The 72,089-nt window shown below is 43.6% G+C and overlaps 1 long non-coding RNA gene across 1 annotated transcript; it reads left to right on the top strand.

The window, feature by feature from the left end:
• The first annotated feature begins 28,117 nt into the window (after positions 1 to 28,117).
• 4930584F24Rik (RIKEN cDNA 4930584F24 gene) lies at positions 28,118 to 61,362 on the top strand. Its single transcript, NR_029445.1, has 5 exons — positions 28,118 to 28,190; positions 30,773 to 31,051; positions 41,343 to 41,713; positions 52,869 to 53,032; positions 61,062 to 61,362. It is a non-coding gene; the product is annotated as an RIKEN cDNA 4930584F24 gene (long non-coding RNA).
• The last annotated feature ends 10,727 nt before the right edge of the window (positions 61,363 to 72,089 follow it).

Here is a 72,089-nt window from a genome sequence, read left to right as displayed (position 1 = left end):
GAGAATCAGCAACAGAATACAAGAGATGGAAGAAAGAAACTCAGATGCAGAAGATTTCATAAAGAACATAGACACAACAATCAAAAAAATGCAAAATGAAAAAATATCCTAACTCAAAACATCCAGGAAATCCAGGACACAATGAGAAGGCCAAACCTACAGATAATAGAAGTAGATGAGAATGAAGATTTTCCACTTAAAGGGCCAGTACATATCTTCAATAAAATTATAGAAGAAAACTTCCCATACCTAAAGAAAAAGATGCCCATGAACATACAAGAAGCCTACAGAAATCCAAATAGACTGGACCAGAAAAGAAATTCCTCCTAACACATAATAATCAGAAAAATAAATGCACTACATAAAGATAGAATATTAAAAGCAGTAAGGGAAAAAAGGTCAAATAATATAGAAAGACAGGCCTATTAGAATTACTCCAGACTTCTCACCAGAGACTACGAAAGCCAAAAGATCCTGGACAGATGCTATACAGACACTAAGAGAACACAAATGCCAGCCCAGGATACTATACCCAGCAAAACTCTCAATTACCATAGATGGAGAAACCAAAGTATTCCATGACAAAACCAAATTCACACAATATCTTTCCACAAATCCAGCCCTTCAAAGGATAATAAAGGGAAAACACCAACACAAGGACAGAAACTGACTCCTAGAAAAAGGAAAAAGTAATCCTTCAACAAACCTAAAAGAAGACAGCTGCAAGAACAGAACCCCAACTCTAAAACAAAAAATAACAGGAGGTAAAAATTACTTTTCTTTGATTTCTCTTAATATCAATGGACTCAATTCTCCAATAAAAAGACATAGACTAACAAACTGGCTACACAAACAGGACCCAACATTTTGCTGCTTACAGGAAACCCACCTCAGGGATAAAGACAGACACTACCTCAGAGGAAAAGGCTGGCAAACAATTTTCCAAGCAAATGGCCCAAAGAAACAAGCTGGAATAGCCATTCTAATATTGAATAAAATTGACTTCCAACCCAAAGTTATCAAAAAAGACGAGGAGGGACACTTCATACTCATCAAAGGAAAAAAAATTGACCAAGATGAACTCTCAATTCTGAATATCTATGCTCCAAATGCAAGGGCAGCCACATTCATTAAAGAAACTTTAGTAAAGCTCAAATCACACATTGCACCTCACACAATAGTAGTGGGAGATTTCAACACCCCACTCTCACCAATGGACAGATCCTGGAAACAGAAACTACACAAAGACACATAGAAATTAACAGAAGTTATGAAACAAATGGGTTTAACAGATATCTACAGAACATTTTACCCTAAAACAAAAGGATATACCTCTTCTCAGAACCTCATGGTACCTCCTCCAAAATTGACCATGTAATTGGTCACAATACAGACCTCAACAAATACAAAAATATTGAAATTATCCCATGCATCCTATCAGATCACCATGGACTAAGGCTGAACTTCAATAACAGCATAAATAATGGAAAGCCAACATTCATGTGGAAACTGAACAACACTTTACTCAATGATACCTTGGTCAAGGAAGAAATAAAGAAAGAAATTAAAGATGTTTTAGAGTTTAATGAAAATGAAGTCACAACATACCCAAATTAATGGGACACAATGAAAGCAGTCCTAAGAGGAAACCTCATAGACCTGAGTGCCTCCAAAAAAAAAAAAAAAAAACCCTAGAGAGAGCATACACAGCATTCTAATAGCACACCCAAAAGCTCTAGAAGAAAAGGAAGCAAATTCACCCAAGAGGAGAAGATGGCAGGAAATAATCAAACTTAGGGCTGAAGTCAACCAAGTGGAAACAAAAAGAACTACTCAAAGAATCAAACAAACAAGGAGCTGGATCTTTGAGAAAATCAACAAGATAGATAAACCCTTAGCCAGACTCACTAAAGGGCATAGGGACAGTATCCTAATTAACAAAATCAGAAATGAAAAAGGGGACATAACAACAGATCTTGAGGAAATCCAAAACATCATCAGATCCTACTAGAAAAGGTTATACTCGACAAAACTGGAAAACCTGGATGAAATGGACAACTTCCTAGACAGATACCAGTTACCAAAGTTAAATCAAGATCAGATTATTGATCTAAAGAGTCCCATTTCCCCTAAAGAAATAGAAGCAGTCATTAATAGTCTCCCAACCAAAAAAAGCCAAGGACCAGATGGGTTTAGTGCAGAGTTCTATCAGACCTTCAAAGAAGACCTAATTCCAACTCTCCTCAAACTATTCCACAAAATAGAAAGAGAAAGTACTCTACCCAATTCATTCTATGAAGCCACAATTACTCTGATACCTAAACCACACAAAGATCCAACAAAGAAAGAGAACTTCAGACCAATTTCCTTATGAATATCGATGCAAAAATACTCACTAAAATCCTCGCAAACCAAATCCAAGAACACATCAAAATGATCATCCATCATGACCAGGAAGGCGTCATCCCAGGGATGCAGGGATGGTTTACTACACGGAAATCCATCAATGTAATCCACTATATAAACAAACTCAAAGACAAAAACCACATGATCATCTTGTTAGATGCTGTGAAAGCATTTGACAAAATCCAACATCCCTTCATGATAAAAGTCATGGAAAGATCAGGAATTCGAGGCCAATACGTAAACATAATATAAGCAATATACAGCAAACCAGTAGCCAACATCAAAGGAAATGGAGAGAAGCTGGAAGCAATCCCACTAAAATCAGGGACTAGACAAGGCTGCCCACTTTCTCCCTACGTATTCGATATAGTAATTGAATTCCTAGCCAGAGCAATTCGACAACAAAAGGAGATCAAGGGGATACAAATTGGAAAGGAAGAAGTCAAAATATCACTGTTTGCAGATGATATGATAATATATATATATATATATATATATATATATATATATATATATGACCCTAAAAATTCCACCAGAAAAAAAAAATTCCACCAGAGAACTCCTAAACCTGATAAACAGCTTCAGCACAGTAGCTGGATATAAAATTAACTCAAACAAGTCAATGGCCTTTCTGTACACAAAGGATAAACAGGATGAAAAAGAAATTCAGGAAACAACACCCTTCACAATAGTCACAAATAATATAAAATACCTTGGTACGACTCTAATTAAGGAAGTGAAAGATATGTATGACAAGAATTTCATGTCTCTGAAGAAAGAAACTGAAGATCTGAAAAGATGGAAAGATCTCCTATGCTCATGGATTGACAGGATTAATATAGTAAAAATGGCTATTCTGCCGAGTGCAATCTACATATTCAATGCAATCCCCATCAAAATTCCAACTCAATTCTTCACCAAGTTAGAAAGGGCAATTTGCAAATTCATCTGGAATAACACAAAACCTAGGATAGCAAAAACTATTCTCAACAATAAAAGAACCTCTGGGGGAATCACCATGCCTGATGTCAAGCTGTACTACAGAGCAATTGTAATAAAAACTGCATGGTACTATTACAGTGACAGACAGGTAGATCAATGGAATAGAATTGAAGACCCATAAATGAACCCACACACCTATGGTCACTTGATCTTCGACAAGGGAGCTAAAAACATCCAATGGAAAAAAAGATAGCATTTTCAACAAATGGTGCTGGCACAACTGGCGGTTATCATGTAGAAGAATTCGAATTGATCCATTCTTATCTCTTTGTACAAAGCTCAAGTCTAAGTGGATCAAGGAACTCCACATAAAACCAGAGACACTGAAATTTATAGAGGAGAAAGTAGGGAAAACCCACGAAGATATGGGCACAGGGGAAAATTTCTAAACAGAACAGCAATGGCCTGTGCTGTAAGATCAAGAATCAACAAATGGGACCTCATAAAATTGCAAAGCTTCTGTAGGGCAAAAGATACTGTCAATAAGACAAAAAGGCCACCAACAGATTGGGAAAGAATTTTTACCAATCCTAAATCTGATGGGGAACTAATATCAAATATATACAAAGAGCTCAAGAAGCTGAACTCCAGAAATTCAAAAACCCCATTAAAAAATGGGGCTCAGAACTGAACAAAGAATTCTCACCTGAGGAATACCGAATGGCAGAGAAGCACTTTAAAAAATGTTCAGCATCCTTAATCATCAGGGAAATGCAAATCAACACCCCAAGATTCCACCTCATACCAGTCAGAATGGCTAATATAAAAAAATCCAGGTGACAGCAGATGCTGGTGAGGATGTGGAGAAAGAGGAACAGTCCTCCATTGCTGTGGGATTGCAAGCCTGTACAACCACTCTGGAAGTCAGTCTGGCAGTTCCTCAGAAAATTGGACATAGTACTACTGGAAGATCCAGCAATACCTCTCCTGGGCATATACCCAGAAGATGTTCCAACTGGTAATAAGGATACATGCTCCACTATGTTCATAGCAGCCTTATTTATAATAGCCAGAGGCTGGAAAGAACCCAGATGTCCCTCAACAGAGGAATGGATACAGAAAATGTGGTACCTTTACACAATGGAGTGCTACTCAGCTATTAAAAACAATGAATTTATGAAATTCTTTGGCAAATTGATATATCTGGAGGATATTATCCTGAGTGAGGTAACCCAATCACAAAAGAACTCACTTGATATGCACTCACTGATAAGTGGATATTAGCCCAGAAACTTAGAATACCCAAGATACAATTTGTAAAACACAAGAAAATCAAGAAAAAAGAAGACTAAAGTGTAGATACTTCATTCCTCCTTAGAATAGGAAACAAAATGCCCATGGAAAGAGTTACAGAGAAAAAGTTTGGAGCTAAGATGAAAGGATGGACCATCCATAGACTGCCCCACCTGGGGATCCATCCCATAATCAGCCACAAAACACAGACACTATTGCATATGCCAGTAAGATTTTGCTGACAAGACCTTGATATAGTTGTCTCTTGAGAGGCTCTGCCAATGCCTGGCAAATACAGAAGTGGATGCTCACAGTCATCTATTGGATGGATCACAGGGCCCCCAGTGGAGGAGTTAGAGAAAGTACTCCAGGAGCTGAAGGGGTCTGCAACCCTATAGGAGGAACAACAATATGAACTAACCAGTACCCCAAGAGTTTGTGTCTCTAGCTGCATATGTAGCAGAAGATGACCTAGTTGGCCATCATTAGGAAAAGAGGCCCCTTGGTCTTGCAAACTTTATATGTCCCAGTATAGGGGAACGCCAAGGCCAAGAAGCAGGAGTGGGTTACTTGAAGCAGGTTGGGAGGAGGGTATAGGGGACTTTCGGGATAACATTTGAAATGTAAATGAAGAAAATATCTAATAAAAAATTGAAAAAAAATGAATTTCTGCATGCTAAAACCCACATCAAAATTCTTTTCATAGCATAGGCCCTTATGAATTTTAATGAATATATATATACATATATATGTATATGTATATATATATATATGGGGGTAGGTGGCCAACAACAACAACAGACTTGACCGTTTACGAAGGAAATAAGGGATGCTTTGCGTTGTAAGATATCATGGCTCAAACCAAACACTGCCTGAATCTGTTTCACAGAGTTTGCTGTATCATGGAGACTGAGCTCCTGCCCTTGAGGCACACAGATTCTCCCTGTCTGTCCCAGGCAAGCTCTTCCCATCTCCCCATCCATCAATCCCTGGTGCTGGGCTATTTGAAGATCACCCTACATTCATGTTCAGCCTCTCCACTTGCTTCCTGGCTCTGCAGACTTTGATCATATTGCCTCTCAGTCTCCTCATTCAAGCTTGATGTCTTTTGTTCTTTTGAGTTTGTCTTCATCAGACGGTTTCCCTGTGCCTTTGATCACTTAAAATTCTCTTCTTTGGATTATCTCTGGCACCAATTATGTCTTTATGATTGTCAGCTGGAGTGGGAGTATACAAGCATTGAGGCACATGAGAAAGAAGTAGGTAAATATCTGTGAGTTCAAAGCCAGCTTAGTGTACATAGTGAGTTCCAGGTAAGGTAGGGTTACACAGTCAGACCCTGTCTCAAAAAAGTAGAGATAAGTAGATAGATAGATAGATAGATAGATAGATAGATAGATAGATAGATACAGAGATACAGAGATACAGAGATACAGAGATACAGAGATACAGAGATAAATACATCAATAGATACTTAGATAACAGGAGAGTGAAATAAGCAATGGAGAAACAGGTCTAAGAGCATCTGTGCATGTTAGTTGCTGGTTGAAGGAGTCCACCCATATATAGCACACTGATATAACCCCCAACCCCAAGGTTCTAACCCAGTGTTGAACTGGAGCTCCTTAGCAAGCACCAGGCCTTGTCTCTCAAACTTCCTGGAGCACATTTTCGAAGCACATTTCCTGGGCTCTGAGCAGGGTCCATCAGGGTTCAGCTCTGGTCCCAGGTCGCTGTAAGCCTACTCCACAGTGAGTGCCACCGTGTATACCAGATGCACAGTGCAGCTGAGAGACTCACTGTGAAGATGAACGGGAGGCCTCTCGTTGTTGCGTGATATTGATCACTTATTAAGAGGGTATTCATCATGAGTACACTAGATTAAATGAAGGATATAATAATTAATGTTCCCTATCTGGTTCACACAGTGTTTCTGACAGTGGAAGCAGTGGTTGATTCTTTAGTGGAGGACCTGGGTTTGTAGGCTCTGGTGATTCTTGGCCAGGGAAAGTCAAGAAACACTGATAGAACTTGAAAGTTATTTGGCTGAAGAGGATTGGGATCAGAAAATTTTATTAGATTTATGTTCATACCCAAACCAGGAAAATAAAGGTTGGAAGTCAAACTGCTACACACACACACACACACACACACACACACACAGAGTGAATTAAGTACATAGTTTGAGCCCCACCAGGCTGTAACAGGAAACCACCCATTTGAGTAAGAATCACCCCCATAGGCTCATATATTTGAAGGCTTGTTCTTAGTTGGAGGACTGCTGGGAAGGATTAGGAGGTGTGGCTTTAGTGGTGTAGATCTGTCCTTGTAAAAGGCAAGTCCCTGGGGGGGAAACTTCAAAAGCAGACAACAAGCCCATTGCCTCACTACTTGCTGCCTCCAGAGGAGGATACGAAGCTTGAAGCTCTCGTTACTGTTCCAGTGCCATGTCTGTGTGCTTCCCAGCATGATATAGACAACCCCCCTAAAACTGAAGACAAGCCCCCCAATTAAGTGCTTTTGTTATAGGAGTTGCCATGGTCATGGTGTCTCTTCATGGGAACAACACTAACTAAACCATCTAAAAAGCCACAATTAAAGTGCACCCGCACCTGCTAGCCAGCACCCCCTGTGCTTTCAAACTGAGCATCCAAATCTTCTGGTGGAAGCATCCCGGGAACAGGCAAGTCTCACAGTTGCTACTGTTTGTGATTCTACCTGTTGGAAATGCCATTCCCTCGACCCAAAATAGCGAGGAAGGTGGGTTTTCCTTCAGATACCTACTTGGCACTCAACTCTCTCCTGGGCTAATTGGCTTCTATTTTTAACCATGGCTGTGTGCAGAAAGAAAACACAGCTTTAGAAGTTGTTTTTTGGAGGACTATAAACATCCTCCTCCTGTCTTTGTGAATGTGACAGAGCAGCAGACAGAGCTAGGGGCAGGCAGGGCTAGGGGCAGGCAGGGCTAGGGGGAGGCAGGGCTAGGGGCAGGCAGGGCTAGGGGGAGGCAGGGCTAGGGGGAGGCAGGGCTGGGGGAGGCAGGGCTGGGGGAGGCAGGGCTAGGGGGAGGCAGGGCTAGGGGCAGGCAGGGCTAGGGGCAGGCAGGGCTAGGGGCAGGCAGGGCTAGGGGGAGGCAGGGCTGGGGGAGGCAGGGCTAGGGGCAGGCAGGGCTAGGGGCAGGCAGGGCTGGGGGAGGCAGGGCTGGGGGAGACAGGGTTTCACAGCATCATCAGGAGTTGCAAAGTAAGTCTTGCATGTGAGTAAACATTGGGCAGTGATTCATGAGCTGTGTTGCCCATTGTCAGAAGGGATCCCCACCTGCTGTACTGCCGGCTGAAGTAACGCACTGTCAGGTTTCTACTGTAGAAATGTCTAATTGCACCCTTGGTCCCTTCCTGCCCCTCTTGAGTCCCTCACCCACAAGCTCGGTTTTAATTACATAACCGTCAGAAGGAACAGCAGGAAAGCTGAAGTCAACTGTAGGCAATTAGTATGTGCAAATTGGTTGAGTTAGCCACATGCAACGTCATCTGAATCCTAGGGGCTGATAGAAGCACAGTGTCTACTCCCAAGCCCATCTTGACTCTCACATAACCAGCAGTGTGAGTCCCAGGGGTGTGGGTCTTAATAAGCTCCAGAATGATGCTGTCCCTCTGATGTTCAAGATCAGCTGGCTTGAGTTGTAACTGGATGGCAGAGTGGAGAGACAAAGGGGCCACCTTCTTTCCTCACAGGTTAGTCCTTAGAAATTAAGTCTACTTCTCAGTGCCAGCCTAGGGCTGCTGTGAGTCAGCAGTACTACCCAGGGGATAGCCTAAGGGTTCCCAGAGGACAGCCTGGCTTTCTCTGCTCCTCCATTATCTGAGCTGGACCGGAATTCTGCACCCCTTAGGTGGGACTTTGCTGCCAACCATAACCATAACTGCTCATGGCAGTTGTATATTGCACCTTCCTGCCCTGTCTAGCTAGCCAGTGCAGCAGCTTCCTCTTTCCCTCTTAGTGTTCTGTGAGTCACACTTTATTTCTCTTCCTCACACAGACAGGCACTCGCCTGCATGGATCCCCATTAGATGTTCTTTTGCTGTGTTAAAGAGGAAGACAGGTGATAGTTCAAGACTGAGAAATTAATGAGAGATTATGCCAATTAAAAACCAAGTGAAAGAGAGAAGGATGCACTGAGAGACTGGCTTACACTGCCAAGGTGTCATGGGGCCTGCTGGGAGCAGGAGGAAATCATCCTTGATTCTTGACTATTCTTCAGATCATTCTGCGCCCATCACATGAGCTCCTATGTCTCCAGGGCTGGGGCTGGGGAAGGCTGTTTACATTACAGGGCAGGTGCAGCTGATATTCTGATGCCAGTGCCTTGCGTTGTACAAATATTAGAATACTCATCCACCTGCTCTCTCTCTCTCTCTCTCTCTCTCTCTCTCTCTCTCTCTGTGTGTGTGTGTGTGCATGTGTGTATGTGTGTGTGTGTCTGTGTGGGTATGTGTCTGTCTGCGTGTATGTCTATATATCTTTGTGTGTGTGTGTGTGTGTCTGTGTGTGTGTGTGTGTGTCTCTGTGTGTGTGTGCACCCATCTCTGTCTCTGCCTGTCTCCTCAGTGTCTCCTTCCCTCTACCCAAGCTTCTATGTGTTGGGAATGTTGCCCTTTCCACTAAGCAAAGCCTCATCTTTTAGACCTGAGATCTGAACTCAGGTTTCTGTACATAGCAGACAAGTACTCTATACCTGAGAGACAGCCTCGACAAATCCCTTCTCAGTAGGCCCCTGGCAACTCTCCACTTTGTCCTGAGTATCTCTAGCCCATCTTTCTCTTGGGCAGGGGAGGTCCTCTCTCTAATGGTGACTCCTTCAGCATGGATCTGCAGGTAACCAACTCATAAGTACCTCCCATGAGAATGATGCACAGAAAAACCAAAACTCTGTCCAGTGGTCTGTGGAGAATACACTTTCTCCTCGGGAGCCCCCATTATGCTTTGCCTCCAATCACCAAGTCCCTGCCCCATCCCCTTACGCTGAACTAACCCAGAGTCCATTCGGCACCATGGCACATCTGTGATTCTAGGGTTGCCACCCTCCCCATCCCCCATCTATATTAGTTTCTTTTACTATTGCTGGGATAGAACACCCCAATGAGAACAGTGCAAGCGACAGACAGTTTATTTGGCTCACAGTTCCAGAAGGATTCAATCCGTTTCAGACAAGAAGAAAAGCAAGCAGGCTGGGAAGTTGTGACAGTTGGAGCAGGGATCTGACATTGTGTCCTTACGCAGGAAACAGTGAGTTTCCCCACAAAGCCCCAGTGATACACTTACCTAGCAAGGCTCCACCTCCTAAAGGTTCCATTACATTCCCAATCATGAGCACTAGCTGGGGAGCCAGTGTTCAAGCACAGGAGTCTATAGGTTACATTCATATTAAAACCAGAACCCCATTCCTGGGGTGATAATGAAGATGGAAGGTAGAGTAGAGGGATAAGGGATAATATCCCATTCCTCCAAAATCCCAGCCTCCACAGCCTCGCCGACAGGCAGTGAGAGAGAATCAATAGCACTGACACAGACAGTTAATTCACCTAGTCTTTTTTTTAATATATGGCAATATATTGTACTGCATATTTTGTCTGGATCCACAGACAAAATGGACAGGGGTCTCATTTTAATATCTTGTATCATATATGATCCTAAATTCAATATGATATTTGTCCTAAGGGAAACTTGTGTAGTTATAGAATTTTAAGATAGTCTGGGAACAAAATGGGGAGGGAGCCCGACCTAGTCTGGGGCAAAGAAGAAGATGATGTGCACAGGATGAGCTACTGATGCTGAGGGCGAGGATTGGATGGGGACAGGGAGCCTCTGAATGGCTTTAAGGAGTGGAAACACTCTTTACTGAGATAGACACATCCTTTCGCTCAGATAAGAATCTAGTGTTGTTCTAGTGTTCAGAGCTACTGCACAGCACACATAGCATTCATGGTAAGGGAAAGGAAACAGGGATGGTAAAGCAGAGAACCTGGTAGTAAATGATTCCTTAGAGAGAGGCATGACATGCCTGCCCAGTGTGCACAAAGACCTCAGGGTCACAAGTGAGAGCAGAGGTCTTAGAAACAATAAAAATGTTATTATTGTGCTCCCCTCTCTTTTCCTCCCTCCTTCTCCCTCCCTTCATCCATCCATCTCTCCCTCCCATCTCTTTCTTTTCTTCACTGAATATTTTGTCCTCTTAATATAAGTCTTGGTTTTTTGACCTCCCCATTCACATCCATTCCAGACAACAAGGAATCTTAGAACAAGAGGATAATGCATGCAAAAGCCCAGGGGACCCCAGATAATGTCAGTTTGTGTTCTGCATCTGCAGGCTCCCACAGGAGAAAGTAAGAGCTGAGGAGATCAACAACCTCTGGCCTGGAGGAAAGCTCACACTCAAGCATTTTCAGGGAGGCAGGAACAGATCCCAGTCTCCCTAAACTCACAAGTTACTCAAATGCCCCCCTAAGATGTGACACACTGCATAATCAACAGCATTTCTGAGCTGGAAGAGATCTTGATAATCAATCCACACAGCCAATTTTACAGAAGAGAAAACTGAGGCTGGAAGGCATTTGCTGTCTGACTCCAGATCTCCCAGTTAGTCACGAGTGTTATGGAAATGGAGTTTAGGATTCAGGTTCTTGGGTAGCACTGAACCTCAAAGAAAAGCTGAGTTTCTGGTGAGCACATGGTCATGGGTGTGGGAGGCTGTCTTCATCCTCACTGCAGTCTCCCCAGGTGTCTAATGGAAAGAAAGTCCTGTGTGGCATTGAGCCCACAAGGACAAGGAACATGGCCAGGAGTGATGCCAGCTGAGGGTTGTCAAAGTCAACAAAATCTCAGAGGAGGCAAAGCAGATGCATGGGTGCTAAATAATACATCAGAGCAGAAAGTGCTGAAACCCAATATCCTGCAGAGAAAGAAAGCAATAAAAAAAATAAAAAAAAAAAACAGCTTTTCACACCACTGAGCTGTGAAAAAGCCTCAGGAATTGAACACCCCAGGATCCATGGACAGTAGGAAGGAAGGGCAGGCCAAGAACTGACTCCAGTTTGTATAAGGAATACTTAGAAATCCTGATAACCCAGCCAGGTGGCCAGCCCACTCTCCAAGCTCCACTATCCCAGACACACAACTCTTCCTAAGGTCCTTCAAGGCAGGGCCTGAGATGAGGTCATGGATGAGCAGTCTACCTGAAAATACAAACTCCAAGAAGACATAAAGTAGTCTAAGCAACAAAAGGTAGGAAGACATAATTGGAGCCATTACCATGCTAGCCAGGATGTGGGTGCCCTCAAGAACACACTGCTTATGGAACTCCAGGTCATCTTCTCTGCCAAAGGACAAGAAGCACCCGAGAGGATAAAAATGGGACACCCAAGTCTCTAAAAGGACTGCTGAGCTGCAGATATATACTCGGGGGTTCTAGGAAGAGTGGAAGATATCTGTGAAGAAACCAAGCAAGTGATTTTCCAGAAATTGCAACACGGAGGAAAAAACAAACAACAAACAACAAACAAACAAAAACAAAGACAAAAATAATCCCTTCTCATTGTACTTCTCTGCTTGCCTCTGAAGTCCCTGGCAGCCAGACATGTACCTCCAGGGAGGCAAGGGGAACAGTCCAGCTTTCCTCAGTCAGGGTACCATTCAGAATACATGGAAAGAGCTCCCTTAGATGTGTGCTTGCCCAGCATGCTCACTCAAAGGAGCCCTATTTAACCAGGCTGCTAGAGTCAGAATGTCAGAGTTCAGTATGTCACAGATCCACTTGCCTCCAAACTGCTGTCCTGTGATGGGACAGGAGATGCAATGAATCCGGCCAGCTTCAGTAGAATCCTCCTCCGTGCTCCCCATAGTTGTGCTCACAGCACTCCAGCATACAAAGGCTTCATACCCTGTCCATCATCCTGTGTTCCTCAGCCACTGACTCCAAACCCTTCCCTTCTGTCTTCTACATATCAAGATCACCAGCCCAGCTTTCTCCATGAAAATATCTGAATACTCTCTTTGCCCTTCCTCACCTGGAAGAAGCCTGACTGTCACTTAAGGACACTGCATCCCTTTCAGAGCCCTCAAACCAATAGGCTGGGGTGAAGCAGATTTTCTCTTTTCCTTACTGGGCTCCTAGAACATTATTGGGGAATGATGGGTTGTTTTTGCCAACCCCAGACCTAAAAGCTCATCAAGACTTAGACTACAGCTGACTCAACACATGCTCTTCTGATTGGTCAAGAGGGAGTGGGCAGGCCACCAGTCAACCTCTGCTCACCCAGCCACAAGAAGTCCCTCGTGTCCCATTAGTGATAAATGTGGAGTCTGTCTAACTGGGGTTTCTTCAAAGGCATTGAGTGTCCTGAATCTCACACATAAGCCACCAGAAAGATCCAGTAAGGCGTCCACTTGTCTAGGCCTCTGCTTCCAGACCAAACTCAGGATTTAATTTGCAAAATGTAACTCATCTACAGTTTTGTTTGCATTTCAATTCAACAAATACTTTCTAAGCACATAAATTTTCTTTGTTAAACACTGTAGATGCAAAGATGTCTACAAGGGAGACACTTTCATTTATAAAAGAAAATGCAAAAATGCCCACTCATTCTTTCTCCCCCACACAAACCTACCTTTCCTGACCACCTCAGCCACACAGTAAATCTTTCCAGATGTCCCTGACTCCTTAGCCCACTAACATAAGCACTTTCCAAATGCAGCTAGGAACAAAACTTCATGATTAAATCAACTCATTTTCAGGATAGAATAATTGCCTCCACTCTTAGACTTCTTCATTTTAAGTATAATAATAGCAAGTACTAACCTGGAGCGATGACTCAGTGGATGGTACTGTGTTTAAAGTGGCACTGAGTCGGCCTCTCAACCCACAGGGAACCAGGATTTCGGTAATCAGGTGAACAAGGAGTCAGGGGTGGAGGGGTTGGGGTGGGGGGGAGACAAACAGACACTGACACAGAGAGAGTCCTGTATCTGAATGTAATATCTCAAACCAAACATCAGATTTATAACACAGAAGAAAAACAAGAAAGCTAGGCGATACATCAGCCAAGGTACATTGAGAGGCATAATGGTTCTTTACACAAAACAGAGAAATGCATGCATAAAAAGCTACCAGGAGCCAGGCAGTGTTTACAACTGAGATAAGAACAGCCCTATCTAAAATCAGCTATTCACAGGAGCCAGGTGTAATGCTAGTCTATTGTTAAAACCACCACCAGGGGTCCCTTAGTAAATACCTAATTATGTTATTCCTCTGGGCCTAGTGAAAAACATGCACCAGGGGAGTTCCGTTCTACTAACCCCTTCATGAATAATACAATACTCCAGCTCCTTCTTAAGTCACAACCATCCTTCTTTCTACTATTATGTAATGTAGTCTGCCTTTCATGTCTGTAATGAGAATTCTAAGTTTACTATTTTGAACTAGACCTGAGATTTTTAGCTCCTATCTTGTAAACTGTGAGATGCCTGATTGCTATCAAAACTGGAAACATTTCATCTGAATGAGTAAAATTCTTATGAAATTCCAAGTCCAGGGTCAGGTCAAGGACTGCCTAAGACATTGGTGAAGGCCAGGAACTAAAGTTCAACCTAATTTAGGTATTTGTACAATCATTTCTTGGAGGCACCTATAATAAAACAATACTGAAAGAAAGCACACAGATCCATTCACTGACTAACTCAAGGACAAGTTTGGAGCTTTCCTGCTATGGGATGCCAAGGCTCCAGGAGACTAAGTTTCTGTGAAACTTATTGCCCCAGGACTGCATCCAAGCTTTTGGGCCTTTCACACAGACTTCACTGGAGTGGGTGTGGCATAAAATGCTTATGGTTCTTTCAGGAGACATATGTTTACTTCCTAGTACTCACATAGGGCAGCTCACAATTGTTATAACTATGGTTCCAGGGTCAGTCCAAAACAGCAGGCATTGCAATCCTATGTATTCACACACACACACACACACACACACACACACACACACACACATTCACACACATCACACACATGCAAACACACATATACATGCATAAACATACTTTAAAATTTTTATTTTTATTTTTTTATTTTTTATTTTTAAAATCTAATTTTTTTAATTTTTAAAAATTAAAAAAAATACTGTCAAAGTAGGAGTTGGTACTTAACAATTTAAAGTTTTGTACACACGCCAAATAGGTTCATTGGGAATAATACCAAAGCACATAGAGGTAGGAAGGTTCACCAACCTTCCAGACCTGTTTTTCCTGTTTTCAGAATTGTATATTCTTCCCACTTGCACCAAACATTGTGATTAAGAGTGATATGTTTGCATTTCTTTTTTTCTCATACTGAATACTGAACTGTTCTATAAGGCACTTAAGTACCATCTTGGTCCAATTCCTGTTAGCCTATTAGATCATATTCTAATTGATAGGCACTTTCCTACTAACCTGATGGGTCAGTTTCCTGTTAACCTGTTGGTTAGGTCAAACTGCTAACAGAATCTTTCTCCCAGTATTTACAGGCTACAGTGTTGGCAAAGACTAGTTCCCTAGCTTTTCGGATACTTTAATTTCATGGTTTTTAAATCTTATATATATATATATAATATATATATATAATTTTTCTTAGCAGATTTACCAAAGACCAAAGCTGCCACTTTAAAAAGGTGCACACATTTCACTTCCTAAGATACTTTTGTGTTGGGAGCCGCGCCCACATTCGCCGTTACAAGATGGCGCTGACAGCTGTGTTCTAAGTGGTAAACAAATAATCTGCGCATGTGCCGAGGGTGGTTCTTCACTCCATGTGCTCTGCCTTCCCCGTGACGTCAACTCGGCCGATGGGCTGCAGCCAATCAGGGAGTGACACGTCCTAGGCGAAGGAGAATTCTCTTTAATAGGGACGGGGTTTCGTTTTCTCGCTCTCTTGCTTCTCGCTCGCTCTTGCTTCTTGCACTCCTGCTCCTGAAGATGTAAGCAATAAAGCTTTGCCGCAGAAGATTCTGGTTTGTTGCGTCTTTCCTGGCCGGTCGTGAGAACGCGTCTAATAACAATTGGTGCCGAATTCCGGGACGAGAAAAAACTCGGGACTGGCGCAAGGAAGATCCCTCATTCCAGAACCAGAACTGCGGGTCGCGGTAATAAAGGTTCCCGTAAAGCAGACTGTTAAGAAGGATTCAACTGTATGAATTCAGAACTTTTCAGCTGGGGAACGAGAGTACCAGTGAGTACAGCTTTACGAGGTAAGTCTGATCTTGAACTTTCTAAGGAAATTCAAGACAGTCTATCAGAAGTAAAGTGGAATATGTTTGGCCTTGAATTTTTTCTAGTGTTAGAAGCCCTTTTGTTCCTTTTCACATGTTATCAAGTGGTTAAGATAGGGCGGATTCTAGATGAAATTCAGGACAAGCTATCAGAAGTAAAGTGGGGAGAGAGAGTAGGAACAAAGAGGAAATATGGTACACAAAATAAGTATACAGGCCTTTCCAAGGGTCTTGAACCCGAGGAAAAGTTAAGGTTAGGTAGGAATACCTGGAGAGAGATTAGAAGAAAAAGAGGAAAAAGGGAAAAGAAGAAAGATCAATTAGCGGAGGTCTCTAGGAAAAGGAGCCTGTGCTCATCGCTGGATGGGCTCGGGGAGCCAGCTCTTAGTAGCTCTGAAGCAGATGAAGAATTCTCCTCTGAAGAAACAGACTGGGAGGAAGAAGCAGCTCATTATGAGAAAAAAGGGTACCAGCCAGGTAAAGTGCTAGCTAATCAGTTAAGGAAGCCAAAAGCGGCTGGCGAAGGCCAGTTTGCTGATTGGCCTCAGGGCAGTCGGTTTCAAGGTCCGCCCTATGCGGAGCCCCCGCCCTGCGTAGTGCGTCAGCAATGCGCAGAGAGATGCGCAGAGAGGCAGTGCGCAGAGAGGCAGTGCGCAGACTCATTCATTCCCAGAGAGGAACAAAGGAAAATACAACAGGCATTTCCGGTCTTTGAAGGAGCCGAGGGTGGGCGTGTCCACGCTCCGGTAGAATACTTACAAATTAAAGAAATTGCCGAGTCGGTCCGTAAATACGGAACCAATGCTAATTTTACCTTGGTGCAGTTAGACAGGCTCGCCGGCATGGCACTAACTCCTGCTGACTGGCAAACGGTTGTAAAAGCCGCTCTCCCTAGTATGGGCAAATATATGGAATGGAGAGCACTTTGGCACGAAGCTGCACAAGCGCAGGCCCGAGCAAACGCAGCTGCTTTGACTCCAGAGCAGAGAGATTGGACTTTTGACTTGTTAACGGGTCAGGGAGCTTATTCTGCTGATCAGACAAACTACCATTGGGGAGCTTATGCCCAGATTTCTTCCACGGCTATTAGGGCCTGGAAGGCGCTCTCTCGAGCAGGTGAAACCACTGGTCAGTTAACAAAGATAATCCAGGGACCTCAGGAATCCTTCTCAGATTTTGTGGCCAGAATGACAGAGGCAGCAGAGCGTATTTTTGGAGAGTCAGAGCAAGCTGCGCCTCTGATAGAACAGCTAATCTATGAGCAAGCCACAAAGGAGTGCCGAGCGGCCATAGCCCCAAGAAAGAACAAAGGCTTACAAGACTGGCTCAGGGTCTGTCGAGAGCTTGGGGGACCTCTCAGCAATGCAGGTTTAGCGGCTGCCATCCTTCAATCCCAAAACCGCTCCATGGGCAGAAATAATCAGAGGACATGTTTTAACTGCGGAAAGCCTGGGCATTTTAAGAAAGATTGCAGAGCTCCAGATAAACAGGGAGGGACTCTCACTCTTTGCTCTAAGTGTGGCAAGGGTTATCATAGAGCTGACCAGTGTCGCTCTGTGAGGGATATAAAGGGCAGAGTCCTTCCCCCACCTGATAGTCAATCAACTGATGTGCCAAAAAACGGGTCATCGGGCCCTCGGTCCCAGGGCCCTCAAAGATATGGGAACCGGTTTGTCAGGACCCAGGAAGCAGTCAGAGAGGCGACCCAGGAAGACCCACAAGGGTGGACCTGCGTGCCGCCTCCGACTTCCTATTAATGCCTCAAATGAGTATTCAGCCGGTGCCAGTGGAGCCTATACCATCCTTGCCCCCGGGAACCATGGGCCTTATTCTCGGCCGGGGTTCACTCACCTTGCAGGGCTTAGTAGTCCACCCTGGAGTTATGGATTGTCAACATTCCCCTGAAATACAGGTCCTGTGCTCAAGCCCTAAAGGCGTTTTTTCTATTAGTAAAGGAGATAGGATAGCTCAGCTGCTGCTCCTCCCTGATAATACCAGGGAAAAATCTGCAGGACCTGAGATAAAGAAAATGGGCTCCTCAGGAAATGATTCTGCCTATTTGGTTGTATCTTTAAATGATAGACCTAAGCTCCGCCTTAAGATCAACGGAAAAGAGTTTGAAGGCATCCTTGATACCGGAGCAGATAAAAGTATAATTTCTACACATTGGTGGCCCAAAGCATGGCCCACCACAGAGTCATCTCATTCATTACAGGGCCTAGGTTATCAATCATGTCCCACTATAAGCTCCATTGCCTTGACGTGGGAATCCTCTGAAGGGCAGCAAGGGAAATTCATACCTTATGTGCTCCCACTCCCGGTTAACCTCTGGGGAAGGGATATTATGCAGCATTTGGGCCTTATTTTGTCCAATGAAAACGCCCCATCGGGAGGGTATTCAGCTAAAGCAAAAAATATCATGGCAAAGATGGGTTATAAAGAAGGAAAAGGGTTAGGACATCAAGAACAGGGAAGGATAGAGCCTATCTTACCTAATGGAAACCAAGACAGACAGGGTCTGGGTTTTTCCTTAGTGGCCATTGGGGCAGCACGGCCCATACCATGGAAAACAGGGGACCCAGTGTGGGTTCCTCAATGGCACCTATCCTCTGAAAAACTAGAAGCTGTGATTCAACTGGTAGAGGAACAATTAAAATTAGGCCATATTGAACCCTCTACCTCACCTTGGAATACTCCAATTTTTGTAATTAAGAAAAAGTCAGGAAAGTGGAGACTGCTCCATGACCTCAGAGCCATTAATGAGCAAATGAACTTATTTGGCCCAGTACAGAGGGGTCTCCCTGTACTTTCCGCCTTACCACGTGGCTGGAATTTAATTATTATAGATATTAAAGATTGTTTCTTTTCTATACCTTTGTGTCCAAGGGATAGGCCCAGATTTGCCTTTACCATCCCCTCTATTAATCACATGGAACCTGATAAGAGGTATCAATGGAAGGTCTTACCACAGGGAATGTCCAATAGTCCTACAATGTGCCAACTTTATGTGCAAGAAGCTCTTTTGCCAGTGAGGGAACAATTCCCCTCTTTAATTTTGCTCCTTTACATGGATGACATCCTCCTGTGCCATAAAGACCTTACCATGCTACAAAAGGCATATCCTTTTCTACTTAAAACTTTAAGTCAGTGGGGTTTACAGATAGCCACAGAAAAGGTCCAAATTTCTGATACAGGACAATTCTTGGGCTCTGTGGTGTCCCCAGATAAGATTGTGCCCCAAAAGGTAGAGATAAGAAGAGATCACCTCCATACCTTAAATGATTTTCAAAAGCTGTTGGGAGATATTAATTGGCTTAGACCTTTTTTAAAGATTCCTTCCGCTGAGTTAAGGCCTTTGTTTGGTATTTTAGAAGGAGATCCTCATATCTCCTCCCCTAGGACTCTTACTCTAGCTGCTAACCAGGCCTTACAAAAAGTGGAAAAGGCCTTACAGAATGCACAATTACAACGTATTGAGGATTCGCAACCTTTCAGTTTGTGTGTCTTTAAGACAGCACAATTGCCAACTGCAGTTTTGTGGCAGAATGGGCCATTGTTGTGGATCCATCCAAACGTATCCCCAGCTAAAATAATAGATTGGTATCCTGATGCAATTGCACAGCTTGCCCTTAAAGGTCTAAAAGCAGCAATCACCCACTTTGGGCAAAGTCCATATCTTTTAATTGTACCTTATACCGCTGCACAGGTTCAAACCTTGGCAGCCACATCTAATGATTGGGCAGTTTTAGTTACCTCCTTTTCAGGAAAAATAGATAACCATTATCCAAAGCATCCAATCTTACAGTTTGCCCAAAATCAATCTGTTGATGTATAATGCTCAAGTATTCTCCTGCTTTTTTACCACTAACTGGGAACTGGGTTTGGCCTTAATTCAGACAGCCTTGGCTCTGTCTGGACAGGTCCAGACGACTGACACCATTAACACTTTGTCAGCCTCAGTGACTACAGTCATAGATAAACAGGCCTCAACTAATGTCTAGATACAGAGAGGTCTCATGCTGGTTAATCAACTCATAGATCTTGTCCAGAAACAACTAGATGTATTATGACAAATAACTCAGCTGGGATGTGAACAAAAGTTTCCGGGATTGTGTGTTACTTCCATTCAGTATGTTAAATTTACTAGGGCAGCTAATTTGTCAAAAAGTCTTTTTCAGTATATGTTACAGAATTGGATGGCTGAATTTGAACAGATCCTTCGGGAATTGAGACTTCAGGTCAACTCCACGCGCTTGGACCTGTCCCTGACCAAAGGATTACCCAATTGGATCTCCTCAGCATTTTCTTTCTTTAAAAAATGGGTGGGATTAATATTATTTGGAGATACACTTTGCTGTGGATTAGTGTTGCTTCTTTGATTGGTCTGTAAGCTTAAGGCCCAAACTAGGAGAGACAAGGTGGTTATTGCCCAGGCGCTTGCAGGACTAGAACATGGAGCTCCCCCTGATATATGGTTATCTATGCCTAGGCAATAGGTCGCTGGCCACTCAGCTCTTACATCTCACGAGGCTAGACTCATTGCACGGGATAGAGTGAGTGTGCTTCAGCAGCCCGAGAGAGTTGCACGGCTAAGCACTGCAATGGAAAGGCTCTGCGGCATATATGAGCCTATTCTAGGGAGACATGTCATCTTTCATGAAGGTTCAGTGTCCTAGTTCCCTTCCCCCAGGCAAAACGACACGGGAACAGGTCAGGGTTGCTCTGGGTAAAAGCCTGTGAGCCTAAGAGCTAATCCTGTACATGGCTCCTTTACCTACACACTGGGGATTTGACCTCTATCTCCACTCTCATTAATATGGGTGGCCTATTTGCTCTTATTAAAAGGAAAGGGGGAGATGTTGGGAGCCGCGCCCACATTCGCCGTTACAAGATGGCGCTGACAGCTGTGTTCTAAGTGGTAAACAAATAATCTGCGCATGTGCCGAGGGTGGTTCTTCACTCCATGTGCTCTGCCTTCCCCGTGACGTCAACTCGGCCGATGGGCTGCAGCCAATCAGGGAGTGACACGTCCTAGGCGAAGGAGAATTCTCTTTAATAGGGACGGGGTTTCGTTTTCTCGCTCTCTTGCTTCTCGCTCGCTCTTGCTTCTTGCACTCCTGCTCCTGAAGATGTAAGCAATAAAGCTTTGCCGCAGAAGATTCTGGTTTGTTGCGTCTTTCCTGGCCGGTCGTGAGAACGCGTCTAATAACACTTTTGTATACATGAACATAAATAATCCCCCCAAACTCTGGGTCTATTCTCTGTTGGGGATTGGTTTTAATATTTTGAATTAATTGGGAGTCTACATGTTCAAAGAAAGAAAGGCAGAGCTTTTAGATTTGTGTGGGCTAGGAACTGGAAGAGAGGAAGAAGAGAGAATTGCCATGATTCAGAGAAAGATGGATCAAATTTAGAGCTGCAGAAGGAAAATCATCCGAAATGTAGAGGAGAAGTAATGTGGCCCACAGAAGGGTTGCCCAGAAGTATCTTGGGAAGTAAAGGCTAGGGGGTGGCCCAGAAGGAGCCAGGACAAAAAAGATAAAATATAGAATTAGATGGCATTAAGCTAGGAGTACCAGAGGGAATGTGTGCGGAGTGGATTAGAACTGCCCAGCCTTTGAGCTAGTCAAGGCATATTAAAATTAACTGGTGTGTGTGTGTGTGTGTGTGTGTGTGTGTGTGTGTGTGTGTGTTCTTGTACATGTTTTTCATTCATGAATCCAGATAGCTCTTGGGCAGGTGCGTGCATGCAACCCATTGGGAGCACAGAGCAGTTTGCAAATTCACCGCTACAACTCTCATTCTCAGCAGCTTCCATAGACCTTGGTTTAGTTTTTGTGTTTTTTTTTCTTGTTGGTTGTGTTTATCTGCCAGGATGCAGCCCCATGTACTCTGTGCCTGCAGAGGCCTATAGTGAGGGGTTGATGCCTTGGTCCATCTTACCCATTCTGCCTCCCTTCCTTGCCTTCTGTGAGCTGACTGCTCACACTCAACCCTCCTTCCTCCTTTCACGTTCGCATCCAGTCTGCCTTACCAGGACTTGCCTTTCTATGGGACTACGTCTGTCCTAGGTTCTCTGTCTTTACCTCATCCCTCTCCCAGCTTTAACTCTCTCCTAGACTAAATCTTCAGGCTCCTGACATCTGGATATTGTCTTGCATCAAACTCATTCTCAAACCTTATTGCTAAGGTCTTCAGAAATAATATTTGGGAAGAAGGGACCGAATAATACCATGAGAATACAGGGTCCCTACATTACTATTAGTAGTTGTATGATAAGAAGAGAGACTATGGGGTTGGCTTGGTCTTGCTGTGTGATGACTTTTTTTTTCTTGGATATTTTCTTTATTTACATTCCAAATGTTATCCCCTTTCTCAGTCTCCCCTCCAGAAACCCCCTCTCCCTGCTTCTATGAGGGTGTTCCCTTACCCACCTACCCACTCCTACCTCCCCGCTCTAGCATTCCCCTACACTAGGGAGCCTTCATAGGACCAAGGCCCTCTCCTCCTATTGATGCCTGACAAGGCCATCCTCTGCTACATAGATGACTGGGGCCATGGGTCCCTCCATGTGTGTTCTTTGCTTGGTGGTTTAATCCCTGGGAGCGCTGGTTGGTTGATATTGTTGTTCTTCCTATGGGGTTGCAAACCCCTTCCGCTCCTTCAGTCTTTTCTCTTAACTCCTCCATGGGAGCGTCGTGCTCAGGCTGCCAGCATCCTCCTCTGTATTTGTCAGGCACTGGCAGAGCCTCTCAGGAGACAGCTATATCAGGCTCCTGTCAGCATGAACTTGGCATTCACAATAAAATCTGTATTCTTAATTCAGCGTCAGACGGGGTTTCTTTGTTTCTCTGTGTAGCCCTGGATGTCCTGGAACTGACTTTCTGAAATTGCCCATGCTTTGGACCTCTGGGCTCTCCCACCCTGTTCTTCCACCTCCTGCCTCCTGACTGAGACAGCCTGTTTCCCTTGGTATTGTGGAAACCTTTATAAAATGCAATAGCTTGGGGCAATTTTGCTATGCTCAGGGACCCTGTGTCTGCCTCTGGGTCTCCCTACAAGGTCTGGCCACTGGAGTATGGAATGAAGCAGAAGAGTCAGCTGAGAATTTGGCTGTAGTGGCTGAGGCCACGGAATTATAGACAGCTCATGACACCTTCTTCCCAGCTTCACAAGGAACAAGTCACTCTGGGTTTTCAGGGTTTCCTGAGTGTCACCTGCTGGAGGGAGGCACATGCCATTTTGGCCAAAGAAGCACTTCCTTTCTCACATGGAAGGAAGACCAAGAGGTGGGTAGACAAGGCTAGAAAGATGATCAGGCAGCCTGCCCACAGAGCATTCAAGCAGCCAGGGTGACTGTCCCCTGTCAGACCCCAGTATGCAAGCACCCTGAGCAATTGCCCAGAATGAGGAGTGTACCACAGCTGCATGAAGTCTTTCCTAATGTTTTGCACTCATTTCTTTTCCTTTCTTCTTCCTTCTCCTTCCTCTCCTTTCTCCCTTATTATATTGTCCCTCCCTGCCTCTCCCCTCTGTCTTTCTTCTCTAGCCTGCTATGGCTCCCATTCTCCCATCCTTCTCTGTATCAGCCTCAGGACCACTGTTCCTTCCTGAGGCTCTGCTCCAGCTCATTTCCCTCTCCCGCTGGGCCACAGATGCTCTGCTTCCACCTTGGTGTCACACTGGTGAATCAATCCAAGACACCCACTGAAAGCTCTGTGTAAGCCAAGTGCAGAGGTGAGATGACAGGGCAGGAACTTCCATTCCCATAGTGGTAAAAAGCTTCCAAATTTTAGGCAATTGCTGGGTGAGTGTGGGCTTCAATGTTATTTGAAACTATCTCTTAATAGCTCTGCAGCTTCATAAATTGTTTAAGAGGATGAAGAGTTGGCTAAATCATTAAAGTGCTCACTGTAAAAGCATGAAACATGAGTTTGAATTTTGAGCTCCCCCAAACCAAGTGAGACCATGAACACTTAGTGCTGGGAAGGCAGAGCCACGAGGAGCCAATCAGTGAGCTCCTCACTCAGTAAGAGACCCTGTCTCAAAAATAAGACAGACAGCAGTTGAGAAAGATGTGTAACATTGATTTCTGGCCTCCAGACATACTCACACACGTGCACATGGACTCATATGCACATGTTCATACATTCACATGAATGTATATATACATATGCACAGCCAAAAGTGTTTAACTTCTCCATGTTCTGTTTTCTTATCTATAAGATGGACAATGGGTAAAATGTAAACTTGGGAATGTGCCAATGAAGGCCTGTGACATGATTTTTGTGGGACTCACACGAACATTGCATCACAGGATACAGAGTACTAATAGCTGATGTACCAAGACAGCATGACCTCCTTAAATCAATGTTGAACTCACTCATAAAATTACTGTACTAGCATCATAGGACACTTGATGAACCTGTATCCAGGAAGCTGGGCAGGTTCGATCTAGCATGTAAATACTGGTCATCTTCAGGACAACACTGAATACTCTAGCTCCATTTGACCCTCGGTCCCACAGCACTGTCCCATACCTGAGAGAGAAAGACTCAGATAGTTCTCTGGTGGGATTCAGGAATCCCACTTCTAATCAAGATTTTTCTAATTTTCATCTACAAGGCCAGGGTAGATCCTGGGTCTCTCCAACACAACATGGAGTATAGATACTACCAAAGCTGGATGCTTGACCCTGAAAAGACTGCAGCCAAGTTTTGCCTAAGGGCTCACACAGACTGATTTCATCTGGCATTTTGTGTTCTTCAGGGCCAATGAGCACTTTTTCCCCAGCAGGGAGCTGGGGTTAATGGTTCTGACTCAAACATGATCTTTATGAGATTCAAGTTTTTCCTAGACAAGCTCTAGGGAAGAGAGTGCTCATTTCCATTGTTTTGTGGAGAACTAGGAATTCCCTTTCTGTGGGGAGACAACTCAATCTTTAGATCTCCTTCCAGAATTTCGCATACGCTAGCAAAGCAGACTTCTCGAGATACTATAAGCTGGCCACAGCTTACAGCCATGGATGTACAGATGGCCTCCACTCACACAGTGGTTCTAATGGTGATAATGGTTGGAATAACACTTGTCATGTTTCAAAACATTTCCATACCCATGCCAGGTGAGAACTTAGAGTCAGATCCTAATAGTGTTGGACTTGAGCCATCTGTGACTAAATGATGGTCCAAAGAATCACCTAGCTTTCCTAAGGCCACAGAGACAACAAGTTTGAGAAGGAAGTAGACCAGAACTGTGGCCTCCTGGTTTCTGATCACATCTTACTCTCTGACTCTATGACTTATGCCAGTCATATATATGTGTGTGTGTGTGTGTGTGTGTGTGTGTGTGTGTGTGTGAGACTTCTATATATGTGCTTGGGGAGACTTAGGACTCTTGACCATTACACATTAGGGGCTTCTGGGAAAACAGAAAGGCATTCTAGAGGAGGAAAGAATAAGAAAAAAAAAAAACAGCCAGAGTACATGTGGACACTCAGAATAGTGAGTCAACTGTGTCTAGGGAGACAGCTCCTAAAAGTGTGCTTTGAGGAGGCCTGCTTCCCATGCCTGGGTAAAGAACCCCAAATGAGGAAGCAGGTGACTTGGGCATTGGTCTTTGTGGTGACATGTGAGAAAGTACCATCACAGCCACTACTGCCATGAGCTACATCCCAAGTATTTCACATACTCCAGTACTCAGCAAAGTCCTGGGAAAACTTAGAGGAGTGAAGGATCTCAGCCGTGCTCTTGGGAGTCTGAGAACATCCATGAAGAAAAAGAGTTCTTGTGAGAGATGTCTACAAAATCTTTGAGTGGTAGCTGATATGGAAGATGGAACCTGTGATGGAAACGGGTGGATCTAGATGAGTGGTGAGGGTCTATGAAGGAGGATGGTGGATCTAGATGAGTGGGGAGGTTGAAACACAACCTGCCCACGTGAGGCCCAGCCATATGAGTATGTGACTATGTTGCTGAGCTAGAACCCAAGGATTAGAGAGTTGGAAGAGCTCTCCTGACTTGGGGAGGAGTGAGCAATGGCAAACCTGGCTTGGCCTGTTGGCAATTCATGTCTCTTCTTTTAAGATTATGCACAAACTAGGACCTTTAGAGTCTTTCTTGATTGGGAGTTATTTAGGTTATACAAGGCATGAAGGTCTCTCTGTCTACCCACTTCATTTTTCCTCTGTGTCATTCATTGCTTTAACTATCCCTTCCTGCTGTCTCTGCCCTCTATTTTTAGCCTCCCTTATACTGACTGCATGCTGCCTTCAGCTGGGAGCAAACAGCCATCAGCATGCTTTATTCCTGCCCCCTTCCCCCCCACTCGCCAAGAAGCATTTCCCAGTGAGTCCATCCATCAGAGTCCTCCTCAGCTCTGAGGCTGTGGTTGTTGTTTTTAGCCTATCATGTCAGCAGCAATCTCACAGGTCCTATGGGATGCTAGACAGGAAGTGCAGAGTGTTAAAACACAGCAGGTGATTCCATTCCCTAGCAATCCTGAATAGAGTACCAATCAAATGCATGTAACAAATGTCCACAGCAAGGAAGTCCTTTGGTGGTGTGCTCAGGATGATGGCTATATCACTGGTAGATCTATTTGTTGGTGGTATGCTCAGGATGATGGCTGTATCACTGGGGCAGGGCAGGGGGTGGGGGTGCATTTAACCTGAACCACATACAACTGTGAGTTTCAACACAGAATTAACATACCCATGTACCATTTGATGCTAGTGCAGGAGGCTTTAAAATTAACTCTGCTTTAAACTCTAATTCCAAGATTTTAATCAGGTCTTGCCACCATTATCCAAAGGAAGAGTAAAACTTTGGATAGAGAGGACAATTTCTCACAGGAATGAATGATACAAGTCTGTCTGTAACCAAATATTGCCACGCATAGTGTGTTCCATAGTGGAAAGCCAGCAACAGCCACAACAATGCTATGGAGAAGAAAGCATATGGCCAGGCTCAGGACATGACAGTGGGTACCCCTTCCTCTGCTAAAGCCTGTCCTTCCATCAGACACTATGACTTCCTACAATCTCCACATGGAACCCAGAGGGTCCTTATTCTCACAAGTCCTGTTTCACGGGAGGCCATCTGAATGCAGGCACTCAGAGTATGACTCACTTAGAACATCCACAGACCAGAAGCTGGACTGTCTTTCTCCAAGGACAGAGCCAGGCTAATTCAGCCAAAGGTTTTCAAGCTGTTTGCAGTTAATGGCTGAGCCTTACAACATCCTGAGTCACTACAGAGAACACAGCTGGCCTCATGGCCATGAGCGGCCAGAAACCCCCAGTCTTGGGCATTGGTCATGTTTTCCAGCCATCATCCCTTCATAAGAAGCGGTGGAAACCTGGTGGGTGAGGGGATGCAGCTCTAGCAGAGGGGAAGCATGGACTTGACCAAGAATCCTTGGTCATAGCAGGGCTAACAAAACCAGCCCACTGCATAACATGCCAGAACAAGGGGACAGAGTGCTTGGCACATCTCTGGACAGCATGGCCATCCACACAGTGACTATTTGGGTGGAAGTTTGGCTGAGGATGGACAAGTAAAAGCAAGTGCTCCAGGAGTCTGCCCCTCACAAGCTGGGCTCTGCTAGCAGCACCACCTACTGTGATTCATTCATGCTGTATATACTTATTCTTTATTCATCCGTGTGCTTTTTGTTCTGCTCACTTTAAGCCTCAAGGCCATGGACATGGCCAGAAATCAATAGCTACAATCCACAACCCACCTAAGCCAATAGATTGGAGATGCATGGAGATGAGATTAAGAAACAAGGTATGGTTGCTATTGGAGCCAGAAGGGGCAGAAGATGGCACCCTGCAGGCTGAGCAACAGCAACGAACCATAAAGGCTATAGAAAATCTAAGATGAAGCAGAGTATGAGGTTCAGACATGGGAGCTGAGGATCACCATTATCATCTGTGTCCCTCTTCTCAGCTTTGATAGTATCTATCAGAAAATGAAGGACTAACCAGAGAGGCATGTAGGTGAAGGGTCTATGAGAAATACTTTCAGCTACTTCCCCAATGCTAAGTGCTTCTTAGGATGCTTGCACAGCAGAGAACAAAGGTAGACCAAGCTGGGAGATAACTGAAGCCTGGATGTCCCCATGATTCTTAGAAGTGAGGTGAGACCTCTGTGACCTCACAGGGTTGCTGATCTAGTAACCACAGTGTTCTTAGCCCGAGGGCAACTCAGAGTCCAGCAAGAAGGGCTGGGATTCACAGCAAGCTCATGTGTCTAGGTAAGTTTGGGCTGATTTCCAGGATGGATACTACTCAAAACTAATTGTGTGTGTGACTCACTCAGTGTGAGGCACTTCTTCAATGGGCCCTGAAATGGGGTAGACTGAAACATAGATAGGTAGTTGAAATATCTCTGCCTTAGGGCAGTTCATCCTAAGGAAAGCTAGAAATAACAGGGATCAGAAATTTCAGCAGTGAGACTAGCCCCCCAAGCACACAGTGGTGGAACCCCTCCACTCACCAGGCAGGGGGGCCTTAGAATGAAGCCATACAGATGGACCTGGACCTGGACTCCAGCCTCCAGCCCAAGTAAAGAAGGATGAAGAGTTTGTTTGCAGGCCCACATTTGACCATTACTGAGCTTGTCTAGGAAAGGTAGGAAAAGCAGCCGGGGTACTGATCTCTCACCTTCCCCGAGGGCTTCAGTTCCTGGCTATAGCAATCTTTTTACTTGTACTCAGATGACTTCCACATAGAGGAACAAACATCTATGCCACTATCACAGAAAACACCATGGCAGCACTCTCCAGTCTAATTCTGTACTTATATACATGTTTACACGTTTTCACTTGTGCGTGTGTGTGTCCTGTTCTCAGGATCACATCCGTGTGTGAAAGTGAATGTAGATGACTTTGAATGAGGTCACTTATCTTCCTTTACCAACATACACACTGTTACATGAGACAGGGTAATTCATGTTCAGGCTTCATTAATAAGATGACACCCTCACCACACGTACAACCTCCCAATTTCTGGGACAGTGTGCTCAGCCCAATGTGGGGAGACATGGTCATTCCTCCTACTACACTCAGGCACATAGGAAAATCTGGACAGGGGTGTGGTCAGCTCTCTGTTACCTCATATACCAGCTCATTGTCATGGTAAAATCTGTGGCCTTGATGGAGAGAGCACAGTGTCTGCTGGGATAGGCTGGGATTCAGAAAGAATCACAGGTGTGTATGGAGCTTTGGCCTATGTGGTAGGAGAAATACATACAGGGTTCCTGGGATGAAGGTCTAATTTAATTTCAGTGTGCTATTCTGTTAGGTAGGAGCGTAGAGAGTAATTTTAAAAAGGATGCTTGCTCCTTCTTTGGCACTCTCTCAGCCCCTCGAGGCTAGTTCCATCAAGCCACCAACAAGGAGGTGGGTCTCACTCAGCTCTACACTATTGTCAGCCAACTGCCTACTAGCTAATGTTTTTCCCACAATGCTGGGAGCCATGACTGCTCTACATTGACCATCCACACTGTGACTGGCTCTGCTGACTGCCAACAAACGCCGTGTGGCTGCACCCTCTCTTACCCACCTGAGTCGTCACAGATGGAAAACACCGATCTTAATATTTAAAATCTTCCAGATGTCACAACCACTGGGCTCAGAATCTATTGTCCTAAACTCATTAGCTATTCTATGTTGCAATTCTTCTGGTGGCAGAGGCTACCACAGGGTCTAACAGCCCCTAGGCCTACATGGTGTCTGTCTTCTCCACTCCACTTCCTGGTCCAAAATACCCTGTCTCTATATCGTGTCCTCCTCTTCCTCCTAGGACCTGAAAAATCCACCTCTCTATCTTTGCCCCACGTTTAGCTTCTGCTGTCTTTATTTAGCCAATCAAACAATTAGGGAACCTCTGCCTACACAGGAGTAGTAAAAGGTATGAGTGAAAGTATAGTTAGTCCTTGAAATGACCTTTAATGGTACCTGAGCTATAGCAGTACAAAAAGAGACAGCAGGTGTCAGTGGCATGGTTGCCAAGGAACTAGCCAAACAAGGACTCAGGGAGATGGCACCCATAACTCACCAGAGAATGAGGCCGTGGGATGACCACAGCTACCTGGACCACATGAAAAGATTCTAGGCTACATACTAGTGCAGGATAAAGCTAGGTTACTGTGCACCAAGCCAGGGCTGTTTTCAAGTATGGCAGCCCATACTTTCCTGGCAGGTAGGAGATGCTTCACAGAGTCCTGTCAGGGGTTCTCAAAGGAATTTGCATCTTCAGAGCAGTAATTCTCCTTTGTGCCTAGAGTAGTCATTAGCATGAGTAAAGGCAGGGACTCAACAGGGAATAGCCTGTGGGTTAATACATTGGTGGATGATTCTATTGTGTACATATGTAAGTGGGGGAGGGCATGCTAGGTTTTCTCTTCTAATAATCTTTACCTGCATTTGTCAGAAAAGGTGACCACAGCTGAGGGAGAGTCAGCACCTATTCCAGGAGGCCAGTTTCCAAACTGGGACAGGATGAAGTCCTGCAGTTATATGCTATTTCCCACTGACTGGCATTCTCAGAAGTCATCAAGTACTATATTAGGGCCAGATAGGGAAACTTCATGATATCCTGCTTTCTGAGCAATTCTACTTCCAGCTGTGTTTAACGGTGGTGAAGAGACAAGTTGGAGGCCCAAATTTTCAGTGAGCTCCATGCCCCAAGCCCTACAGATGGCACACCCCAAGTCTCATGACAGGAAAAAAAAAACTTGCTGATAAACTGAGCAGCAGAAACAATAGACCAAAGATCTGAACTTTTTATGCTGGGGCTGAGTATGACCCATCCCCACTTGCTTTGCTGTTCCTAGGATGATGACGTTCCTTCCAGGAAGAGAACTGGATATGACATTGTTCCCAAGGAATGAGCCAAGAGAAGCTATGAGGTACTTTACCTAAGTACCAGTCCAAAAGACACCTGTGTGCCTAGATACCATTGAGCTTTCCCAAATAGAATGAGTGGTGGCCTCTGTGACCCCACATGAGAAGTCACTGTCATGATTATGGGCATACCCAGTTCTGAAGGCAGCAGAGACCATTGCAGTGGGCTAGGTTTCAAAACTAGGAGAGTCAGCAGGGATTCTTTTAAGGTAAGTCACTGCAGAAGAGTCTTTGGGTGAGAACCTGCTGTCACATCAGTTAGCACACTTGGCATGGGGTTTTCAGAAAAGGGTGACTAAGGCCCAAGTCAACATCTCAGGGGAAGTTGATGTACAAAACAAAATTGATTTCTGAGACAAGTTGCAATAGCAAAGAGCAGAGAAATACCCTCCCAGGACATGGCCATGCTTGGCCTACAGGGAGAGAACACCATTCCACAAAGGGGACAGAGCACGTGTGAAATCTGCACAGCCTGTGAAGTCATAAAAAGACATCCTGTATACCAGTGGGGTAGCAGCTTGTGTTCTCATGCTAATTACATTACCCAAAAACCTGTTTGCCATGTCCCATTCATAGGCTAAAGGAAGCCTGCCCCCAGTTGGCTTTGATTGGGAAATAAAGTTGCCAGTGACAAATGGCTGGGCAATGAGATAGAGACAGGACTTTTAGTATTCCCAGGCAAGAAACACAGGAGAGGGGAAGAAGGGATTGGGCCATGACAAGGGCTTAGGAGACCACACTGAGAAAGTGCAGGAGGGTGAGATGGTTGAAATGTAGGTGCCAGGGGAGTTTAGAGTGGATTAACTGTTTACTGCTTCACAGTGGTTCACAACCTCAATAGTGTTATGACCCTTTCATACAGTTCCTCATGTTGTGGTGACCTCCAGCCACAAAATTACTTTCGTTGCTACTTCATAACTGTAATTAAGCTATGGTTACAATTTGTACAGTATATATTTTTGAAGATGGAGCTTTGCCAAAGGGATCATGGCACACAACTTGAGAACTTGTATCTCTTGACTTCCTATGATGTTCCATCATGAGATTGGTCTACAGAAGGGAGGACAAGCTGCCTGACTCCTGCTCAGGACTCTGTTTGTCTCTACTTAGAAACAACAATCTTTCTACATGAGCTCATCAAGCCCCTCTTGCACAGGCAGAGTCAGATATACAACAGGAAAGACTTTCCTAACCGCCTTTCTCTCCTAGTTATTTCATCTGTTTGTATAATGTATACCTTATTTCATCTAGACAATATGTTATATGCATATCTGTTTGTGCATGTTTTCAATGATGTTCAGAGTACATTTGAGATGTCAAAGAAGGATAGCAAGTATATTTCTCTATCAAAACACCTGCCTATTTTTATTTTCACAAAAGCTGACCATACATAAATGCTAATGACAATGAAGCTTTGGACACACATGGACTCCACTACCTCAACTGGATCAGTGTACCCAAGCTAAAGCATGAACACAAGAAAGCCTAGGAACAACAATATACTGAGAGTAGCCAAGGCCAAACATGGGCCCTGGAGAAGACCAAAGAAAAGTTGAAAGATCCCCAGGTTAATCCTGAAAATGTATGAACCCAACCAAAAAGAGAAGGATTCCCAGGACTGAGACTGACTTTCATAATACCAAGACACATATGTGGAAGAGAAGTATGCCTGGGCCAGATCCTGGGATGAAAAAGGATTTCACCAAATGAAATCATGGACCTGAGCCAAGAGTTGACCCTGAATAAGCCTGTGCCCAAAGGAAGAACAGACACGGGCCTGGATCAAACTCTACCATTGAAGAGGCCTAGGTCCAAAGGAAGAGATGTGGGTCTGTATCAAACCTTAGCCCTAAAGAATCATGGCCCCAAAGCTAGGAGAGATGTAGGACTGGAACAAACAGTAAATCTGAAGAGGCCTGGGCCTAAAGCTACAAGAAAAATGGGCCTGGACCCAGTTCTAAACCTGAAGAGGGCTTAGCCCAAATGAAGAAGCAATGTGTACCTAAGCAAAATACTAAATCTGAATAGTCCTAGGCCCAAAGCTCGGAGAGTTGTAGACCTGAGCCAAACTGAATAAGACTGGACCCAAAAGAAGATATGTGGGTCTCAGCCAAATCTGACCCTAAATAGGCCTGGGCCTGAAGCTAGGAAAGATATGTGTCTGGGCCTAAACCTAACCCTGAAGAATGCTGGGCCCACAGGAAGAAGAGATATGGGCTTAGGCCAAACCCTGACCCTGAAGAAGCCTGTGCCCAAATCTAAGAGAGATATGGGCCTGGACCAAACCCTAAAACTGAGCAGGACTAGGTACAAAGGAAGAAGAGATGTGGGCCAGGGCCACAGCCTAAACCTAAGTAAGCCTGGGCACAAAGCTACAAGAGAACTCAGACTGAGCCTAACCATAACCCTGAAGAAGCCTGATCCCACAGGAACAAGAGATGTGGGCCTGGAACACCTAACTCTGAAGAGGCATAGGTTTAAAACAAGCAATTTGGGACTGCCAAACTCTAGCCCTGAGGAAGCCAAGTCCCAACACTAAGAGAATAGTGGCTCTGTGCCAAGCATGAACACTGAACAAGACTGGACCCAAAGAGATGTCTGCCTGAGTCAAACTCTGAGAATAGGTCTGTGCCCAAAGCTAGGAGAGATGCAGTTCTGGGCCTAACCCTAAACCTGAAGAATCCTCACAACACAGAAAAGAGATATGAGCCTAGTCTAGAACCTAATCTTGAAGAAGACTGAGCCCAAAGAAGAAGAGAGTAAGACTGGACCCAAACCTAAACATGGATAGACCTGGGTCCAAAGATACAAGTGATAGAGGCCTGGGCCTAATTCTACCTCTGAAGAGGCCTGGGCCCAATAACAAAAAAGATGTAGGACTGGGTCTATCCCTAAACCTGAATAAGCCTGGCCCCTAAGCGAAGAGAGATATGGGGCCAGGGTAAAATTTAACTCTGAATAGGCCTGTGTCCAAAACAATGTGGGCCTAGGCCAAATCCTAACCTTGAAGAAGTCTGGGTCCAAAGCAAGGAGAGTTGTGAGCCTGCACCAAACCTTAAATGTGAATAACACTGGACCCAAAGGAAGAGTAGGCATGTGCCTGGATCAAACTCTGACCCAGAAATGACATGGACACAAAGCTAGGAAAGATGGGGGCCTAGGACAAACTCTAAACCTGAATAGGCTTGGGACCAAAACTAGTAGATATATCAGCCTCCTCCTGTCCCTAAATCTAAAAGAGCCTGGGCCCAGAGCTAGATATGGGCCTAGCTAGAACCTAAACCTAAAGAAGGCTGAGCCCAAAAGAAGAGGAGATGTGGGCCTGAGCCCAAACCTAATGATAAATAGGCCTGGGCTATTTATGCTAGAAACAATATGGGTCTAGGATTAACCCTATCCCTGCGGATGCCTAGGCAGAAAATAAGAAGAGATGTGGGCCTGGGTCTGTCCTAAACATGAAAAAGCCTGGTCCCTAAGCTAAGAGAGGTATGGCACTAGGCTAAAACCTAACCGTGAAGAGCACAGGCACAGACCTAGAAGAGATTTAGGCCCTGGCCTAAGTTTAACCCTGAGGAAGCCTGGGCCCAATACTAGGGCAGTATTGGGCCTGGGCCAAAACTTAATATTGAATAAGAGTGGATCTACAGGAAATACAAATGTGTTCCTGGGCCAAACTCTGAACCAGAATAGGCCTGGGCCCAAAGCTAGGAGAGATGTGGGACTGGGCCTAAACCTAACCATAAAGAATTCTCACCACAAAGAGAGAAGAGATATGGCCCTGGGCTTTATCTTATAATTGAAGAAGCCTAGGTCCAAAGTAAGAAGAGATGTGGGCCTGGTTCTATCCTAAATCTAAATAAGACTGGTCCCTAAGCTAAGAGAGATATGGGCCTAAGCTAAAACCTAATTCTGAAGAAAGAAATTTGGGCCCAAATCAAGAAGAGATTGGCCTGGGCCTAACATTAACCCTGAAGAATCCTCCACCCAATGCTAGGAGAGTTGTGGGCCTGGGCCAAATCTTAAACCTGAATAGGAATGGATAAAAAGGAAGAAGAGATGTCTGTCTGGGCCAAACTCTAACCCAGAGTCGGTTTCAGCCCAAAGCTAGAAGAGATGTGGGTCTAGGCCTAACACTAACTCTAAAGATCTTTAGATGATATAGCCCTAGGCAAAACACTAACCTTGAACAGGCCTTAACCTAAAGCTAGGAGAGATGTGCATCTGGGCACAACCCTGACATGGAGGAATCCTCAGTACAAAGGAAGAAGAGATGTGGGTCTGGGCCAAACAGTTAACCTGAATAGGCTTTGGCCCAAAGCTAGAAGATATATCCTCCTGGGTCTATCCTTAAACCTAAGGGCCTGGGCCCAAAGCTAAGAGAGATAAGGGCTTAGGCTAGAACTAAACCTGAGGAATTCTGGGCTCCAAGAAGAGATCTGGGCCTGGGCCCAAACCTAAATATGAATAGACCTGTGCCCAAGGCTGGAAGTGATATGGACCTGGGCCCAACCCTATCCCTGAAGAGCCCTGGACCCCAAATCCGGAGAGATGTGGGCCTAGGTCTATCCCTAAGCTTGAAGAAGCTAGGTTCCAAAGCTAAGGGACATTTGGGTCTATGATAAACACTGAAGAAGCCTGGGCCAAATGCCAGGAGAGATGTGGGCCTGGGCCAAACATTAACCCTGAATATGAGTGGACCCAAAAGAAGAAGAGATATTTACCTGGGCCAAAGTCTGACTGAGAATAGGCGTAGGCCCAAAGCTAGGAGAAATGTGGGTCTGGGCCAAACCCTAACACTTAAGAATCCTCATGACAAAGGAAGTGATATGGTCCTGGGGCCTAATCCTAAATTTTAAGAAGCCTGGGCCAAAGTATATGAACCTAGGTCTATACCTAAACCTGAAGAAGCCTGGTGCCTATGCTAAGAGAGAGATGGACCTAGGCTACAATCTAACACTGAAAAGTCTTAGGCTCAAAGTTAGAAGATATGGGCCTGGGCCTAACATTAACCCTAAAGAAGCCTGTGCTCAACCTTGAAGATTAGTGGGTAATGGCCTAACCTAAACCCTAAATAAGACTGGACCCCAAGGAGGAAGAGGTGTACCTGGGCGAAACTCTGATCCCTAGTAGGCCTGGGCTCTAAGCTAGGAGAGATGATCTAGTGCTGATCCTAACCCTGAAGAATCCTCACCACAAAGAAGAGATGTGGGCCCAGGCCCAACTCTAACCCTGAAGAAGCCTGATCCCACAGGAACAAAAGATGTGGGCCTGGATCACCTAACAGAAGAGACCTGGGTCTAAAACAAGAAGCAACTAGAGCCTGTGCCAAACCCTAACCCTAACGAAGCCTGGGCCCAAAGCTAAGAGAGATATGGACAGGGAGAAAACCTAACAATAAATAGCCCTGTGCCCAAAGGAACAAGAGATATAGGCCTGGACCCAACCCTAAAATTGTTTAGGCCATGTGGGCCTGGGCTTAACCCTAACCCTGAGGAAGCCTGGAGCCAAAGGAAGAAGAGGTTTGTGCCCTGAATAGGCCTGAGCCCAAACTAGAAGAGATGTGGGTCTAGGCCTAGTCCTAATCCTGAATAATTCTGGGCCCCCAAAAGTCATATGGGCCTGGGCCTAATCCTAACCCTGAATAAGCCTGGGCCCAACAGAAGAAGAGATTTGGGCCTGGGCCAACCCCTAACCCTGAAGAAGCCTGGGATTAAAGGAAAAAGAAATATGGGCCTGAGGCAAACCCTAAACCTGAATAGGCCTGGACCCAAAGCTAGGAGAGATATGGACCTGGGTCTGACCCTTAACCTGAAGTAACCTTGGTCAAAAGGTAAGAGAGCTGTGGGCCTAGGTGATTCCCTAAACTTGAAGCAAAGAGGAGGAAACAAAGGAAGAAGAGATGTGGGCCTGAGCCAAACCATAACCCTGAAGAGGCCTTGTTCCAAAACAAGCATTGTGAGCCTGGGCCAAACCCTGACCCTAAAGATCCTGGGCCCAAAGCTAGGAAAGATGTGGCCTGAGCCAAACCCTAACCCTGAAATGGCCTGGGCCCAAAGCTAGGAGAGGTGTGGGCCTGAACTAAACCCTAACCCTGAATAGGCATGGGCTCAAAGAAGAAGAGATGTGTACCTGTGCTAAACTCTAATTCTGAATAGGCCCAGGCACAAATAGGAGAAATGTCGACCTGGGCCAAACCCCAACACTGAAGAAGCCTGAGCCTCAAACTGGAGACTTGGGCCTGGGTTAATATCTTACCCTAAAACTGCCTTGGACCAAAATAAACAATATGGGACTGGTCAAACCCCGACCCTTAAGAAACCTGCACCCAAAGCTAAGAGAGATATGGGCTTGGGCCAAACCCTAACCTTGAAAAACCTCAGGCCAATTGCTAGGAGATAGGTAGGCCTGGGCCAGTCCCTGAACCTTAAGATGCTTAGTCCAAAGAGAGATGATATATGTGCCTGGGATGATCCCTGAAATGACTGTGGCATGCACAAACCAAGGAAAGGATTGTTCCTGGCCCAGACTCTGACCCTGAAGAAGCCCAGGTCCAAATCTAGAAGATATGTAGGCCTGGCCCTATATCACACCCATAGGATCCCAAGCCCAAATAGAAGATGCATGAGCCCGGAACAATCCCACAAATGAGAGACTTCAGAGAAAATCAAAAGACTGTTACCAACCAAATTCAGCCCCTGATTCCCGAAGCAAATCCAATTACTGAAGTGAAAATATTCTGGAGTAACTCCTCATCCAAAGAGACCTGAGCCCAAACACTGTGCCCAGGCCTAAACCAAAGTGAACCAACATTATGGTTAGAGCATGCACCATGAGACACTGATCCAAGGGTTTAGTGTCAGTTGATATAATACACCGAAGATACATGCCAGTTTGTTGCTGTATAATCTTGGACTTACAATATTTTCTGTACTGATATCTAATACAAGCAGATGACCCAAGAACCTAATATGTGGATTGCACACACATCATTTAGTCTGGGCAACATCCTCAACACAAGGATGACCGCCTCACTATAAAATGACAAGGGTTCACCTAAATCTATCACTGTGGACATGCCATACCAAAATGCATGTTATGCTGAATCCTGTAGCTGCCTTAGACAAGAACTTATCTTTACTTCAATTGATTTTTTTTCTTTTCTAGGAACAAATATTTTTTGAAAATAACTCAGGCCATATCCTGTTCACCAAGAATCTTGGACTAAACAAAAATCAATCCAGTTTGGTTAACTGACATATGGACATATTATACCCTCCAAGAAGGGGTATATATCCTCCAAGTAGGTTCTTGATTATTATCAGTTGCAAGGCCATAAACAGACTTCAAAGGAAACTTGGCAGCACCTTGAACCCCAAGTAGCTTGAGCTATTATGGTAGGGGTATATGAGCCATGCCCTGTATCTAACCAACCCAGCACTTAATCCCAACCACAAAGGAGCCAGACTTTAAAGGGAACAAACCTCACCTTAATATCCAAATGAAGTGGACATACCCATTTCCCTGCCCTGCTCTGACACCTCACATTATCTTCATGTCCATTTCTTTTGATGCTTGACCACTTGGGGGTTAGATTTCAAGTGTATTTGGAATCCATTTTGCTCCATTATCAATACAGAGAGGAGCCAGGACCAAACAACATCCTTAGTGTCCAGAGCCACAAATGACCATCAAACAATATGGGCAGACTTTGTACTTGTGGGTGTGTAGGCCACACTCCTCTATTCAAGTCTGACCATGTGCTATCTGAAAGCCAAGAAGTGCAGGGAAAGTGTGAGTTAGCCCCAGAGACCCTCCCCAACAGGACCAGACTCACTGTATTAACAAATGGGTTGATGGTTTAATCATTGAAAATCCCATCTTTAAAACTTACAGGCTCCACACACCTTTCTCCCAACCCAGGCAATAAGCTCAAACCAGGGAGTCAAGGTCACCTAACAGCCTTCATGTCACCTGGGTCACATTTAAATATCAAGTAACAGGCACTTTCAGATCCAGGTCACATTTTAACTCAAGTGTGATCTAGACCACATACTACTACAGAAAGGTTGGTGGTCTAGAGGGTGACATAAGGGCAAAGGCCATAAAGTGACATCAAAGAGATCCATCCAGCTCCCTGACTAATGAGTACCCTGCATCCAGCTCTTAAATTCAAGGGTGTGGGGGACATTTTTATGACCTTGAATCGTCCTCACTGCAAGAGAGCTTGGATCACATCATGCTCTTAATGGAGACATGCACTCGTTTGAATAACCAAATAGCATGAATATGAAAAATGATTAACTTGAACTTTGATCTTAATTTCAAGTAGTTTTGTTTTCTAAGCCAGGGCATGTTATCAAAAGCAAGCATCACTGAACTGATGATTAAACTTCATACCAATATCAATATAAGCTGGTGATGCTGATCAAAGAAGCCTGTGAAAAACTTAACTCTAAGGGGGTATTTGGACTTTCTGTTCATTCAACCCAGCACATAGCAATTCATAGAGCCAGGAACATATGGCCTTCACAGTGTCTGGAATACATGTGACCACCAAACAATCTGGGCAGACTTTGGCAAGAAGAGTACATGAGGCATACCCTGGGGTATGCCCTCGGTGCACAGGTCCTATCTGGATTCCATGTTATCCAGGAAACGTTTATACCAATTGAGATAAGTAAACACTAAGCCTGCCCACAAGGTGGACCTACCTTAGCAATGGGTACAAGTCTTATGGGTGACATAAGGGCAAAATTCATAAAGTGACATCTGTGGTGACCTGGCAACTCCATGACTATCAGGTGCATTGGGACAACTTTAGATTCAAGGTTGGCCATACTCTCTCTTCATATGACCCACAGTACCAGGGGGCTACAACCACAACCATGACCTTAAATGGGACAAAGACTTTCCTTATTAACCAAACAATGGCCACACCTAAATATCAAGAATGGTTAGAGAGCAAGTGACCTTACTGTGACTTTAACTGAACCCCACCTAACAAAGCAAGACTGCTCACTAAAAATCTTAAGATGTATAAACAAGGCTTCCAATAAGCTGATGACTGGCAGTCAACATTAGTGTAAGTTGGGGTCTCCATTACCACCAAGAAGTCTGGGTCAAATTTAAATTGAAGGGTTGAGTGAAGCGGAAACTTAAGGGTTCTTTGAAAGGTCAGTTGTGTTGAATGCTGTTTTGCTAAGGCAAACACATGAAGGAACATTTCATTGAAGCAGGCACAAGTGAAAGACTAAGGTGGACTCATGAAGGAAGCAGACACTAGCGAAAGGAAGTTCGGCTAAAGCAAGTTTGTGAAAGGACAATGATGGATTCTTTGTTAACTATGTACATGTGTAGTTATACATGTGTACTGTGTAGTTGAGCTGCATTTGTCATGACTGCAGGTTTTTGCCACTTCCTCAGGCTTAGGCTGACTGGCAGAGTGATGTCAGATGAGACAGACTCACATGCTGAGGCAAGACCTATGGAGAAAACATTTGGAGAGAGTATAAAGACTCAAAGGACAGTGACAGTGGCTAAGCTTGGCTTGCTTGCATAGTTCATCTGCTACTATGGTATTCTGAAATGATTATTTCGACCCTTTCCCTATACTTCTTTGAATTGAATATTGAAAAGACATGTTGTGATTACTCAAGATCAGCAAGTGCACTTACCTAGCACATCTCTCTCTCTTACCTGCTGTGTCTATGTGTACAGGATATGTTCAAACAACGTTCAGAAGATCAGTGAACCTCTGTCCATGATATGGGTTTTACCCTTTAGTTGGAGTCTCCCAAGGAAAACTAAAACAAGAGGGAGCCAAAGTGAAGCAGGAAGACTTTACCTACATTGCAAAACCACAATTTGTAAATTGTAAGGGCAGTAACCAGCCCTATCCAGTGCTAAAGTCAGATTAACACCAATTTTAAGAGAGTTGCTGATGAAGGGCGGGGCAGAGGAGGAATGGAAGTTCCTGTGGGTCACAGAGCACCGGGGACCATTAAATGTTTTTTAGTGACATATTACAGGAAGGCAAATGCACTCACAGTGATATGCACTCATGGTGCTTCAATACAGGTAAAGATTCATGTCAAAGTAGCAGTAAAATGTGCTGTTAGAGGAACTAGACTGGTATGCCACAATTTTGTGCTTGCCTCTAGTGATCCTGGGAATTTAGTGTGGAAGACTTTGGAGTGCTTTCTACCCATATGCATATCTCTGCCTTTGGATCTTTGTCAATGTGCATTCACCCCAGTGCCCCCAGAACCTTCATAGGATGTCTCTGGAAAACATCCATTGCTTACATGATCTGGAAAACCAATGGCCATTACTTATAGTTGGACACCCATGATTACAGGGCTTTTCCTTCTCATCGAGGTCTGATTCACTCTGCTCCCCATATATGCACCCTTTCCCTTCATAGATATGAGGACACATCAGAAAGTATGAAAAGAAAGGCCAATGGTCATATGTTTAACTAGCTCTCCCATTGACTTTCAGGTAACATCCTAAGTTCTGAGCTATAGTTACCCAGCTCTTCCCAGTCCTGAAAATAGCCTTGCAGACTCTGAATGCAATGCACTTAGGCTATCATCAGAGGAAAGCATGCTTGTATTTCATTAACACCAGTGTATAGCCCAGTCAGAACATGGACCCATAACAGCCTAGGATACACTAAACCTCAGGAGTCATGGACCAAGCCCTGTTCCTGTATAATCCCAGGATGAACCAAGCAAGTCTCCAAAAGACACAAGGATGTATCCTGAAACCAAAAGTCCCACGCAAAACGTTCAAACACAAAGATTCTGGCATCAGGAACTTCTTGAGTTGCTATTTATGGAAGTTCAAGAGGTTCCCCCAAACAATATAAGGTAAGTACCCAGGTCATTCCTCCAGAAATTGAAGGCAAGACTCTGTTGCTGAAGGGCCTTTAGGACATGGGACTCAGAGAATGTAGGCCAGATGTGACAGTCTCTTCCATGAAGACTAGCTCTCATAATCATGGCAAGTGATATAGATGCTAACATGGGAAGAAAGCAACCAATCATGATGCCTATTAACCATGAAATTATAAACACCATAGGGTTTCCCAAATGGTTTAACAGTGGTGCTCATAGCTGACAATGTCTGGTCTATATATGCAGACTAAGGGAAATTCTGTTACTAGAATTCTGAACTAGGGGAAATACTGCCTATTACTGGAATCCTAGACAATTACCCAGGCTAAAGCAGGCATGGTTATTAAGTAATAATCTACTACTAATACTTAACCATTGTAATTCCTGACTCTATTCTCCATGTTCATCCTAATAGTCATAGGACAGGAGTCTCCTAGAAATGGTGTGGAAGCTGTACCTATGACACCACAACAATATAGCTAACTAACTGAGACCAAAACAAGGACAATGACATAGGACATGCTAGTATGGATGAGGAATCCTCATTAGGAGTCATCCTGAGACAAAGAGCTATAGGTAGCTAAACACTGCTGAGACAGGGAGAATGAAGTCCTTAACTGCTTATCCAGTACATAGCATTCAGACCTGAGAACACACACACACACACACACACACACTCTCTCTCTCTCTCTCTCTCTCTCTCTCTCTCTCTCATCACTGAGCAGACTCAGCATTTTATAGATTTATAGATAAGTATCAAAAAGAAAGGTCATGAATTTGAGAGGTAGTGGGAGTAGTCAAACCATCAGAGAACAAGAAGACAGTGTGGGGAAAGTGGTGTGATTTTATTTTAAAAATTGTAAAATAAAATTTAAGGAACTATTTAATAGAAGTCTTAGGTTAATTTCAATACTCAATATTATTTTGTACAATGACACATATTTCATTTATGCTGTGAACAGACACCATGAGCAAGGCAGCTCTTATAAGAACAACATTTAATTGGGGCTTAATTTAATTGAACAGAGGTTCAATACATTATCAAGGCAGGAACATGGCAGCATCCAGGCAGGCATGGTGCAGGAAGATCTGAGAGTTCTACATCTTTATCTGAAGGCTGCTAGCAGAATATTGGCTTCCAGACAGCTAGGATGAGAGTCGTAAAGCCAAGTGACAAACCTATTCATACAAGGCCAAACCTACTCCAACAAGGTCACAGCCACTAATAGTGCCACTCTCTGGGCCAAGCATATGCAAACCATAACATATGCCTATTTTATTTAACAATCCTAGCTCCGTCCCTAGATCTCTGTTGCCTCAAGGAGTCACTATCACAGATAGTACATCATGTTGAACATTCTGGTTCTATGGTGACAAAGAGAACTTGAGCCTTTATATTAGCTGCCAACCCAGTATATGATGTGCTATTCTCTTCTACAATACCCATGCCACCTACATATTTTCCAAAGTCCCATCTCTCATATTAATAGCCATCTCTACTATGATGCCTTCATCTGGAAGGAAGGCAACACAGGAGAAAAGACTACAAGTACACCTAGCTTCTTACTGGATCAGCAGAATCCTTGTCTTTTTTTGTTTGTTTGTTTCAGATTTGTACAGGTACATGAGACTTCCAGACTCCAGAAGGCTAGGAATTATTCCTGTAGGTATGTTTTTAAATTTCTTATTCAATGACTGAAGGAAAGTAGATTTAGATATGACATTCAACTATTTTCCCATGCTTCTAATGCACTGAACAATGCTTTTTGCATATTAGTTTTTCATTTTCTAGGCAAATCATGTGGTTAGATGGTCCATGTCAGGAATAAAACTCTTAATATGTATGGAACTCATTGTGGAAAACCAATGATATGAGATGTTCTGGCTAGATCAAAGAATGACTACATGATTTCATGCTATGTGACAAGTAGGACCCTCAGTGCCCATATCATAGAAAATTTAACATGTGGCTTTCAGCATCTAACCTTTCTAACTGTTCAATCATTCAATATTTGTCCTTTTCAAATATCTATTTTGGTATTGTGTGGTGGTTTGAATGTAACTGGCTCCTATAGGCCTATAGAGAGTAGCACTACTAGGACATGCGGCCTTATTGGAGTAAGTATGGCCTTGTTGAAGGAATGTGTCACTGTGAAGGTGGCCTTTTGCTGCAGATGAACCTCTATTGGCTCTCCAATCTGCAGGGAATGGGGTTCTGGTTGCAGGTGAGCAAGGGTCAGTGAGAAAAATGACAAATGGACACAGACACAAGGGAGTGCTGAATCTGAATGTGTTTTGTCCAAGCAAACACCAGGCTTTTAATATAGAAGAAAAACAAGAAGGCTAGGCAAATACATCCGTCAAGGTACACTGGTTCTTAACACAAAACAAAGAAAATGTATACATAAAAAGATGGCGGGACGCCAGGCAGTGGTGGCGCACACCTTTAATCCCAGCACTTTGAAGGCAGAGACAGGCAGATTTCTGAGTTCAAGGCCAGCCTGGTCTACAGAGTGAGTTCCAGGATAGCCAGGGCTATACAGAGAAACCCTATCTCAAAAAACAACAAACAACAAACAAAAAACAAAACAAAAAACAAACAAACAAAAAAAACCCAAAACAAAAAAAAACAAAACAAAAAGATGGCGGGATCCAGGCCATGTTTACAACTGAGAATAGGAATAACCCTAATTAAGATCAGCTAAACACAGGAGCCAGGTGAATGCTCTGATACAATGCTAATCTATTGTTAAACCCACCACCCCCAGGTCCTTTAGTAAATACCTGATTATGCTATTCATCTAGGCCTAGTGAAAAAACATGCACCAGGTGAATTCTGTTCTGCTAACCCTTTCATCAGACAACCTACCTATTTCCTAGGCCATTGTGTATTCTTGTGTTTGGGTGGGCTATTGTCCTAAGTAATTATGATGTAGACTAGCCCTGAGCTTTCTAGCTCTATTCAAGTAAATTGCAATGCCTGATTATTTTCACTGTCTCTACTAGAAGTAAATTTGAGTGTTGCTGAATAGGTAACATTCTTACTGAATTCCAAGCTCAGGGTCAGCTCAAGGACTTTCTAGGAACCATTGGAACACTGGCTTAGCTATATGTCAAAATCAATCCTTAAAGGCACTTATAATAAAACAATACTGAAAAAGAGCACATGGATCCATAAACCAGACTAACGTGGAGACAGGTTTTGACTATACGGGCTATTGGAATGCCTGTTCCAGGAGGCTAAGTTTCTGTGAAACTCTTTGCCTCAGGACTGCTTCCAGGTTTCTAAACCTGTAATGCGAGTCACTACTGGAGTGGAGGTAGCAGCCTTTGAGGTCTCCTATGCTCAAGCTACGCAGTCTCCTTATGCTGCCTTTAAAACAAGATGTAGAGCTCTCATCTCCTTCTCCAGCACCATGTCTGCCTACATACCATGATTCTCACTATGATGATAATGGACTAAACCTCTGAAATTGTAAGCCAACCCCAATTGAATGTTTTCCTTTATAAGAATTGCTGTGGTCATGGCGTCTCTTCACAGCAATGAAGCCCTAACTAACCAGATATTGGTTCATAGGCCATCCTGGCCTTCAACTCACATCACTTTTCTCATCTCTGTCTCTCAAGTAAGGAGATACAGGGACTACAATGCCTGGCTCTCTCACATCTGTAATAAGAACTACTTCTGCAGATGAAAGCACATTAATGCACAAGGCTTGCATTTTTGCTCCCTGACCTCAATGTAGAGTCTGGTAAAAGGTCCTACAATAATAAGGAGGCATGAGAACAAATGGAGTACATACCAATACATCTGGAACCAAGGTCGTCTGCCTATCTATCTGAAGGTTTCACTGGTGAATGTTACTTGCGTTGGACACTGAAAAAGAGATTGGACAAACAGCAAGAATATTCACTTAAAATGTCATATACAAGTTGATTCAAATTAATCACCAATAAGGTTCTTCTACCTTATATACAAAACAACTCTTAACAGCGTTCTGTACAATGATTTTCTATGTACCTATATTTTTCAGCAACTATACTGATTCTACAAGGAAGGTGGCCTCTACATGATTTTGCAAATCAGCCGAGGCATATTGTTGGCTTTTTAGAACAGTGTGGAGGTGGCTTTCTGCTATCTCTGTGCCATAGAAATGTCAATAGCCATGCAACAGTGTTCTTTCTTGCAAGGCTCACAGGATATAGAGAATAATGAATCTTCTTTGAATTAAGTAACTAAGTCGCATGACTTTCCATTTTTCATGTTTCATTCAGGTTCCAGGGTACTTCACAGTTAAAGTATTTACTCTCCAAAACAGAAAGAAAATCAAATAGTAATTAAGATTATCTCTTTTCCAATGCAGATGAAAATGTTCACCAAAAGCCTCATTAAGAATCAAGGCAGTATTTCAAAAGAAAAAGGCTGAAAAGTACCCATGACCCCAACCCACCCATCACAGCCACATCTTCTAGTCCACTGCATATAGAGCTGAATTCGGTGACAGTGACTGTTGTGTGTTGTTTTGAAAGGCACACTTCTCCTTGCCCAGTGCTGGCTCATCCACCCCACAGTCAGCCTCCACAAGCCACTCTGCTCTCTGTTCCTTGTCCACTTCCAGCAATGGCTGTCTCACCCAGCTCCCACGGCTAGCTTCGCCAAACATCTACCAACTACCCTGCGTCTGTGCCCTTTCTCCTGCCCATTTGAGTTAGCTAGGATGGAAAACACCAGACAGCATTAATATTTTAAAAGCAACCAGATAACACAACTGCTGAGTGAAGAATTTCTTGCTCCATACTTCTTAGCCACTGCAGCCACCTGCAGAGGCTACAAACTATCGGTCTGAGAGTTACATGTCTGCTACCTCCTATCCCCTCCACAGCCTGGTCCAAATCTCCTCTCTTTATCTTCTCCTCTTGATCCTGGGCCCAGAAATCTTACCTTATCCTTTGCCCAATGATTGGCTTCTGCATCTTTATTGACTAGTTAAAATGAGGAGAAGGTTCACAGGGAATCACCTGAGTATGTGATCCACTACTCATTGGGGCAGCTGCTCTTTCGGAAGCAGAATTAACATCAAAATACAAATAACACCAGGGCAATCCACAACAGGTGATTATCTCACACTGTTCTTCTAAAAACAGCTTTCATAAGTTTTAAATATACTAAACAGTTAAACTTTTAAATAGTACATTTTAATATTTTTGACAGCTTCATACATGAATACCTTATATTTTGATCATATTCCCCTTCATTTCTCCCAAATCCTCCCTGATCTCACACATACCCATCAAAAATAGGTGTCTTTTTTAATGACATACTATAGGATAAAAGAGCAAAGGAAAAACACACTGGCCCTGACTCGACCCCCAAGACCATGGCCAAAATAAGAACAGCCTGACACTGAATTGACCCCAAGTCCAAGACTAGGGCTGAGAAACAGAATTCCAACAGTCCCTGAGCTTACCACAGAATCCCATCAATCCCTGAGCACAAAATACTATCAATCACTGAGCTTCAAGGTCAGGCCACAGAAGCCCACCAATCCCTGATCTTGCTCCTAAATCAGCCCCTAAAAGAACTCCTATATAAACCCTGACTTCTGCTCAGCTCCTTGATGCTTCTGGCTCAAGTAGAGGCAGCCACCCCCACCCCCACCCCCACCTCCACCGCTGACCAATAAATCTCTTGTGTGAGGTTTGTGTGACTTTGTATTTCTTAGCTCCTGATTGCCAGGATACCTCCAATCTGAGCTGTAACACTTTTGCTTAAGCAGAGCTCATACACTTGCATTGGAGAAATATTGTCTCAGAGCCAAGAAAGACTGTAAAACTTCTGTAGGGAAAGCCTTCCCCTTTAGAGTTTACACTGACACCTCCCAAGGCCAACATTTCATGCCCACATTCTCATGGGAATGGGACCATCTACTAAATTTTGCTAAACCTACCTGGCATCAGCACCTAATAGAAATTGACAGCAACTGTCAATAGCCTCTCAGTTAGGGGTAAGGCCTGTGAACCCCCTTTCCTCCATGCTAGAATATTTACTGCTTTTAACTTAGAGTTTCAAAATGCAGTAGAACTGTTGTGCCCAGGATACAGTTTTATTCCAAACTCCCCACTTCTATATATTTGAATCTTTATGCATCCTCTTCCAGAATTGTCTCTGAGACTCAGAGGAAAATCTTACATATATAGCTAGGAACTCCACAGCCAGTTTCTGCCTTTTGACTGTATTTAATGCAGTTCAGTGCACTAGGGATTTTTTCAGATATGGTCTGAGAACTCACTAACCTGTGAGTGTAGACATGTGACTTCATAAGACAGTCTGATATAATCATTTAACATAGTAATTGCAATGGGTTCATCTTGGAGTCTTGTGAGTTTGCCAGTCCCAGGTTCTTCTCCAGGTTTACAGTGTGAAGCTTGCTTTTCCTCTCTGAATTGTATCTTACTTCTGATTAGAATGAGTTGGTCACTGTGGTGGTTTCCATGGAAATGGCCCATTAGAGGCTCCAATGCTTGAGTACTTGGGCCTTAGGAGGGGCAATTGTTTGGGAAGTATTAGGAGAAATGACATTGTAAGAAGAGGCATGTCACTAGAGGTGCCTCATGGTTATTGTCACAAGACGTGAGAGCTCAGCTTCTGACCAAGAACACTGCCTGCCAGTCCCTTGCCATGATTCCTGCCATGGTAGCTTTGCACTCACCTCTGAAACTGTAAGGCCCCAATAACTCTTTGTCCAATAAGTTTCTCTGGTAGTGATGTGTCTCTACAGCAATAGCAAAGCAACTAAGACTCTGACTCTCATAACATTCATGACACACCAGAAGTATGTCTCAACATACTGGTTGTCATTTATAGCTCACAGGTACACTGCTTGGAAGACTGTTAGTGGACCACTCCACCAACCTACATAGCACATTTCGGTACTACAAAAGCCACTCAGCATGGAGAAACCATTTGTTCAGGACCCATTTGATTTCTCCATGACCTTTGACCAAAGTGCATAGTATTTTCAGCAATATGGTCTTATCAGGTTCTGGTAAACCACTAAGATCAATGGTAATAGTCTATAACAATGAACTTTTAAAAGTCAATAGCCCCAGTACAAAAATTATAAGCAGGTAGTTTGTCCAAATAACAGCTTAACTAGAAAAATAAAAGCACTTCCACTTGGGAAAAAAAAATAAAGACAAAGGTAATAATTATTTTCTGGCCTCTACCCCATATCAAAATTTCAGAATAAAGTTATGAAACTATATACAATCAAACATGTTTCAACACAGTATTATAGACTAAGAAATTGATCAGAAATAGAGGGAGAGAGGGAGGGAGGGAGAGAGAGAGAGAGAGAGGGAGAGAGAGAGAAGCAGATTCCTGCATTTGGAATCAGGTTTCTCAGACACCTTGCTGATGTCTGCTCACACGGTGAAAGCTAGAGCAGAAGTGAGCTATAACACCATGCTGTTACATGGCAGAAGGGGGCAAATTCACTACAATAGGCCCTTACTTTAATGGCTCCATGAGAAAGAGAACATGGACATCTCTCCAAATGTTCACCTCTCAATACTACCGCCCTCACAAAACTACTGCCAACACTTGGCTCATCGTGGATACATGCAGGCAAAGATCACACACGGAAACAGATACAGATCAATAAGATAATTAAAAACCACAAAGGTTTGACACCCAGCCTCCTGCCTCCTGCATTACAGGATCACGCACCCACACAGTCCGTGTTTATGGGGACACAGAGGCCTGGTTCCCTTTGCTTGAACAGCTGCTGCAATATTGCTTTCATTGCTCCTGAAAGAATTCATCAAGAATTCTTCTCAGAATTCACCAAGTGTCTCCAGTGATTCTCCTCCTTGGGACTCTCAAGTCATGTAGGCTACTATAACAAAATAATCCAGGCCAGTGACTTCTTATAAAAAGAAATCGTTTTATCGTAGTTCTGAAGGCTGGAAGGCCAAGTTCAAGATGCTGGTAGATCCCATGGCTGCTGAAGGCTACTTCCTGGCTAATGAATGGAACCTCCCCATGGTTTCCTTTTATCAGAGAATTTATCTTGTTACTGAGAGTGCCACCAGCATGATGCCATTACCTCCCAAAGGCCACACTCCATCCTCTCTGGAGTTATAAGATCATGGCACACAAATTTGGCGCCTACCAGTTTTCAAAGAGAGCAGAGGCCCATTGTCTTAGAAACCAGAACTGTAAGTTTTGCTCTTCTGCAAGGGTCTGCTCTCCAGCAAACCTCAAGCTGTCCGTAACAGAATATTATCCACCTTTCTAGATGGAAGAAAAATATGGGCCTCCCCAAACTACAGAGAAGTGAAGGGACCATATCCCACATTGTAGGGACAAAAAGGAGGAGCTATGTACAACACCCCCAATCCTCCTCAACTTTGTCTGACTTTTGTCTCATATCAATAAAAAAAATCACGAAGGGGCCCTGGACTGGTTTTGAAATCCTCCCACTGAAGTGTTATCTGGGAAACATTTGTATATGTAGACACAGAAGTTGACCATCAGCCCACAGAGGATTCATTAAACTAGAAAAAAAAATCCCTGCATACCAAGAAAATTGTTGGGCAAATAAACAGCCAGCTGATATATAGTCAAATGTCAAGGATTTGTGCCTTAGGAGTGAGTGAGACCAATATGAATGGCCAGCATTCTCATATTCCAGAACCAGGTTCCTCCTAGGTAGTCAGCACAGGGACCCAGGACCCCCCACTAGGGCCAAAGACAAGATGACCATAGAGAGTGGGGGTCAGTATTCTCATACTTGTTGAAATACCCAAATCCTTGAATTTAACAGAGTCTGAGCAATGATCTGCTCACAAATTGGGCAGATTTCAGAGCAGTGCCTGGAACCTGAACTGCAGTGACCAGAAGAAGCGGTGGCCAGAAATAGAGAGGGAGTTGGGTGTGGAAGCAGGCTTCTTGGTCACTAGGGTCTCAGCTGGACTAGCTGTTTACATGTGCTGTGGCTTCTGTAAGCCTCTGGACTGCAGGTATAAAGTCTGTAGATGTAGAAATAGCCAGAGGTGAGTTATTTGTGCTCCTCATTGTAACAAGTCTGAGCATGTCAATTTCATTTTTTCTGCTCTGCTAACTTAACTTGATGACTTAAAATATTTTTATATTTCTTTATATTTTATAATTCTTTGAGAATTTCATACAATGTATTTTGATTATATTTACCTCACACTCCTCCCCTAACTCCTTCCAGTTCTACCCTCTGCTCCTTTTTTAAAGAAATGAAAACAACCCATTGACTCTGATTGGAGCTGCCCATATACTCCTGGGTATAGGGCCGCCCACCTGAGCATAGTAGACCAACACCCTTAAAGAAAACAGACTCCAGGCTGGGCAGTGGTGGAGCACACCTTTAATCCCAGCACATGGGAGGCAGAGACAGGTGGATTTTTGAGTTCAAGGCCAGCCTGTCTACAGAGTGAGTTCCAGGGCAGCCAGGGCTATAAAGAGAAACCCTGTCTCAAAAAAACAAAAAGAAAAGAAAGAAAGAAAGAGAGAGAGAGAGAGAGAGAGAGAGAGAGAGAGAGAGAGAGAGAGAGAAAGGAGGGAGGAAGGAAGGAGGGAAGGAAGCAAACAGACTCCTTCAGCAGGAATCACCAACTATCCACACAGATCCACAGAGAGTGATTAGGGCATGGGAGCCCCTTGCCCTCTGTGCTAGAATGCTGACTAGCTTAATCTTTTATAAGTCTTAAGTAGGCACCCACAGCTGCTGTGAGTTCCTGAGTGCAGCAGTCTGGTCATGTGCAGAAGGCACTGTTTCACCCTGGACCTCTCTGGCTCTTACAATCTCTCTGTCCTTTCTCGCAGTGGTCCCTGATCACAGGAAAGGGGGGTGGGTGGTACAGGTGTGCACTGGCATGTATTCTCTGCACTTTGATCAGTTGATTCTCTGATAACTCTGTTCGCTCTCCACTGCACAAAGAAACTTGCCTGCAGAGGTCTGAGACCAGAATTGATGTGAGGGTGTAAAGAACTTGATACAGTGCCATTTAGCATCCTTGCAGTCATTATAGTAGTCAGTCATTGTCACCATAGTAGTTGTAGTAGTTGTAGCTGTAGTAGTTGTTGTTGTAGTGGTTGTAGTAGCAGTAGTTGTTTACTGTAGTAGTTGTAGCTGTTGTAGTAGTTGTTGTAGTAGTTATTGTTGTTGTAGTAGTAGTTGTAGTAGTTCTTGTTGGAGAAGGTTCACACCATAAAGCCTGTGAGCTCCCTATCCATGAGCCAGATTCTTTCACTGATGAATAGTAACAAAAAATTATACAAATGAATATCCTGATATTATAGAAGACAGCATAGAAGTTCTTCATAAAACAAGGCTGTGCCTCCATAAGATTCAGTAATCACATTGCTGGTACAAAGCCAAAGGAGACAACCAGCACATCAGAGGTTTGCTCATATGCTCATCGCTGTGCCATTCACAATAGCTAAGAAACGGGAACAGCCATGTGCCTGTCAGCTGGCGAACAGGAAGGACATGGAGCAGTCACACAGTGGGGAAGTCCTCAGCCATCTCAACCTTCATTTACAACATGAGATGCAGTGCTGGCACCTTCATTTACAAGATGAGATGTAGTGCTGACGTTCAGTGACTACTGAGCTTGGTCTCTACATGAATAGCAGCAGTTTATGCTTATGTTGTGTTTCCTAATGATGTCCCTCATATTTCTGGTAATGTGTTAATATGACAGTTTTTGTTTTTGTTTTTTTGTTTTTTTGGTTTTTTTTTTTTTTTGTTTTTTTGTTTTTTTGTTTTTTTGGTTTTTTGAGACAGGGTTTCTCTGTATAGCCCTGGCTGTCCTGGAACTCACTTTGTAGACCAGGCTGACCTCAAACTCAGAAATCTGCCTGCCTCTGCCTCCCGAGTGCTGGGATTAAAGGCGTGCACCACCACGCCTGGCTGACAGTTTTAATAACAGTGTGAAGTCATATATTTGCACCTATATCATTGCCCTTGAATTTATAATAAAGTAGAAAGCATAAAAATGTTGATATTCCTGAAATTCCTGAATGGTTTAGAAGCATACAGATCTAAACCACTCCCCCATATAAATTACTATAAGAATATCTCTTTCATAGATCTTTTGACTCTACTGGATGTCACAGAAAACAAATTATACATTTTATGTGTAATATTTTAAACTCCATGTGTGCTGAATATTCCCAAGATTACCTGGATTCAAAACAGAATTTGTAATGGCTTCTAGAAGAAAATATCTCCTGATGATATTGTGAGCTTTGAAGTGAGTTCTGTGTTTTTGTCTTTAAGGGAAATGGGAGACTGTAGGGAGAAAGCAGGGCAAGCAGGTGAGAAAAATGGTGAGAGAGGAAAGAAAATGAGCTCTGAAGAGAAAATACAGCAAAGAATTCACAAGCAGCAGCTCCAACAGAATGCACATGCACGGAGGCTCCCCAGGTAGAGACAGCAACCTTGCTAACAGCATCACCACACCTGGGTAGTCTCACGCCAGGACACAGATAACTAGGATAAGGGTTCCAAAATAAAACATTAAAGGGAAAGATGCCCAAGTAAATAAGGCTTTGAATAAATTGGCTTGAATTTGAAGGTATGCTAACCCTCAGCAAAATGCAGTGTATGGAAATGTGGTTTAATATGACTAAAAACTATGTATTTTTAAAAATTTAACAGAAAATTAGGCAGTGTATTTTGAAATTATAAGAATTATTGCCTGCAGAAGAGTCTGCTTTTTTATTCTTAGGATTAATGGTCAATAACAACGAAGTCACATCATATAGCTGTGTTTCATTTCTACATGTATGTACATACACACCAAACCCAACTATTGATGCAGATTCTATTTACAGACCAAAAGTATGGGATAGAATTTAATACATTTCTGTGATAATGTTGTAGTTTTCTCTTATGTGCATGTGTGAGTGTGTGCATGTGAGCACAAGTACACACAGACACCAGAGGCATCAAATACACCTGGAGCTGGATTACAGGCAGTTGTTAAGAATCAAGTTCATGTCCTATAGAGCAGGCTCTCTCCAGCCTCTGTTATGTTGTCTCTTTGCTTATTTGTTTGAAAGCCTGACCATAGAGTGCAACTAAATCTGTGGGCAACATCTAGCCTTGTTTTTACTGATATACAAATACTCTGTGTTCATATTATAAGTCAAACTACACAGTAAAAACAGAAGTTTATGCAGGCTTCACGATGTTCATTCCCAGGGATATGTGAACATGGATGTTTCTTCTTGTCTCTCATATTTATAGCTTCAAAAAAATCTTACAGCTGTCTTTTGACTGCAGCTCAACAGCAGTCCAGTTATCAACGAAGAAACCCACACCAAGAAGTAAAGAAGTCAGTTATCTTCTTCTTTATGCTAACCCTATGACAGGAACGGGAGTATATGTTAGTGGGTAGATTAAGTGTGACCTCTTCCCTCATGATGCTCAGTGTGTCCGGTAGATATAGATTACATTCTTATTCTTGTGCTCTATAAAACACAACTTTGTATCTCTTATAAACTCATTACCTTTGGCAATTGCCAGGAGCCTCACAGCCAAGGCCAGGGTAGGGGGGAATCACAGAGTAGGACTCTGGTGATGGCTTTAGAGTCTGAGGGTCTCTAGCTCTCTAATTTTACTGAAATGCTGATGAAAACTTCTAGAAAACCTAAAACCTTTCTTGCTCTTTCTGAGGGTAAAAGACTGATGGTTTAGGCATTTAACACCTGTAGCCTAACAGCAGAGGATTAAGCAATGCAGCCTTTGTTCTATCTCAGTAGGAACTGCTGGGCTCTAACTTTACAAGCCTGCTAGTTGGAAGTCTCAGGAACAGAAATCACTTAGAGAAGTGATTATAGCTTTTATTACCAAGTTGTAAAAAGTTTCCTAGGAATGGACCATCCCTTCCTCTTAGCTACAAACTTTCTCTCTGCAACTCCTTCCATGTATATTTTATTCTGTATTCTAGGGAGGGATGAAGTATCCACACGTTGGTCTTCCTTCTTGATTTTCTTGTGTTTTTGAAGTTGTATCTTGGGTATTCTAGGTTTCTGGGCTAATATCCACTTATCAGTGAGTACATATCAAGTGACTTCTTTTGTGATTGGGTTACCTCACTCAGGATGATATCCTCTAGATACATCCACTTGCCCAAGAATTTCATAAATTCATTGTTTTTAATAGCTGAGTAGTACTCCATTGTGTAAATATACCACATTTTCTGTATCCATTCCTCTGTTGAGGGACACTGGGTTCTTTCCAGCTTCTGGCTATTATAAATAAGGCTGCTATGAACATAGTGGAGCATGTGTCCTTATTACCAGTTGGAACATCTTCTGGGTATATGCCCAAAAGTGGTATTGCTGGTTCTTCCGGTAGTACTATGTCCAATTTTTCTGAGGAGCCGCCAGACTGACTTCCAGAGTGGTTGTACCAGCTTGCAATCCCACCAACAATAGAGGAGTGTTCCTCTTTCTCCACATCCTCACCAGCATCTGCTGTCACCTGAATTTTTGATTCTAGCCATTCTGACTGGTGTGAGGTTGAATCTCAGGGTTGTTTTGATTTTCACTTCCCTGATGATTAAGGATGTTGAACATTTTTTCAAGTGCTTCTCAGCCATTCAGTATTCCTCAGTTGAGAATTCTTTGTTTAGCTCTCTATCCCATTTTTAATGGGGTTGTTTGAATTTCTGGAGTTCAGCTTCTTGAGCTCTTTATATTTATTGGTTATTAGTTCCCTATCAGATTTAGGATTGGTAAAAATTCTTTCCCAATCTGTTGGTGGCCTTTTTGTCTTATTGACAGTGTCTTTTGCTTTACAGAAGCTTTGCAATTTTATGAGATCCCATTTGTCGATTCTTGATCTTGCAGCACAGGCCATTGCTGTTCTGTTTAGAAATTTTTCCCCTGTGCCCATATCTTTGAGGCTTTTCCCTACTTTTCCTCTATAAATTTCAGTGTCTCTGGTTTTATGTGGAGTTCCTTGATCTACTTAGATTTGACCTTAGTACAAGATTTGAGTTTTGTACAAGGAGATAAGAAAGGATCAATTCACATTCTTCTACATGGTAACCACCAGTTGTGCCAACACCATTTGATGAAAATGCTATCTTTTTTCCACTGGATGATTTTAGCTCCCTTGTCAAAGATCAAGTGACCATAGGTGTGTGGGTTCATTTCTGGGTCTTCAATTCTATTCCATTGATCCATCTGTCTGTCACTGTACCAGTACCATCACATAATCAGCCACCAAACGCAGACACTATTGCATATGCCAGCAAGATCTTGCTGAAGGGACCCTGATAAAGCCGTCTCCTGTGAGGCTTTGCCAGTGCCTGGCAAATACAGATGGGGATGCTCACAGTCATCTATAGAATGGAACATAGGGCCCCCAATATAGGAGCTAGAAAAAGTACCCAAGAGTTGAAGAGGTCTGTAACCCTATAGGTGGAACAACAATATGAGCTAATCAGTACCCCCCAGAGCTCGTGTCTCTAGCTGCATATGTAGCAGAATATAGCCTAGTCGGTCATCACTGGGAAGAGAGGTCCCTTGGTCTAGCAAACTTTATATGCCCCAGTACAGGGGAAGGCCAGGGCCAAGAAATGGGAGTGAGTAGGTAGGGGAGCAGGGCTGGGGGAGGGTATAGGGGACTTTTGGGATAGCATTTGAAATGTAAATGAAGAAAATATCTAATAAAAAATGTGGGGAAAAAAAGTTTCCTAGGAAAGCTATCTAAGGGGAAAACCAGAAAGATCCTAAGCGGGGAAAGGGAAAAATTCTCTAAGTGGGGAAAGGCAAAAAAGTCTCCTCCATTGATTTTCGCTCATCTCTGTCCTCAGTACTTATACATCTTTCAGAAGACATGATCACATGTTACAAAGTGCATCACAAGTTCACACACAAAAAAATCAAATCACAAATTGAAATAGAAGTTTACAACAGAGAATGTTTACCTGCATATCCTTTAGGAGGAATTATCCAGCTAAGCATCCATCACCTGTCTCAGCTCCACAGGTTCACTGAAGGTTTAAAACCATAACTAAGTTATTAGTGAAGTTTTATATAGATAAACCCAGTCAATGCTTTATCTTCTGTCCTAACACCTATAATAAATCATTAGTTCCCTTTTAATGACCTTTGGTTAATTGTTTTACAACCTCTTGAAATGTGCTCTGAGTATGAGAAAGTCTGGTTACCATCCAAGAGCAATTAACTGGTGACACTTGGGAGACTGACAGAGTTCTCATTGCAGCTTTGACTATCAGAAAAGAACCTAATAGCAGTCGGACTATAAAAGAGCTTAATAATCACAGATATAATTTTAGAAATTCTGCATGCCTTTAATCCCAGCACTTGGGAGGCAGAGGAAGGCGGATTTCTGAGTTTGAGGCCAGCCTGGTCTACAGAGTGAGCTCTAGGACAGCCAGGGCTGTACAGAGAAACCCTGTTTCAAAAAACAAAACAACGAAAGAAAGAAAGAAAGAAAGAAAGAAAGAAAGAAAGAAAGAAAGAAAGAAAGAAAGAAAGAAAGGAAGGAAGGAAGGAAGGAAGGAAGGAAGGAAGGAAGGAAAGAAAGAAAGAAAGAAAGAAAGAAAGAAAGAAAGAAAGAAAGAAAGAAAGAAAGAAGGAAAGAAAGAAAGAAAGGAAGGAAGGAAGAAAGAAATTCTTATAGGATCGTCATTAAGACTTATGTCCTCTATTTGTCAATATAGCATCACTATAAGATAGTACATCTTCGTGGATCTGCAGAGATGTGCTTCAAAGGGGTGTGCTCCTACTTAGTGATTGTTATATATGTTTACCAATAAAAGGAAAAGAACATTAATAGCAGGAATCTTTCCTAAAATGAGTCCCTCACAGCCTTGCTTAAATGAGGGCTCACCTGTTGCAAGTTCTATATAATCCGAGGTAGGCCACTTCAGGATGATCAGCTGCTAGTTATTAGCTTATCCCATTATGGCTCCTGACAGGTAATGCACAGTGATAGACAGGGAAGGCTTGCAGTGTTGGGGTGTCTACATGGGGAGGAAAGGTACAAAGGAATGTGTGGGAGTAGCTGAGATAAAACCCACAACAGTGAAGTAAACAAACAAGGGCCATCATGAGCTAGGCACCTTCTTGTACTTAATGACTATCCCTTGAATTTGGACCAGCCCTCGCATCTTTATGTACATGAGGAAACATCACAAGTGAATTCTGTAAGAGAGGTTCCAGGATATGGGCAATAGGAAGCTACAGATGTGTTGTGCTGGGCAGTCATGTGAACACAGAGAGAATAAACATCAGACACCCTAACACACATGTGATGTACAGTTACAGACACATACATGGAAATGAATCTTTAATAATAATAATAAAAGAATGGCAGAGATAGCACCTAGTCCCAGCTAGTATCCTTCCACAGAATGATGCTGGGGTGAGACTCAGTGTCTAACACTTGGTGCTGTTGTTAGTGTCTTATCGCCCTGCTTAAGAGTTCAACTATGCACATAATTCCAGGCAAAGCTTCTGATCACACACAGAGGCATTGCTATGCCCAGAAATGTCTGCCAATGAATAAACACACAATACATTCCCAGAGGAAAAACAAAAATTAAAAAATATTTTAGTGGGGAGATAACAGGATAGGAATTTGGATAGTAAATGGGGGTGTGGGGAAATGGTCAATATGTCAATAGTCCCACACCTGCTTAAATACCTGGTCCCCAGCTGCCCATGGTACATCGGGAGGCTGAGGGTCTGGCTGGTGGGTTGCTATGGAGGATGGGCTGTCGAAATCTTACTGTCAGCTTCCTAACTCTCCTCACCCCCACATAAAGAGCTCTGCCACTCACACCCGCTGCCGTGCCTTCCCCACTGATGGACTGAGACTGAGAAAGCTTCCGTTCCTGAAGTGACTTCTGCCAGATAGTTTATCACAGTAGCAATAGTGACACAGAGGAGTGGAGGGTGGACTTCCCTCCCATGCCTATCCAGAGGGAAGTCCACCGTGGGAAGCCAAACAGTGGCAAAGCCATCCTCTTCACATACCCAGAAATGCTTAAGTTAGGGGCAGTGCTCTAAGCCTGAAGAATAGGTCCTGTAGAGATCCACTTAAAACAGGGAGTCCTAGGGTGCCTTTCTTAACTACATCAAAGACACAAGGTGAGTTCTTTGAAGCAGTTGAATCAGGGTCTCCAAGAAAATCAGGCATGATTCATAGGCACAGGCACCCTTTCTTCAGACAGAGTAGAGAAAGACACTTTACATTTTCCAGACTGACGCATTCATTACTGAACAGACAGTAACCTGGGAAAAGATATGAGAATTCAGCTTTGACGGAGGGATTGTCCTGTGGATAGCTTGGAAACACATATCAATTTTACTTTTGCAATTAAAAAATGAGGAGCTAAAGAGAAGGCACAGCAGTTAAGATCACTTGCTGCGTCGGGCAGTGGTGGCAGTGCACGCCTTTAATCCCAGCACTTGGAAGGCAGAGGCAGAGGCAGGCGGATTTCTGAGTTCGAGGCCAGCCTGGTCTACAGAGTGAGTTCCAGGATAGCCAGGGCTATACAGAAAAACCCTGTCTCGAAAAACCAAAAACAAAAGCACTTGCTGGTTTTCCAGAGGAGCTGGATTCTGCTCCCAGGATTCTCCTATGTTATGAGACACATAACTAACTGCCTGTGATTCCAGATCCAGAAAAATCGATGCCTCTGGCCTCCACAGACACCTGCATATTCTCTCTCTCTCTCTCTCTCCCTCTCTCTCTCTCTCTCTCTCTCTCTCGCACACACACAATTTTAAAAAAAGATAAAAAGTAAATAAAATTTAAAAATTAAAAAAGAAACAATGTAGTCAGAGAGATAGCTCAGTGGTAAAAGAATATGCTGTTCTTGCAGAGGACTTGGGGTTCATTTCCCAGATCCCTGCTCTGTGAGCACCACATATCACATGGTACATAAAGAAAATTAAATTAAAAAAAAAAAAAAAAGAGAAAGAGACACCTGTGATGGTCAGAATAAAATCTCTCAAAGACATCTGGTTCTGAGTCCCAGAACCAGTAAATATTTACCTCCTGTTGGAGATCAAGTTCCCATGATATGGAGATTATCCTAAACCCTCCAGGAGAGCCTTGCCTGGCCACTCAGACCCACAGAAATGAAAAGTCTGCCCCTGAGGGATAGGAAGGCTTTTGTCCTGGAGTTAGAGGAAAGCCACACTGCTCTCTTGGGAGACAGGATGAAGTAAGCTCAGGGATTTGGACAACCTCAAGAAGCTGGAAGATTCAGGTAAAGGACTCTCCCTAGAGGCCACAGTGGAACAGCCTTGCCACACCAGACTCTGGGCCAGCTGTTCGTTGTGGGACTTCCAAACTAATGATGTTGAGCTGCTTCAGGATACTCAGTCTGAGATAAATGCTAACAGCTGTCCCAGAGAACACAGTCTCATAAGCTAAGACAGGACAGAGGGCATGTGCATGGAGACCCCCAGCTGAAGCCTGGAAGTATCAAACTCCAGGTAAGATGACCAGTGCCTTGTTCTTTGCCAGGGAGGTCATTTATCCATGGTGTCAACCTCTCTGCCACTGGGATAGAAGTGTCTTACTCAAAACGCCTTTTCTGGGCACACAGCTGTCCTCCAACTACCCGAGAGAAATAGAATGTTCCCTGTAGTTCCTGAAAGGAGTAGTGCTGTAACTGTTGAGGGAAAGAGAAATCACTGATACTGGTTCCCCTTAGGGTGAGGGACTCAGGCCCCTCATGTTCCTTACGTTTCAGTTTCAGCTGTCCTGATCTCTGTAGAGACTCTGTGCCCTGCCCTGGAAGGAATCTCTCCTACTAATTGGCCTTGACTTTTTCATGTTGCAAATCTGGCCTCATCCTGTGTTCAGTTCTAGAAATTCACAATTATCCCTTGGTAAACTAGACTACAGTCATACGAGATAGTCATTCAATAGTCACTTTAATTATCTATTACTACATAACAAATTATCCCTTCACTTCAACCTAAAGCAATAGCACTTATTATCTTGCAATTGCTGGGTATCAGAAATGCATGGGGGAGGGGAGGGTCAGCAAGAGAGAGTTCCCATGAGGTACCTAAGGGATGGGAGACTCCTTCCTAGATGAGTCCTCAGGGTCTGGGAGAGAACTCTGGCTGTTGCAGATGGCCTGATTTAGTCATCATGCAGGACTGTGCTGGAGACATCAAAAGTGTCTTCAAAATGCTGTGACTACTTCTCAGAGCAGAGCAGAGAGAAAACAGAGAAGCAGTCACGGACCTTTAATGACCTGATGTTGTTTCCAACAGTGACCTTGGAAACCATATACTTCTGCTGTTGGCTGTCCCGTTCAGCCTGTCCTCTTCACTGTGCAGGAACCATCCAAGGGACTGCATGCCAAGGACTGGGGAATCACTACAAGTCATTTGAAGATTCACTACCTTTTCGGAAGCTTGGAAGGAAAAACATAATGAATAAGCCCATGATGATTTGGTGCTTTTAATGTTTTTTTGTTTGTTTGTTTGTCTTTTCAACTCTTCATGTTGTGTTGATTTATCCCAGGGCATCATTATCAACCAAAGACCTGCAATAAACCAGCCATTCTCACACAGACTCCTCTCTCTGTTCAAAGTTTAGAGACAGTCTCTTGATAGACTGATCTTAATAGACAGGTGTGAGGGAGGTAACAAGGACATGGAGACGAGGACTGTGGAACACTGGAGAAACTGCTGTCAGCTCTGGATGTCTTCTAAAGCTGCAGGTGGTGGTAGGTGGTACCCTTCAGACTGTGTCAGATCAAGAGAATTTATAAGACGTTCACAGAGAGCAAGAGTCAATGCTGCAGTCAAATAAATGGTCTCTGCAAATGTGACAGATGAGTTACTGTGACTGCACAGCTGAGTTCACTCACTTGTCGAGAGCAGAATAGATCAGCGGTTCTTGAACTTGGCTGATTGTCTCATTCTTCTGTGTTAAAAGCAAATTACCAAGGCCTATCTGTGAACAGCACAGGTCGTCAGGTATATTTCTAGACTCTATCAGACTCCCTGGGATGAGCTAATGCTGGGACATCACTGGGCCAGCTCAGGTTGTCTTTTTTTTTCTTTACTTTTATTGATATTTTATTTATTATTTCTTTTAATTTTTTTTACGTATTTACATTATATCCCACTCACTGCCCCTTCCCAGTCACCCCCTCCCACAATCCTTTCTTCATCCCACTCTCCTTCTCCTCTGAGCAAGTGGGACCCCACCCCACTGCCACCCCCAGCATTTCAAGTCTCTGCAAGGCTAAGCATATCCTCTTCCATTGAAGCCAGACAAGGCAGCCCAATTAGAAGAACATATTCTACATATAGGCAACAACTTTTAAGATAGCCACCTCCAGTTGTTAGGGACTTACATGAAGACCAAACTGCACATCTGCTACATATATGTGGGGAGGTCTAGGTCCAGCCTATGTATGTTCTTTCTTTGATGGTTCAGACTCTGAGAGCCAGGTTGTCTTGGTGGGAAATGGCAGAACCTCTTACTTTGGAGGAAAATCAACAGTGATGATGCGTTCTCTTTAGTGAGCTTTGGCCTTACTCACAATGTAAGCAATAAGAGGAGAAATGGCTTTCCAACCATTTTCTAAAATTCTATGTATCTATGTATAAAAAGATGCCCACCTTTCTCTCTCTCTCTCTCTCTCTCTCTCTCTCTCTCTCACACACACACACACACACACACACACACACACACACACACAATAACAACAACAACAACAACAAACAGTTGTCATTGCTTGTTAAGGGCAACACACAGAGGCTATATCTTGTCCCTGGATCTTCGGAATGGCTAGTTGTTTTGTACACAAGAATTCCAAGTGAGTTAGAGAGAATATATTCTTACCAGCATCAGGGGGAAGGACCCTAGTGATGACACACCCCATGTAGTCCTTGTGTAGAAAGGGAATGGGAAGACACTCACCTGGCCAAGTTGCAACGCTGGCTCACTCCCCCTTGAACTACATACTGTCTGCCAGTTGTTTTGTTGTTGTTTGACATTTGCTCTTCAGAAGCAGTATGGGCTTGACAAACTTGGTTAGTCTCACGGAGACAATTATAGCAATAAAACAATACAAGCCAAAAAGGAAAAAATCATTAGCAAATTCATTTCATGCCCTGTCAAAATAAACTTTTAAAAGGAAATAGTCCTGTAAACATGGGATTTAACCCTCTGGGTTAGATAGTTCTGGGGTCAGACATCTTAGGGTTCTGGTACTAATTTAGAAGAAAAAGGAGCCATCAGGACTGTAAACAGGAAAAGTGCTTTTTAAGTACTGGCCACCTTCTCTACATTATTTCAAGAAGACTAATTCCTGGTAAAAATGCAGAAACATCCTCATTTGGAGGTGATCCCCAGTGAATTAGAAACTATAGTCTATTCTTGACAATAGAAACAAGTTAACATCAGATAGCTTCATGGAAACAATTCTACAGACAAGAAGATATTGTTTATTAAGAGCTCTGAAGAAACTAGCTTCCCCAGTGCCAGAGCACACCAAGGCTCATGGTCAGAGTGTGCTACATAAAAGTTGTTACACTGAGGTAGCTCCGAGTATCTGTCTGCAGGAGGCCATGAAGAGCTTAGCTCTCTGGAAACACAGCCCATGGAGGGGAAAGTTCTCTCCCTTCCCACTTCTGTGCCTTCTCCCCATCGCCAGGAAATTATGAGTGGCTAGTGTGACTGTCCCAGTCTTCACGTGTATTGGGTCATATTTTCAAAGTGAGAGGTGTTTCTGTGTTCTAAGTTCCAGCACAGGCCATTCCCTGACACACCTGTGTATCCTCCTGCCTGTTTCAGGCAACCAGGCACCTACCCCTCCCTGTTCCATGGGGATAAGAAGTATAACCCTCCGGCTGTAGTGCCATTTCTACGGCTGTCATAAAATACCCTGACCAAAAGGAAAGGGTTTATTTATTTGGCTTTCAATCCAGGTCACAGTCCATCATGGAGAGATAGCAAAATAGAAACTCAGAGCAGGAATCAGAGGGCAGCCTGTTTGCTCTTCCACAGAGCATTACCTCAGACCACTAAACTCACTTCAGGGACAAAGAAGCCTGGCAGGAACTATGCAAGATGTTGCCTGCTAGCTGGCAACCTGGCTTACATTCAGTTAGCTTCCTTCTACCTTCTACCTTGCTTAGGGAATGATAAACACCTTCAGAGGGCTGGGTCCACCCATATCAACTAACAATCAAGATGACCCCCCCACAGACATGCCTACAGGCCAGTCTGATGGAGATTATTCATGGAGATCCTCTCCACAGAAAATGTTCTATTGTGTCAAAGATGGAGGCATGAGAAATTGGATTTAATTTACTTCCCTTGGTTCTCTATGGACAATTCTTAGGAGGAAGATTTACAGGGTGACTAGAAGATTCTTGCTCAGTGAGATTACATGAGAAACTGTAGATATATATTTTTTCTTTGCTCAGAATCTGAAGCAAGGACATCAGGGAGCACCTTGGATCTATCACTATGGGATAACGGTGGGCCACACGGTGGGTCTCCTTATTTCTACTTCCACAAGAGTGCGAAGACATGGGTTTCTATTGGCATTCACGGTGGTTCTAGGGGAGCTGAGAGGAAGCCAGCTATCAGGTCATATACTCAGATTGGAATAAGTGCAGGATAGTCCCAAATGACTATAAAGAGACCCCACCCCATATTCCTGTCCCCAAACTCCCTGCTCTCTCTCTCTCTCTCTCTCTCTTCTCTCCACTACACTGGACAGACCAGCAGCTTTCCGATCTCTGATGATTTTTTTGCCTTCATACTTTCTGCTTCTGACTTTAAATTTTTTCTTTTAAACAGTGGCCTTGCAAGAGTCTATGTTGGTCGATAGCCAGTCTGTTGAGGCCAACCTATGTCAGTGTTACTTCTCTGTGGACATTTTGACTGGGCTGCAGTCTGGAATACCAGTCCAGGCACTGGGAAGTCTGGGCAGCAGGAGCATGGAGACTTGCTCGTTCTCCTTTTATCTGTACTGCTGTCCTCGATGGTCTGCTCAGGCTGTTTCTTTTGTGTTGAGTAATCTTCATAACTGTGAGGATTGTCACCTTCCACACCAGTGTTCATTTTGTTTCTAAATGAGGAAATTTTGTCTATCTTCCATGCCAGATTACTTCAATTTGAGGATTTGGGTCTTTTGTTGATTCTGAAAAATTATCAACTTTCACTTTTTAAAAGATGAGTGGCCTGTTCATTTTTCTGTTTCTTGCCCTAAGATTCACATTAAACGCATAGTGAACAGCCTCCTTTATCTCCATGCTTCCTGACTTTTTAATATTTTAAAGTTGGTATTTTAAAATTAAACATGGCATTTTAATATTGCATATGACTCTTCAGAATGCTAGCTTATTTATTTTTTTAATTTTGAAACAAAAATACAGAAGAGTGAGACCAATGGGAAGTAACCTATTGTCAACAATTTTATTTGCTTTCAGTCTATTTTAAGTGAAAAATTAAAATAGGTCAGATTAAATAGAAATCTCTCTCGTTTTATATTCTGTTTACTTTCATAGAAACATTTAAAGTTATTAATGTAGGGCATATACTTTTTATTAATTTTCTATTTCTACTTTTGCAAACAGATGTATACTGATGCCATTGCTGCCAGTCCAAACATGGCAAACATGACTTTAACAGGCCTTGCCATTCTCCCCAATTTCCTCTGCCTTGGTAAAAACCATTAGGTGACCATTAGCCACCAAGGTCTGTTCCTTTATTTGGCCACTTCCTCCTCTTGAGACTGACTACTAAGGTCCAACTATCAAAGTATTAAAGTCCAGTAATTTGGCTCACCTAATTAACATGCCCAATTAAAATTAAACACCTCATCCTAACACAGGGTTTCTCTTTTTCCATCAATATATACCATTTGCCTGTGGTCCACATATGTCTCCTCCTATCCAGAGGCAGTCCTTTGTCCCCTCCAGGATAAATACCCCTCCCCTCTCCCTTGCTCCCTTCCTCTTCTCTACCAACCTCTATCTCCTGTCCTTGTCTCTTTTTCCTACCTTTTTGACCCTCTGGGACAAATAAATATCCTTTGTGCTGAGAACTTGGTCTTGGGGGTCCTGAGCTGATATCAATCACTTCATATATAATTCTACCTTTTCACGATATATTCTGAGCCATGACTTTTAATTTTCTAAAGTTTATGCTGTTGTGAGGAGCTTTTTACCACCTCAACTGACAGCTGTTAGGCTCATCCTGTGTCCACTGCCTTGAGTGGGGAACTGTCAGTCAAAAGCCCCTTTTGGGAAAGCAGCCAACTGTTTCTATAGTGATGACTACTTTAAACACTTGGTAGACACTGATAAAAATGCAGCTCTAGCTGTCAAAACTCTAGCTTCTGGGGAAGCTATGAATTCTGCCTTAGGGAGCTTTTTCCCAGTCACAACTGCTCCAGGCATCTTATACCAACTCCAACAGATTTCATTTTGGCTATATATAAGTTTGGTGACCTCTACATGACCCCACCTCCAGCACCTTGATGGTTCTTTCTATCTTATATCATTTCTCTCTCAGGCCAGGGAGGAAATACCTCTCCCATGTCTCAGAAACAAGCCTGTGATTGGCAGACCGAATGTTGTAAGTATTCATTGCTGTTCCTGGTAGAACTGGAGTCTAGGCACAAGTAAACCACACCCATTTTCTGGCCATAAAGGCAATTGTTTCTCATGCTTCTCAGCTCATTCTGGAAAGTTTCTTCTAAAGTATTTCTCCTCCTTTGTCACAAAATTAGGCCTCAATAAAAGCCCCCTCCCCCCCCCCCATGATCTTTCCTTGCCTTCTGTAGTCTTTATCTCAGGTAGAGCAATCTGAGATGATGGAATAGGATAAATAAAACTCTGGAGCATCCAATCCTAGACACTGAGTAGATGCAGCTAGAAGGTAGCTGGGGAATAACTCCCAGATCACTCACCATCTACTAGGCAGCAGAGGACTGTGTGATAGCAGAGACCATGAAAGACTCAGAAATCACACAAGACTGGAAGCTCCAGGAAAATAAAACTGAAGAGATGAGACCACAAGAGATTCCAAAGAGCCCTGGAGGAGAAAAACTAGAAAGAGTCTTCAATAATATGAGCAGAGGCCCTGAACTGCCACTCAAAATCAAGAGCAATAAGCCTTCTACCTGGGTACCAAGAGCCATCACACCGATGTCTAAATACATAGGGCTGTAACCTTCAGTTCTCATGACTTTGAGCCATAAGCCCCTGGGATTGAAGGTCCAACTCATAAGCCTCTGCAACAACTCCGAAGAGCTCTTCTTTGCCTCTTTGTAGTTTCCATACAAACAGCAGAATTTTCAGCTTTTACCACCAATCACCTAATTCGAATTGATACTGGAAGGTATAAGTTTCCTTTATACCTTCCAGTATCACAGGGTGAGCTTAGCTTCCATCTCCTCTTTGAAGATGTTGCCCTTCTGAGTCCTCACTTCCAGGATTCCAGTTCCCTCAGAGGGTCTCCTCATCCTCTCAGCTACCCACTGAGGTTGAACACTGGGTTCTTGGAAGTTTGGTGGGCTCTGCCCATCCCGAGTTGCAGGCTTACACAGGATTGATCCATGCATTCTCCACTCTTAACTTTCAACTCTGACACTATTCCTTTTTTGTTTTTGTTTTTGTTTATGGTTTGTTTTTGGTTTTGGTTTTGGTTTTGGTTTTGGTTTGTTTTTGTTTTACAAGACAGGGTTTCTCTGTGTAGCTCTGGCTGTCCTGGAACTCATTCTGTAGACCAGGCTGGCCTCAGATTCAGAAATCCACCTGCCTCTGCCTCCCAAGTGCTGGAATTAAAAACGTGCGCTACCACTGCCTGGCTCTGACGCTATTCCTACCACATATATTTCATCAACAAAAGTTTATTACTAGACCTTGGGAGATGATCCATTTGGTAAAGTACTTGCCTTGCCAGTGTGAGGACTGCAGTTCATCCATAGTTCAGTGGCCACATCAATTCTGGGTGGGCATAATGACCCGACAGCAATCCTAGTACATGGGGGACAAATACAGGGAACTCTGTAATAAGCAAGATGGCTCATTCGGTAAGCCATCTGTGTTTAAGTGAGAGACCCTGACTCAATACATAGGGCAGAGAGTAATCTAAAAAAGACACCCACCATTTCTGCTACCCACTACTTGCACAAACACCCCTCTATACCTACCTGCACACACGTGCACCCTCATTCAAGCCCACATGTATGCAAACAGACACATACACGGCCAAAACATTCAATAACAAATTTATAAAATGCTTGATTATTGTAACTATCTCACCTAGGTATTATACTGGGCTGTTCATGTTAGTAATGAATACTCACTTTAGCCTAGACCTTGAACCCAGTTCATAATCACAGTTATAAATCAACAGCTGCATAATTAACAACAGATCTCCTAAATGGCACTGATAACACTGTCAATGGCAATCAGGAAATGGATCACCAATCCTGCTTCCCATTTTTATTTAAAAAAATAAATCCTTGTTTATTTATTTATTTTTATAGTTATATTCTCAGCAAATATTTATTAAGAACCCAGGACATGTTCAAAACTAGATACTATAATTGCAAACTGGACATGAATGTCAACAGTAAAAAATTAAGACTTAATTTTATCAACTCCCAAAATACCAGAGAAGGAGCAGAATGCTAATTTGGGGGGAGGGTCATGAGGAGCTAATTAGAATTGAATCTGTAGATGCTATTTTGGGATTGATCCTCTAGAGACCTCAAAATCCTCTGACCACCCTAAGCACCACACTGTCCCCAAGACAATGAAATGGAAGAAGAAAGATAGAAAGCCCACACTGGCTCATTCTAGCAAGTGCACTGGAATGTTTTCATGAAGGGGAAATGTTGGCTGGGCATTAAGCCTTCAGTTAGCCAGTGCCTTAGGCTCATCACTGTTCTGTGCCAGCCACACACTTTACTGCTCTGTAGCACCACTGCTTATTGGACCTTACCTGACCCAGGTTTCATCTGCCTTTCACCCTTCAGGACTTCCATCCTGAGGTTCTTCTGTGCAAAGAACTTGAAGAACACCACAGTGTTGGTTGTATCAGTCCCATGGCTCAGAAATCACCACAGAAGAAAGGGCAGAGAGATTATAAATGCCATAAGCAGTGGGTGCCTACAAGGAAACATTTTCCCCAGACTCAACAGAGTAGTTACACGTAAAAATCCACAGTGACTGTGACTGTATGCACAAGATCTGGGCAAGATCAAGCCAGATCAAACCTCAGGCTGGATAATTGGGTGATCGATCAATGTCCTACATCTAGCCAAGGAGTTACTGGCACCCAAGTACATGCTGAGAAAGGAAGAGGCAATTTTCCTTAGGGATATGCCCTTTGAGAGGCTGCCATGCTGCAGTGGATACGCCTATACCCATGAGCATGATGGCAGCTCTAAGTGGCCTTGGGGTTTAAAAACCACATGGACTTTGGAGGGAATAGTGGGGGTGGGGAGATGAAGGAGGAGCTGGAGGGGAGGAAGTAAGGGTAGGCTTGATCAAAACACATTAGATCCATGTGTGAAATTCTCAAACAATAAAAAATAAGATAAGGGTCTGGAGAGATGGCTCAGTGGTTACAAGAGTACTGCCTGCTCTTCCGGAAGTCCCAGGTTCAATTCCCAGAACCCACATGATGACTCACAGCCATGTATAACTTCAATTCCAGGGAACCTGATGCCCTCTTCTGATCTCTGTATTCAGTACACGAGCACACATGCAGGCAAAATTCCCACATACCTACAATAAAAATAAAGGGAAAAAGAAAAAGAAATGTCAGATTTTTTTTTTTTTGAGTGTGTTCAGGGTACCTGAATCTTGATGACCCTCATAGCCCACTGGCACAACTAAATTTGAGCTGTCAGGTTAACAACAGGTAAGGAAAGCAGACCTAAGAGTCCCTAGTACTGTCTGACCAAGTCATGTCCACCAGAGCACAATGACCTAGTCTTTAAGGCAGAAGTTTTAGTGTGTTCTTCTGTCTTCTTCCCAGCCTCAGCTGAACTTGAGCAATGACAGCAAAGCATGACAGCTCTTTCTATCTCTCTACCCTTTGTAGTCAAAGCCTGACAGCCTTGCCACAACAGGCAGCTTGCTTTGACAATGACTACTCTGTGGGAAACATTTTTTGTATAATTAATAACCTTTGCTACTTACTGCTGTTCCCTACAAAATCAAGTGGCTGTCGCTCTTAACATTTAATCCTATCAATTCCAACATTCTCTAGGGGCTTCTTTCTGTAAATGCCTGGTGACACAATGGTATCAGACAGACAAAATTTATGTGACAAGGAGAGTCACTCCTGGGATCAGGTTAAAACGGAATGTTCTCGGAATGAGTCTGTAAACCCACCTACAGATTAAAAAGGAGAATTAAAAAGACAGCCAACACAATGCAACAAAGAGCAGAGGATTAGAGATTCCTGAGAGAAATAAAGTCAACGAATGAAATTTCCAGGAAGGGATAAGACAGAAGATTCAAATGGATTGCCAGCCTCACAGGATGCACACCAAGGAGTCAACCCTCCGGCCATGCCTATCAGGGACTGTCCTTGGTACCCATCACCTCCACAGCACAAATGGTAGTATGACACCAAAAATATCCTTTATTTGAAGCCAAGTCTTTTCAGATCAGAGATCTTACTTAAAGAATAGTCTAAATGGTTCATAGATATCCCTTCCAGGAAAGACCCTTCAATACTGTGCTGTGTTTTTCCACCCAGGGGAGAGATCAGGAGAGCTGGAGGGGAAAGTGGGCTAGAGGAAAGGCACTTGGAATCTTACTTGCATCTCAAGTGATAAACCACCAAGGATGTTATGTGCCCAGCTACACACCCAGCCAATGCTCACTCGCTATGTGACCACAGGAGTGTCTAGTCTGACTACATGCTCCCATCATGTCATGCTACTAGTGTACCTAGGTCTGCTCAGATGGATTCCCTGCTGGCCATGGATTGACCATTGGGAAGGGTGAGCACTTGGACATACACAGCCCCAGATTCTGTCTGGGGTATTGCGGTGTGGAGTTCTGACTAATTTCTAGGAGAGGACAGGTTGGCTAGAAGGAAAAGCAAAGAAAACTAAAGGGATATTAGCATCGAGAACTCAAGAGTTGACCTCTCAATAGCACTGAGCTCCTCAGCACACTCCTGTCAAGGTTGCTGAAAACTAAGTATCAGAAACACTGTGCCTCAGTTCCAAGAACATAGCTAAGTCCAGAGGGGACCTAAGGCACAGTCTAGGGGCATCTGTATACAGTGCACACCGTAAAGCACATAGCACAAGCAACAGGTGTATACAATATACACAAAGTAACAAGTATGTGATCAGAATGCACACAGCCAGCAAATGACTCACACATAAATATACACACACACAGTAAGCACATGGCATGAGCATCCATATATATGTAAATACACTAAATACATGCCATACTCACACACACACACACACACACACACACACAGCTAGCATGTCCCAAACTCAGAAGACACAGAAATGATAAACACGTACTTGTTAGATTCACTGAAATGCCTCAGATGATAACATACATGTGCATCTCTGTAGCTACTTGGAACCTGGTGAATGTGTCATTCAATATTAGTAGAGCATTTTAACGGTACAGAAACATACAAATGCAAACAAGCCCTAAATACTGCTCCAACGCACCTAGGATATTATCCAGGCCATGTAAACAGCTTTGCTGGTGAACTCCAAAGCAAACAGAATGGCCCAGAGCCTGCCCTCAGGTTCTTCCATCTTACTGTGTTTGCCTGTGGTTGGAAAATAGTGTCCGTGATGCAGGTAGCACAAAGCTGCAAGGCACTGTGATGACAAGGGTAACCAACAGGTCCTGTGGAGGTGTCCCAGCCTGTGTGCTGATGGAAGTGAAGGATGGGGCTCCTTGGAGGTGGCAGTAAAGTTGAAGAGAAAGGTGATGAGGCTGGATAAGTAGCACAGACAGGCAAGGTGCAGGGATGGGAGGGTGATAGGGTGTGCTAGTGCGAAAAGGGAGCTCAGTGGTCAACCACGGATATCTTGTCAACCTGAACCGTGACCTCCAGATTGTGGAGCCTCCAGTTGTCTCGCCTGATCAACTCCATGAAGTCCAGCCCCAGAAAAAATAAGTTAGCCAAAGCCATTTTAATTGTTAAAATGAAAACCCGCCAAAGCCATAGTCACCCACCATTTTCTATTGTAACATTATTACTGAAGTGTGTTACTGAACTGCATATCCAACAAACAGGTACAGCAGACAGGAAACTGGAAG

This window comes from Mus musculus, chromosome 5 (genome assembly GCF_000001635.26).
Source record: "Mus musculus strain C57BL/6J chromosome 5, GRCm38.p6 C57BL/6J".
Taxonomy (NCBI): domain Eukaryota; kingdom Metazoa; phylum Chordata; class Mammalia; order Rodentia; family Muridae; genus Mus; species Mus musculus.
This window is presented reverse-complemented; position numbering and strand designations above follow the sequence as displayed.